General features: G+C 40.0%; 3 protein-coding genes and 1 long non-coding RNA gene across 4 annotated transcripts; all 4 read right to left on the minus strand.

Moving 5' to 3' along the window:
• Positions 1-17,660: 17,660 nt before the first annotated feature.
• On the minus strand, positions 17,661-22,686 carry LOC124257320 (CD9 antigen-like). Its single transcript, XM_046691356.1, has 6 exons — positions 22,533-22,686; positions 22,195-22,269; positions 21,712-21,807; positions 21,310-21,399; positions 20,611-20,694; positions 17,661-17,899 (listed from the first exon to the last, which is right to left on the minus strand). The coding sequence occupies exons 2-6, from the start codon at positions 22,201-22,203 to the stop codon at positions 17,840-17,842; spliced, it is 339 nt and encodes a 112-aa protein (XP_046547312.1). The 5' UTR covers positions 22,204-22,269; positions 22,533-22,686; the 3' UTR covers positions 17,661-17,839.
• Positions 22,687-22,696: 10 nt separating this feature from the next.
• Positions 22,697-25,358, minus strand: LOC124257321. Its single transcript, XR_006893235.1, has 3 exons — positions 25,256-25,358; positions 25,008-25,137; positions 22,697-22,731 (listed from the first exon to the last, which is right to left on the minus strand). It is a non-coding gene; the product is annotated as an uncharacterized LOC124257321 (long non-coding RNA).
• Positions 25,359-28,197: 2,839 nt separating this feature from the next.
• Positions 28,198-34,548, minus strand: LOC124257308 (CD9 antigen-like). The gene is made up of 7 exons (XM_046691342.1): positions 34,365-34,548; positions 31,328-31,528; positions 30,850-30,924; positions 30,536-30,628; positions 29,854-29,943; positions 29,421-29,504; positions 28,198-29,015 (listed from the first exon to the last, which is right to left on the minus strand). Exons 1-7 carry the CDS (start codon positions 34,428-34,430, stop codon positions 28,956-28,958), a joined length of 669 nt encoding a protein of 222 aa, XP_046547298.1. The 5' UTR covers positions 34,431-34,548; the 3' UTR covers positions 28,198-28,955.
• Positions 34,549-37,944: 3,396 nt separating this feature from the next.
• On the minus strand, positions 37,945-52,373 carry LOC124257310 (CD9 antigen-like). Its single transcript, XM_046691344.1, has 7 exons — positions 52,207-52,373; positions 46,144-46,344; positions 44,652-44,726; positions 41,117-41,206; positions 40,664-40,756; positions 40,234-40,317; positions 37,945-39,246 (listed from the first exon to the last, which is right to left on the minus strand). Exons 1-7 carry the CDS (start codon positions 52,258-52,260, stop codon positions 39,190-39,192), a joined length of 654 nt encoding a protein of 217 aa, XP_046547300.1. The 5' UTR covers positions 52,261-52,373; the 3' UTR covers positions 37,945-39,189.
• Between the last annotated feature and the right edge of the window lie 14,385 nt (positions 52,374-66,758).

Below are 66,758 nucleotides of genomic sequence, written 5' to 3' on the forward strand. Positions count from 1 at the left end.
TATTTGTATCCGTGTGTTGTTGACCGGTTTACTTATTGCAATAAACAAAATACAGTAATTTTGTATTTCTTGCTTTATTCAAAGCCAAAGCACATTGCATATTACATCTGTCATTGATTCCTTGATTACCTCCCTTACCAGCAAGCTAACAGAAGATAGATATTCATTACAGAACAGCATAGTACAACAAAGCGACCTCACCAGCAAGCTAACAGAAGATAGATATTCATTACAGAACAGCATAGTACAACAAAGCGAATCAGTGAATCAGTAAGATTTTACGCCGGTCCCCAGCACTTTTCAAGCATCATCAAGATTGAGGAACACCAGAACACTCGGTAACACTGGGGCCGACCGTATGTTGTCGCAAGTTAGAGTGAGTCAGTTGGTTTTAGGTCCCCTTTGAACAGTATTTCACCTCTGCCGCGGTATGTCAAACTCAGTATCAGGAAATTATTGATTTGGGTCTCCAGACGACAGCTGCCATGTTGCTGGAATGTTGGTGAGTGCTGGCTAAAAACAAACGAGACACTGTGGTCAAATCCAGAGATTGTGACATTCCAACTCGAGATGAGTGGATATCGCCACGCCTAAGGGCCGCAACTCCAGATCTGGCTTGGGCGACTGAGCCATCTGCGTATCTATGTTACTTGATGTACACGTGCCAGCTACTGATAGCGATGACGGCTACCTCTTCAAATCCAGCTGGGAGAAGGCAACTGATTGCTGACTGATCACGCCTTCACAGTGTAGTAGCGATTATTCGAATCTTGATCGCCATGGTCTACATACAACAAACAGAATAGAATGTTATAACGAACATTTTTTTATTAGTTAGAATATTGTTTTGTCTCTAAAATTGTGCACGTTGTACTACCTTGGATTAAGGCAATACTTTAAGATGACACAAGCGAGCGAAGGAATTTATTTCAAGGTCAAAATAAATCCGTTAAGATGGCCCTGTTCTAAGTTTGAACAAAACGTTCCCTCAAGTGTTGAGACATTCCGCCAGTCCCCAAGCCCAACCCCTTTACAGTAATGTGGATCTTCAAATAGATTTTTCGAAATACATGTACAATCATATCAATTTCAATCCAACTGTACACGGTATCAACGGAACTTGTTGTGCAATACCTACACAAAGTTTGAGAACAGACACTTTCTTTACATGACCACGTTTAACCTGTGATGACCAATAGTTGGAAGAGAAGCGGACATAAAGGACCGAAACTATGAAGGTTTACTTGGTTCCGGATCAGAAGGTTCCTACAATGTATGTAGGAAGTTTATTGTTATTCAAATCCAGAGGTTCAGTTTGTTTTGAATATCATTAGAATTCGAAAACACAGCCCAGCTGATACTTGATGATAGGAATTTCCCAATAACCTCAGCGTATTGACTTTATAGGTCAGGTATTAATATCTACTAGTCAGTGCACATTTTGGATATTGACCCTTATTTATTTGTGCCATGATATTTAATTTCCCCTCTCAAAACAAACGAGGGAATTTGGTATTTATGATGCAAATATCACTGTTATTTCTAAACGCAACCAAAGCAATATTCAATATAGAGTTATTGTTAGATTCCACTTAATTTGTAACAGTATGTCATTATCGAAATTTTCAGGACCTCGTCAAATAGATTAATGAATGATTGCACTCTACTTTTCCTTTTTCGAGCTACAAAATGAATGATTATATTGGTGAATGGATGGATGGATGGATGGATGGAAGGATCGGTGAGTGAATGAGGGAAACGATTTACAGATTTACATCAATGAGTTTTATGCATATTTGAGGTCCATGTTCTAATTATTGTAGTGAAAACTTCACATTTACATTAAACGTATCGATAATACTAGTACTTCATTGAACCAAGCAAAATCTGTTTAAATTTTACATTTTACCCGGGGGTATTCTTATATATGATGTTATATTACGCCGCGCTGAACATGATGCATTAAATCATTTTTTCCAAGCCTCATATATCCAAGGACGTGTTCAAGCAATATTGTGTTTGTAGAGTCAGGAAGAGCGATGTTATCACTCATCTCAATCGGTGTATCGTCATATAAAAGTGATATTACTTATTGTCACATGTACTTTATCCGTGTAACAACCATTTTCTCGGTCTTCAACACATCACACCCACAACTAGCTAAGTGATCTACTTCAAGTGACTGCATTGATACCTTGACACTGCTGTATGGCAGTTCTTCATTTCGACATGTACAGGAATCAGTGGGTAGCCCTAGTAGGTTAAATCGTTCCAATTCTGGTCAGGCCGAAGACTTGGGTTTGATTCCCCACATGAATTTACAATGCTTATGAATTCCATTTCTGGTGTCCCCCGCCGTGATAATGCTGGAATGTTGCCAAAAGCGACGTAAAATTAAACTCACTCACTCGACATGTACCCGGCTCATTACGTTATGTATCTTTTATCTGATAATAATCACACATTGCATTGATTTGTGTATCGGAGACAATGCAAAATCAATTTACTATGAAGTCTGTTCTTGTCGAATTAAAGCTACATCAATGAGCGTTCCGTTATTTTCACTTAGTGTTTCCGGGCATAACCTTCCAGATACAACACTTAAAGAAAATCTCGATTCAAGCTGCCGAACCAATCTTCATCACTTTCTCGGGATGACGTGGACTGATGCTCTAACCTGGGCCTGCCCGAGAAGCTGAGACTCCAGATATCTCATTGGTTGATGGTATCGCTAGAGATATCCACTGATTATCACAGGGAGATAATGTAGCATCTTGTGGATGAGTACACTGTAAATGTCCAGTTTCAGACATTAAAAGAATTCCCAATGAATTCCTATATAAGGGAATATGTTTGACAAAGTTTGTATCATTCAAGACACTTTGAGAGCACGAAATATATTTCTGTCTTGCTACACATACTCAACATGAAATGTAAGTCAATCTCTCGTTTAAATGAAAATATGTATTTAAAACAGAGTATAATGATTACAGAATAGACGTATGTCTTGTATTCTGTTTCAATGCATTTCAGAAATTAATCAAATAGACCTAATGTAACATTGCATTATATTTCACATGTATTTCGTCAATTAAAATTCAATAGATATTTGACGAAGTAAGTAATGAACAATGCCATGTACATATCATGTATATATTTCACAAACTTCAAACACATGGATTTTTTGACTTATGATTAATTGTTATTCATAAATGGAAACTTATTTATCAAAACTATTATATTCCAGTCTTTTGGACAACTGCTCTGGCTTCCTATTTCCTGGGGTCTTTGTTCTGGCACCAATTTTGTTGTTGCACGTAAGAGTGAGTGAGTTGGTTTTAGGTCCCTTTGAACAGTATTTCACCTGTGCCGCGGTATGTCAAACTCAGTATCAGGAAATTATTGATTTAGGTCTCAGACGACAGCTGCCATGCTGCTGGAATGTTGGTGAGTGCTGGCTAAAACCAAACAGACACTGTGGTCAAATCCAGAGATTATGACATTCCAACTCGAGATGAGTGGATCTCGTCATGCCTAAGGGGCCGCAACTCCAGATCTGGCTTCGGCGACTGGAGCCATCTGCGTATCTATGTTACTTGATGTACACGCGCCAGCTACTGATAGCGATGACAGCTACCTCTTCAAATCCAGCTGGGAGAAGGCATCTGATTGCTGACTGATCACGCCTTCACAGTGTAGTAGCGGTTATTCAGAATCTTAATCGCCATGGTCTACATACAACAAATCAGAATAATAATATATTGTTATCACAGACATTTTGTATTAGTTAAAATAATTGTTTTGTCTCTAAAATTTAGCACGTTGTACTACCTTTGGATTAAGGCAACACTTTTAAAAATGACACAAGCGAAAAATTTATTTCAAGCTCATTAATAAATCCGTTAAGATGGCCCTGTTCTAAGTCTGAATAAAACGTTCCCCTCAAGTGTTGAGACATTCCGCCAGTCCCCAGCCCAACCCCTTTACAGTAATGTGGATCTTCAAATAGATTTTTCGAAATACATGTACAATCATATCAATTATCCGAAAGATTTCAGGAATACTGAAGCCTGATTTTCAATGCATTGAATGCCCCTCAAAGCAGTCCAAAATCCAACTTTCAGTGTTCAACACTCTGCAGTCACTATCCCAACAAATGCAAGTCATCTAACTTCTGTGATGTCATCAAAGAGAGGGCGAGCAACACCGTTTATATCCCCGAATGGCCACAAAACACGCCCATCACCTCGCTCATGGTAAAGTTGTTTTCATTATGTTCGAAAAAAGACATGTTCCGATTAAAACCAATAATTTAGAACCAATTCCTAATAAAATATTGTATTGCATGGATACATGAAGTAATTCCTTTGTAAATCATTCTAAAACATAACATTATTTTTCTGACAAGTTTCCTAAGTGTGAGCAATTACTGCTTGGTAAGGAAAATGTATGAAATATGAATGAATTTGTGGGAGTTTTATCGCTAAAAGACAATTGCGCGGCAAAATGTTGGTAACGAATGACACCTATATGCAAGCGGAAGTCATTGAGCAATCCAATTGACTTTGCGGAATTTTGTTAAAAGGAAAAGGAGACTTTTGGGATTAGAAATTAATGTCATTAGTCGTATTCAGCCTGCTGTGGGTCACATCCTGGATCTTCTGGCCTGTCTTGAGATTGGTGAGAAGAACGTGAACCAGGCTCCCATGAGTTATCGTCATCAAGTATCAGCCGCCTTTAACCAGACACGAACCGAGGTGTCGGGCCTGAACATCGCCAAACACGAACTGGTAAGACTGTCCAGAATGTTGCAACATTATTTCGGTTACAGGATGATATGCACGTTGCATCTTAGTGGGAACGTTTTCTGTATCCTGCTTTGACCATTACATTTAAATAAACTACGGTTATAACGAACTCGAAGGGTCCGTTAATTTCAGTTCGTTATAACCATTGCTGATTATATGCAATTTGACTAAACTATACACCTTACGCCAGACCAGGAAACATGGTTTGTTACATCTGTCAGTAACTGTTCTTTATGAGCGTGTTCGCTATAAACCGTGTCTAAATTTTCTGACAGATTCCAGATTCTGACAAAACTGATTCCATTGAGAGTAATAGGCAAAACATATGATTCGATCACTTAAAGAAGTCACGAGTACGAGTACAGTTCTGAAATAGCAACATGGAACTCGCCCGCAATCACTTGAGTCTATCTTGCCAAAGGGACGCAACTCGGTGCTGTCAGTTGCGGCGCCTGTGGACAAGTTGGCAACCGGGATCCCATGGCCAAGAATCATAACAATAGTGGAATTGGTGTGCTTCTTTCTGTATTTAAGTTCTTTCAGTTCATATGGAACATTCCATCATCACTAAAACACCGATCTATTTCTAGGTCGTCTGCTTGAACCTCCCGGCCCCTGTTGGCCAATGTAGATCTAATGTAACCCTCTCAGACCCACAAGACCCGTACACAGCTGTCATCGACGGTCTCTACATCCTCGTCTGGGTCAGCAACGACATGACGACAATGATACAACAAGCCACGAAATGAACTCAGCATATCTCGACTCCTTAACATTTCTGTGGCTATTTCCTGAAGTAATCTCTCTCTGTATGGATATGTTAGTCTTTCGTCCATGCATTCTAGTGTGCATTTGTGTGTACGATGGAACAATGTTATATGTTTTGTACAATTTTATATGTTTTGTATGTGATTAACAATGAAGCACACAGCTAAATGAGTTAAATGAGTTACAACTTCTTGTTTATTGCACGGAGCGACATTTCGGTATAGATTCTTTTAGCTTGAAAACAGTGAAAGGCTCTACACCTAAACGCCGCTCTATGCAATCAACAAAAACTTGTTCTCTTTTAAGTCATGTGCTTCATTATTGCCCAAATTTTGTAGACATATTATGTGCTTAAAACCTACAAACCTATTATCTATGAAGATAATAGATATCTGCTGCAAACATAGTCCTTGAATTCTGAAACATGTTAGGTTATACTCAACGATATTGGTGGCACCTGGGCACAATCTGACGGTTTTACTGACTTAAACTTCATGTTTACAAAACAAATGGTGAAGTTCATTTCTATTTGTATAGGACTCTGACAATAATTACTGATTTATGTGACAAGTAATATAACTATAGACTACAACACCCTTTCCATAATGATGAGGAATCTCTGCTAAATACACATTCCATTGTTCGATTTCGACTATGTCCAGCTGTTTTTAAATCAAATCTAAAGACGTGTCTCTTTGCTGAAGCACTTCAACTCTATGTGATATCTAGACCATCTTAGAGCCAAAGCGCCTTTGAGTGGTTTACGGATATTGGCGCTATACAAGTATTTGTATGTATGTATGTATGTATGTTTGTATGTATGTATGTATGTATGTATGTATGTATGTATGTATGTATGTATGTATGTATGTATGTATGTATGTATGTATGTATGTATGTATGTATGTATGTATGTATGTATGTATGTATGTATGTATGTATGTATGTATGTATGTATGTATGTATGTATGTATGTATGTATGTATGTATGTATGTATGTATGTATGTATGTCCAAAACATATGTCAATATGTCTAAGCACCATCTAAATCACTATACATACTCATAAATCTGTCTAAATGTTTGATCTGTGGCTTATAAATATAATAATAGTGGCTGTAAATTAAATATTTTTTAGATTCAGCGAGAAATCACTTCATTTCTACTCTTGGCTTTAATCTGAACTTTGTTGTTTTGTGACACGGTGTAAGTTGGTAACTGAATCTGCATTAGCTCAATTTTGTTAACCATTTTATACGCCATATATCGCATGCTTATACTTTCTGTTTGTATTTTTATATGAAGGCGATAGACGTCAAGCTAGCGTTGAGATGACGGAACATGATGTTATTTTTACAGCTTTACGATTGTCATTTACTATGCATTTACATTTACTCTCTAACAATGTGTATTCGTTGTCTACCTACAACCCTACATATGCTTTGATAATGATTGTGAATTATTTGGATTGTACATTATATTGCAGCATCAGCGTTTTCTATCTATCTTGTTGTTTACATTTGAAATGTTGTGTATTTGAAGGTGTATAAGCATGTCATGAACATTAAACTATACACTGCCAGTTATGTTTCGTACGTTTGCTTGTCATTTGTTGGCCGTATGCCCTTATACTGAGCCTCTACAAATGAATATGTATCTGATGCCCCACACATCAAGGATTACAAAGGATGTGTGTTCTAAAGGTGTGTGATGAGTCTGTGACTGATTTGTGGTTGTGCTTTGGTTGTGCTGTGGTTGTGCTGCTAGGATAGTCAGCATCACATCCGTGGGTTCACTGAGGTAAACTGCAGAGACTGGCATCAATGGCTTCCTCCCATGTCAAGATGCCACTCCGTGACATACGTGAGGTACTCTTTAATGCCTTGTTTGACCAAACTTTGACCTCCAGCCCATCCACCCAGAAATACTTCCACTATTTGTATCCGTGTGTTGTTGACGGTTTACTTATTGCAATAAACAAAATACAGTAATTTTGTATTTCTTGCTTTATTCAAAGCCAAAGCACATTGCATATTACATCTGTCATTGATTCCTTGATTACCTCCCTTACCCGCAAGCTAACAGAAGATAGATATTCATTACAGAACAGCATAGTACAACAAAGCGACCTCACCAGCAAGCTAACAGAAGATAGATATTCATTACAGAACAGCATAGTACAACAAAGCGAATCAGTGAATCAGTAAGATTTTACGCCGGTCCCCAGCACTTTTCAAGCATCATCAAGATTGAGGAACACCAGAACACTCGGTAACACTGGGGCCGACCGTATGTTGTCGCAAGTTAGAGTGAGTCAGTTGGTTTTAGGTCCCCTTTGAACAGTATTTCACCTCTGCCGCGGTATGTCAAACTCAGTATCAGGAAATTATTGATTTAGGTCTCAGACGACAGCTGCCATGTTGCTGGAATGTTGGTGAGTGCTGGCTAAAAAACAAACAGACACTGTGGTCAAATCCAGAGATTGTGACATTCCAACTCGAGATGAGTGGATATCGCCACGCCTAAGGGCCGCAACTCCAGATCTGGCTTGGGCGACTGAGCCATCTGCGTATCTATGTTACTTGATGTACACGTGCCAGCTACTGATAGCGATGACAGCTACCTCTTCAAATCCAGCTGGGAGAAGGCAACTGATTGCTGACTGATCACGCCTTCACAGTGTAGTAGCGATTATTCGAATCTTGATCGCCATGGTCTACATACAACAAACAGAATAGAATGTTATAACAGACATTTTTATTAGTTAGAATATTGTTTTGTCTCTAAAATTGTGCACGTTGTACTACCTTGGATTAAGGCAATACTTTAAGATGACACAAGCGAAAAATTTATTTCAAGGTCAAAATAAATCCGTTAAGATGGCCCTGTTCTAAGTTTGAACAAAACGTTCCCCTCAAGTGTTGAGACATTCCGCCAGTCCCCCCAAGCCCAACCCTTTACAGTAATGTGGATCTTCAAATAGATTTTTCGAAATACATGTACAATCATATCAATTTCAATCCAACTGTACACAGTATCAACGGAACTTGTTGTGCAATACCTACACAAAGTTTGAGAACAGACACTTTCTTTACATGACCACGTTTAACCTGTGATGACCAATAGTTGGAAGAGAAGCGGACATAAAGGACCGAAACTATGAAGGTTTACTTGGTTCCGGATCAGAAGGTTCCTACAATGTATGTAGGAAGTTTATTGTTATTCAAATCCAGAGGTTCAGTTTGTTTGAATATCATTAGAATTCGAAAACACAGCCCAGCTGATACTTGTGATAGGAATTCCCAATAACCTCAGCGTATTGACTTTATAGGTCAGGTATTAATATCTACTAGTCAGTGCACATTTTGGATATTGACCCTTATTTATTTGTGCCATGATATTTAATTTCCCTCAAAACAAACGAGGAATTTGGTATTTATGATGCAAATATCACTGTTATTTCTAAACACGCAACCAAGCAATATTCAATATAGAGTTATTGTTAGATTCCACTTAATTTGTAACAGTATGTCATTATCGAAATTTTCAGGACCTCGTCAAATAGATTAATGAATGATTGCACTCACTTTTCCTTTTCGAAGCTACAAAATGAATGATTATATTGGTGAATGGATGGATGGATGGATGGAAGGATCGGTGAGTGAATGAGGGAAACGATTTACAGATTTACATCAATGAGTTTTATGCATATTTGAGGTCCATGTTCTAATTGTGTAGAGAAAACTTCACATTTACATTAAACGTATCGATAATACTAGTACTTCATTGAACCAAGCAAATCTGTTTAAATTTTACATTTTACCCGGGGGGTATTCTTATATATGATGTTATATTACGCCGCGCTGAACATGATGCATTAAATCATTTTTTCCAAGCCTCATATATCCAAGGACGTGTTCAAGCAATATTGTGTTTGTAGAGTCGGGAAGAGCGATGTTATCACTCATCTCAATCGGTGTATCGTCATATAAAAGTGATACTACTTATTGTCACATGTACTTTATCCGTGTAACAACCATTTTCTCGGTCTTCAACACATCACACCCACAACTAGCTAAGTGATCTACTTCAAGTGACTGCATTGATACCTTGACACTGCTGTATGGCAGTTCTTCATTTCGACATGTACAGGAATCAGTGGGTAGCCTAGTGGTTAAATCGTTCGCTGGTCAGGCCGAAGACTTGGGTTTGATTCCCCACATGGGTACAATGTATGAATTCCATTTCTGGTGTCCCCCGCCGTGATAATGCTGGAATGTTGCCAAAAGCGACGTAAAATTAAACTCACTCACTCGACATGTACCCGGCTCATTACGTTATGTATCTTTTATCTGATAATAATCACACATTGCATTGATTTGTGTATCGGAGACAATGCAAAATCAATTTACTATGAAGTCTGTTCTTGTCGAATTAAAGCTACATCAATGAGCGTTCCGTTATTTTCACTTAGTGTTTCCGGGCATAACCTTCCCAGATACAACACTTAAGAAAATCTCGATTCAAGCTCCCGAACCAATCTTCATCACTTTCTCGGGATGACGTGGACTGATGCTCTAACCTGGGCCTGCCCGAGAAGCTGAGACTCCAGATATCTCATTGGTTGATGGTATCGCTAGAGATATCCACTGATTGTCACAGCGAGATAATGTAGCATCTTGTGGATAGTACACTGTAAATGTCCAGTTTCAGACATAAAAGAATTCCCAATAATTCCTATATAAGGAATATGTTTGACAAAGTTTGTATCATTCAAGACACTTTGAGAAACGAAATATATTTCTGTCTTGCTACCCATACTCAACATGAAATGTAAGTCAATCGCTCGTTTAAATGAAAATATGTATTTAAAACAGAGTATAATGATTACAGAATAGACGTATGTCTTGTATTCTGTTTCAATGCATTTCAGAAATTAATCAAATAGACCGAACATTGCATTATATTTCACATGTATTTCGTCAATTAGAATTCAATAGATATTTGACAAAGCAAGTAATGAACAATGCCATGTACATATCATGTATACTTCACAAACTTCAAACACATGGATTTTTGACTTATGATTAATTGTTACTTATAAATCGAAACTTATTTATCAAAAAACTATTATATTCCAGTCTTTTGGACAACTGCTCTGGCTTCCTGTTTCCTGGGATCTTTGTTCTGGCACCAATTTACAGCATATGGGAGCCCAGCAGCCCCATGTGACGTCAGACACACTGACAACCCCGTGGTCAACGATGCAGTGACAAAGGAACCCTTGCTACCTGCTACCCACCAGGGAAATAACGGACCAAGCAATACATCAAGTACAGTCGATGTTGATGACGTCAATGATGCCGCGGGTAGCTGCGAAGAATATTCTACCCGTGTGTTGACATCCCTGACGCTGGTTCGGAATGCAGTTAACATTGCATTTTCTAAAGCCGTAAGTACACAAAACCAGAGCGACAAAATAAAGAGTTAATGCTTTATTAAAGTAATGATTGAAAACGTTGAGGCTAAAGTAATTTCTGTCTATTAAGCCAACTCATGCATCACTCTTTTTACAATGTGTAAACAGCAGTCTTTGGCTCTGTATTTTCGTGCAAAAATTATTGCTTTATTGAAGACTGGGGAAAGAAATGAATTTGCAACCAGATTACTCCTATCATGTTTGAATGGATGTTTTGCTGGGAAAAGCAAATATATATTTTCAAAGATGTCCTATTTTCCTAGCATCTCTTGTATAATTGTATTTTTTATTTTACCAGTAAAATTTGAATATATTTCCAATATAGAAACATGTGGAGGCATTCTTTGAGCGCCGACCAAACGCCCTTCATTTCATTGTAAGGATATGATATCGCTATACCCAAAAATCTAAATTCAAAATCAAACATATGATAAAATAATCTGAGAGGTTTCTGTTTTTTTCTTCTTTTGTCTATATCAAAGTTCATCGTGATGTTGCTGGAATGTTGCTAAGAGCAGAGTAAACTCATACTTGTATCGTAGGACCATGGGTTGTCATAATGGCTGCAGGGATTACATTCGTAAAAGGAATTTACCAATGACTATGTTAATGGTCACTTGAATTGAAAATTGCTGCCCTTCGTCTGCATGGCGTTTCCTCATTCGGAAGGAGAAGGAGTATGGAGTGAGTGCGTGAGTGAGTTTTACGCCGCACTCAGCAATATTCCAGCTATATGGTGGCGGTCTGTAATAAATCAAGTCTGGACCAGTGATCAACAGCATGAGCATCGATCTACGCAATTGGGATACGATGAGTCAACCAAGTCCCGTTAGTCAAATCTTACGACAAGCATGGGTTACTGAAGATCAGTTCTAACACGGATCTTCACGGATGAGGGAGAATGGAAAGACGCGCAAAACGCTCCAAATGTCAAGTATATACATGCTTGTATGTGCAATGTTAACGCGGGAAATCAATTTGCTAGATATATGCATGCAATTATACCCCACACTACCCTGTACATACCCAGTTTTACATTTTTATGATAAAAGACGCAGTTGTTACACATAAACTGTTATTCAGTGCTATACCAATTTCCGTGGATCGTTCAGTTTCAATCCAGCAATCATCAGGATCCTTTTGATACCAGGGTTGTTGCCATTATACTTCGCGAGTTGATCAAAGTGGCATTGTCAAACTCTGGCATTAACGAAATCATAAACTGAATAAACTGAAATCACTGCATGACGAGTTCTTTCTTGAAACCCCTTTGATTCCAGAATTCGTCCCCGAACCCAAGCAAACCTGCGGGTGCTAAATGGGAAGGTATCCGAAAGATTTCAGGAATACTGAAGCCTGATTTTCAATGCATTGAATGCCTCTCAAAGCAGTGCAAAATCCAACTCACTCACTTTGTAACATGTCCAACTTTCAGTGTTCAACACTCTGCAGTCACTATCCCAACAAATGCAAGTCATCTAACTTCTGTGATGTCATCAAAGAGCGGGCGAGCAACACCGAATATATCCCCGAATGGCCACAAAACACGCCCATCACCTCGCTCATGGTAAAGTTGTTTTCATTATGTTCGAAAAAAGACATGTTCCGATTAAAACCAATAATTTAGAACCAATTCCTAATAAAATATTGTATTGCATGGATACATGAAGTAATTCCTTTGTAAATCATTCTAAAACATAACATTATTTTTCTGACAAGTTTATATTTCCTAAGTGTGAGCAATTACTACTTGGTAGGGAAAATGTATACAATATGAATGAAATTATGGGGGTTTTATCGCCAAAAGACAATTGCGCGGCCAAATGTTGGTAACGAATGACACCTATATACAAGCGGAAGTCATTGAGCAATCCAATTGGCTTTGCGGAATTTTGTTAAAAGGAAATGGAGTCTTTTAGGATTAGAAATTAATGTCATTAGTCGTATTCAGCCTGCTGTGGGTCACATCCTGGATCTTCTGGCCTGTCTTGAGATTGGTGAGAAGAACGTGAACTAGGCTCCCATGAGTTATCGTCATCAAGTATCAGCCGCCTTCAACCGGACACGAACCGAGGTGTCGGGCCTGAACATCGCCATGGACGAACTGGTAAGACTGTCCAGAATGTTGCAACATTATTTCGGTTACAGGATGATATGCACGTTGCATCTTAGTGGGAACGGTTTCTGTGTCCTGCTTTGACCATTACATTTACATATACTACGGTTATAACGAACTCGAAGGGTCCGTTAATTTCAGTTCGTTATAACCATTGCTGATTATATGCAATTTGACTAAACTATGCACCTTATGCCAGGCCAGGAAACATGGTTTGTTACATCTGTCAGTAACTGTTCTTTATGAGCGTGTTCGCTGTAAACCGTGTCTAAATTTTCTGACAGATTCCAGATTCTGACAAAACTGATTCCATTGAGAGTAATAGGCAAAACATATGATTCGATCACTTAAAGAAGTCACGAGTACGAGTACAGTTCTGAAATAGCAACATGGAACTCGCCCGCGATCACTTGAGTCTATCTTGCCAAAGAGACGCAACTCGGTGCTGTCAGTTGCGGCGCCTGTGGACAAGTTGGCAACCGGGATCCCATGGCCAAGAATCATACAATAGTTGAATTGGTGTGCTTCTTTCTGTATTTAAGTTCTTTCAGTTCATATGGAAAATTCCATCATCACTAAAGCACCGATCTATTTCTAGGTCTTCTGCTTGAACCTCCCGGCCCCTGTTGGCCAATGTAGATCTAATGTAACCCTCTCAGACCCACAAGACCCGTACACAGCTGTCATCGACGGTCTCTACATCCTCGTCTGGGTCAGCAACGACATGACGACAATGATACAACAAGCCACGAAATGAACTCAGCATATCTCGACTCCTTAACATTTCTATGGCTATTTTCCTGAAGTAATCTCTCTCTGTATGGATATCTTAGTCTTTCGTCCATGCATTCTAGTGTGCATTTGTGTGCATGTTGTGTGTATGTTTTGATGGTGAAGCACACACAATGTTTATTTATATGTTTTGTACGATGTTTTGTACAATTTTATATGTTTTGTATGTGATTAACAATGAAGCACACAGCTAAATGAGTTACAACTTCTTGTTTATTGCACGGAGCGACATTTCGGTATAGATTCTTTTAGCTTGAAAACAGTGAAAGGCTCTACACCTAAACGCCGCTCTATGTAATCAACAAAAATTTGTTCTCTTTTAAGTCATGTGCTTCATTATTGACCAAATATTGTAGACATATTATGTCCTTAAAACCTACAAACCTATTATCTATGAAGATAATAGATATCTGCTGCAAACATAGTCCTTGAATTCTGAAACATGTTAGGTTATACTCAACGATATTGGTGGCACCTGGGCACAATCTGACGGTTTTACTGACTTAAACTTCATGTTTACAAAACAAATGGTGAAGTTCATTTCTATTTGTATAGGACTATGACAATAATTACTGATTTATGTGACAAGTAATATAACTATAGACTACAACACCCTTTCCATAATCATAAGGAATCTCTGCTAAATACACATTCCATTGTTCGATATCGACTATGTCCAGCTGTTTTTAAACCAAATCTAAAGACGTGTCTCTTTGCTGAAGCACTTCAACTCTATGTGATATCTAGACCATCTTAGAGCCAAAGCGCCTTTGAGCGGTTTACGGATATTGGCGCTATACAAGTATTTGTATGTATGTATGTATGTCCAAAACATATGTCACTATGTCTAAGCACTATCTAAATCACTATGTATACTTATAAATCTGTCTAAATGTTTGATCTGTGGCTTATAAATATAATAATAGTGGCTGTAAATTAAATATTTTTTAGATTCAGCGAGAAATCACTTCATTTCTACTCTTGGCTTTAATCTGAACGTTGTTGTTTTGTGACACGGTGTAAGTTGGTAACTGAATCTGCAGTAGCTCAATTTTGTAAACCATTTTATACGCCATATATCGCATGCTTATACTTTCTGTTTGTATTTTTATATGAAGGCGATAGACGTCAAGCTGGCGTTGAGATGACGGAACATGATGTTATTTTTACAGCTTTACGATTGTCATTTACTATGCATTTACATTTACTCTCTAACAATGTGTATTCGTTGTCTACCTACAGCCCTACATATGCTTTGATAATGATTGTGAATTATTTGGATTGTACATTATATTGCAGCATCAGCGTTTTCTATCTATCTTGTTGTTTACATTTGAAATGTTGTATATTTGAAGGTGTATAAGCATGTCATGAACATTAAATTATACACTGCCAGTTATGTTTCGTACGTTTGCTTGTCATTTGTTGGTCGTATGCCCTTATATCTGAGCCTCTACAAATGAATATGTATCTGATGCCCCACACATCAAGGATTACAAAGGATGTGTGTTCTAAAGGTGTGTAATGAGTCTGTGACTGGAATCCCACAGTTGTGGTTGTGCTTTGGTTGTGCTTTGGTTGTGCTGCTAGGATAGTCAGCATCACATCCGTGGGTTCACTGAGGTAAACTGCAGAGACTGGCATCACTGGCTTCCTCCCATGTCAAGATGCCACTCCGTGACATACGTGAGGTACTCTTTAATGCCTCGTTTGACCAAACTTTGACCTCCAGCCCATCCACCCAGAAACACTTCCACTATTTGTATCCGTGTGTTTTTGACGGTTTACTTATTGCAATAAACAAAATACAGTAATTTTGTATTTCTTGCTTTATTCAAAGCCAAAGCACATTGCATATTACATCTGTAATTGATTCAATGATTACTTCCCTCACCCGGAAGCTAACAGAAGATTGATATTCAGTACAGAACAGCATAGTACAACAAAGCGAATCAGTAAATCAGTATGATTTTACGCCGGTCCCCAGCACTGTTCAAGCATCAACAAGATTGAGGAACACCAGAACACTCGGTAACACTGGGGCCGTATGTTGTCGCAAGTAAGAGTGAGTGAGTTGGTTTTAGGTCCCCTTTGAACAGTATTTCACCTCTGCCGCGGTATGTCAAACTCAGTATCAGGAAATTATTGATTTAGGTCTCAGACGACAGCTGCCATGTTGCTGGAATGTTGGTGAGTGCTGTCTAAAAAACAAACAGACACTGTGGTCAAATCCAGAGATTGTGACATTCCAACTCGAGATGAGTGGATATCGCCACGCCTAAGGGCCGCAACTCCAGATCTGGCTTGGGCGACTGAGCCATCTGCGTATCTATGTTACTTGATGTACACGTGAAAGCTACTGATAGCGATGACAGCTACCTCTTCAAATCCAGCTGGGAGAAGGCACCTGATTGCTGAGTGATCACGCCTTCACAGTGTAGTAGCGATTATTCGAATCTTGATCGCCATGGTCTACATACAACAAACAGAATAGAATGTTATAACAGACATTTTTTATTAGTTAGAATATTGTTTTGTCTCTAAAATTGTGCACGTTGTACTACCTTGGATTAAGGCAACACTTTAAGAAGACACAAGCGAAAAATTTATTTCAAGCTCACAATAAATCCGTTAAGATGGCTCTGTTCTAAGTCTGAATAAAACGTTCTCCTCAAGTGTTGAGACAATCCGCCAGGCCCCAAGCCCAACCCCTTTACTGTAATGTGGATCTTCAAATAGATTTTTCGAAATACATGTACAATCATATCAATTTCAATCCAACTGTACACAGTATCAACGGAACTTGTTGTGCAATACCTACACAAAGTTTGAGAACAGACACTTTCTTTACATGACCACGTTTAACCTGTGATGACCAATAGTTAGAAGAGAAGCGGACATAAAGGACCGAAACTATGAACGTTTACTTGGTTCCGGATCAGAAGGTTCCTACAATGTATGTAGGAAGTTTATTGTTATTCAAATCCAGAGGTTCATTTTGTTTGAATATCATTAGAATTCGAAAACACAGCCCAGCTGATACTTGTGATAGGAATTCCCAATAACCTCAGCGTATTGACTTTATAGGTCAGGTATTAATATCTACTAGTCAGTGCACATTTTGGATATTGACCCTTATTTATTTGTGCCATGATATTTGATTTCCCTCAAAACAAACGAGGAATTTGGTATTTATGATGCAAATATCACTGTTATTTCTAAACACGCAACCAAGCAATATTCAATATAGAGTTATTGTTAGATTCCACTTAATTTGTAACATTATGTCATCATCGAAATTTTCAGGACCTCGTCAAATAGATTAATGAATGATTGCACTCACTTTTCCTTTTCGAAGCTACAAAATGAGTGATTATATTGGTGAATGGATGGATGGATGGATGGAAGGATCGGTGAGTGAATGAGGGAAACGATTTACAGATTTACATCAATGAGTTTTATGCATATTTGAGTTCCATGTTCTAATTGTGTAGAGAAAACTTCACATTTACATTAAACGTATTGATAATACTAGTATTTCATTGAACCAAGACTATACGATGATATGATAAATAAAAACATCTAAAATGTAATAAATATAAACAGAGTCCACTCCTGACCAGGTTGAAAACATAACTTCTTACACATGAATTCACAAGATGTGTCCCTTATTTCATGGCAATATTCACACCTTTAACTCATGGATTATTATGTTTTAATAAAAAAATGACATCATGGTATGAAAATGATACTTTTGGAAATGTTTCAGAGAATGATTGAGAGAGGATAAGATTCTTCTATGGGATAAAGGAGCAGAATGAAGTGCTGAGGTGTTGTCATTGACAACCGCTGTTACTCCTCTTGTGCCTTATCGTCCTCAAGGCGAATCCTTCCTTACGGCACAGCAGAACATCATAGACAAAACCATTCCTATAATCTGTAAAGGAAACACAAAGTACGGTCGGAATTATCTCGATATTTGCCATCAATCTCTTAATGGTCATATTTTTTAAATCACTAATATTTAGGTTTAGACGCTCACAAAGATAAACAATTATATTTGAAGCTATGTTGATCGAAATCAGTTTACTCTGAAGTCTTTCAATTGATTAGAAAACCTCCATCTGCAATGTGAAGATTTCAACATCTCACATTCAACCTTCCCCTGTCACTAAGGATCTTGGTGTATATCTTGATGCCAGTTTGTCTTTGGAATCGCAAGTCAACCATCTATATAAAACTGTCACTATTATCTGCGAACCATCAGCTCCATTAGAAATCTCAGCACAACATAATGTGCTCATTCTTTGGTTCGATCTATTATACTCTCTCGACTCGACTATTGCAACAGTCTGCACTTTGGCATCAGTTCAACTCAGCTTCAGTAACTTCAAAAATTACAGAATTCAGCAGCTCGCATCGTCTGCCTCAAGTCCAAGAAAGATCATATCACACCTTCACTGATGTCTCTACACTGGTTGCCTGTCAAATTCCGGATTGACTTCAAAATTCTCTTTATCACTTTCAAAGCTCTACATGGACAAACACCAGTCAGTACATCCCAACCCGACCATTACGATCCCAGAATCACCAGCTACTTGTCATTCCTAAAGTTCGACTCCCATCCTATGGGAAAAGATCATTCAACAAGCAGCCGCCGGTCTCTGGAACAACTTGCCCACTCACACCAAGGATGCTGAATCTTTGGACACATTTAAATCGTCTCTAAAACCCACTTTTTTTTCGTCTTGCCTGTTACTAGACTTTCTATGTTCAGTTGTCTCTCTGTAAATAGTTTTAACTATTTTTTTCTCCTATAGTATTGTACGTAGCGCCATGAGCGGGTATTAGTACCTGGATGTAGCGCTAGATAAGTACCCACATTATTATTATTAGGTCTTCAGACGAATGTCTGGAAGACCTACTGTTATTATCCGAATATTCTTCTTCTTATTATTTGTACAAATTTTGAAACAGCTCTCCTGACCTAACCGCGGGGCCGATTTTCATGAAACTTTCAGGGATGATAACCTCTATGCTGAAATTGATATATAGTCGAAAAAAATCCGACTTCCGGCTTCGGGTAGGGGCAGATAACTCAAAACGTCGAAATCTTTCAACGTCAATATCTCCAAAACTGTAAGCGATACATGTACCAAATTTTCACTCAATGTAGACAATACTTTCTCCGTTGATTCAATGCATAGGGGAATTAGCAGGCAGGTCAAATTTTCCGTTATTTTATAAAAACTGAATTTTTTGTCGATTTTCACGTTTTGACGGTGCCTGTGTTCAAAAATCTTCTTCTCCAGAACGGCATATAGTACAATCGTGTTCAAAATATTATATTAAAGCCCACCCTCTGGACTACTTAATCCCTTAAAGGCATATCGATATCTTGAATAGTTTAAGAGTTATCACCCTTGGAATTTGGTTAATTTTTCTAAGACGCATTTTGATATGGTTCATAAAAATGTCAGCTCTGCGAAAACATTATGGATTTCATTTTTGCTTCACATTATGATTTTGTAAAATTCAATAATTACGTCACAATTACGACACAAACACAACCTTTACGATTTTTCACATTTCCGCACGTTTTGACGGTGCCTGTGTTTAAAAAATCTTCTTCTCCAGAACGGCATATAGTACTATCGTGTTCTATATATCGTTTTAAAGCCCACACTTCGGACTACCTAAACCCTTCAAGGCATGTCGATATCTTGAATAGTGTCGGAGTTACTACCTTTGGAAAGTCTATCAATTTTGTCAAAACGCATTTTTGTAGGGTTCACAGCTCTGCGAATACACAATGGATTTCATTTTTCAAGGTACCAAACTGTAGATAATGAAATGTGGAACATTTCTGCTGCACATTATTGTTATGTAAAAGTCAATAATTACGCCACAATTACGCCACAAACAGGGAGGGACATTATGATTTTCGCATTTTGTCAGTTGTGAGATAACTGAAGGAAGCGACAGTATATTCTAGCAACAATCGCCACTTCCTGGTTTTCCAATGCCCAAAGAAATAGTTCCCCTTATAACAGGGCGTAGCTCCTTTGTTCTTAGGTCTACAGTCAAACCAATTAGTGTTCTGGCTTCAACACTTCAAACACCCGTAACTCCGAGTTAAAATCGACGCTCGAAGCATTACAAGTAAAGGCAGCCACGGGGAGTGTATGGGGAAGTCTGAAGACCGTCAGTATTGCCCATGAGGCAATCCTAGTTATTATTATTATTATATTTTGATGGTACGCTTTAAACGGATGTCAATCGATAAACATGCACCACTGAACTGAAAATGTATGCAGTCTTCAAACCTATCGATTTAAAATAGACAGTGAACATTTTTACTTCAACGATTTGCGATGCCCTTTTTTACCATGAGTCGCAACTGTTTCAGTATATACTATGATGGGAATCTGGAATACATAGCTGTGAATGTTTTATTTTACAATCAGACATTTGTGCAAATAGATAGATAGATAGATAGATATAGATAGATAGATAGATAGATAGATAGATAGATAGATAGATAGATAGATAGATAGATAGATAGATAGATAGATAGATAGATAGATAGATAGATAGATAGATAGATAGATAGATAGATAGATAGATAGATAGATAAACTTTACTCACCATAATAACAGCGCCAAGAAATGCCACTGCCGCCGTTTTACCAAGGTTCGGTGCCAGTGTTTTGAAAAACTCCTCGGCACAAGGCTAGAAATGAGAGAATTTGTCAATGTTTAACACAAAAGATTTCCACAAAGTGAGGAGTTCAGCCTCAAAAACCCCAGAGCTTTAAAAACATTTTGATAATATTTCAATTGATGAAGTTTTTATGCTGAAGTCAAACATATTCATATGAAGTTCCAAGGTACCCGATACACGTGAGATCTGACAACAGTGTGGATTAGGTGGCATGGCTCGGTCACCTCGCTAATTGTTTGATCGGCATTAAATCGGTGAGTCAATAATGAGACACATGACTTTATGGATGACAACTTCTTGTTTATTGCATAGAGCGACGTCGATGTAGATTCTTACACTGCTAATGTCGTCCTAAACCGATTGCGTAGTTCGTTTCATATTCAATCATATCCCAGTTTAGAATATTTACTGACTGACGTCATACTGCTGGACGTGAAACATCATCCATCACGCACTTGGAACTTGTCAATTCGATATTCGACCCTGTAAATCCGCAGGCTTATCCGGAGAAACGTCGGGTAATTAAAATTAACTAAAAGTGATAATTAAAATATTAATGTCCCCTTTTCATTTTCAAAGCCGGATTGTCATGCGGGTTGGATTTCTGTAAAGGAGTTAACTTACCTTCTGATAAGTCTCAAGTTTACAGGAGACTTCAGTTAAGGTGTCAACAGGATAATCTGAAATTCCAGATTTGGCTCCACAGCAATGGAACTGCAACAAATGTTATAGGTCTCATTTCCCGGTGTGACGTTTCTCGATCTTTATGTGTGAGTGAGTGAGTGGTTTTCCGTTGCCTTTTGCAATACTCCAGCAATATCACAGCGGGGGACACCAGAAATGGGCATCACACAATGTACCCATGTGGGGATCTTGATCTTTATTAAGAGGATAGCAATTACGTCAATAAATCTGGGAGATATGATCCCATGTTATAAATATTCCATCAAGATTTAAATATCTAAGAACCACTATTTCGTTATTTTATGATGCCATTAAAGGGTACCCGTAAGTGCAGTGTCTTACCGCTTCCTGGAAGTTATGTATGAAGAGTTTGGCATCTGTGTCGCCCTTGTAGACATTAACTTTGCTCTGGAGGTAATTGCCGAATGCGTCTTTCACCTGTCAAGAAAGTGAAAGCAGATAACATAATGTGCAAGTGAGTGACTTTTTAAGTCACTACACATACGTACAGAAACACAGTATTGTTTTATAAGTGAATCTTGTTTAACTCCGCTCTGAAAATTTCTCCAGTTTCAACTTCATGAAACCAATCAGCGTACTTTAGTTTAATATTAGGTTGGGCATGGGATTCGACTCTATGATAATTACATCCTGGCATGCACAAGGGACGCAACTCTGAACAGCGAATTGGTAAGGCTTAAACGGCAAGTGATGCCGCCTATCTTACACTGATGCCTGGGCAATTTGCTTCGTCCAGCTGTTAAGGATATGGTGTGGCTATAATAATAATGAGTTATATGAGCTCGAGGCTGCTGGTATACATACGTTATCCATCTGGATGAGAACAATCACTCCAGCCGCAAGAAGAACCACAAATACGATGCACAAACTGATGAAAAACTGAAAATATGAAAACATACATTGAAACATTTTTTAAATAATATTTCATATCACAACGAGTTGTTGAACTGAACACCACTTTCAACTAAATTTCATTTTGTTTGTTTTTTGCTTGCTTATATTTTTTATGTTATTTTTAACGCCGTATTTAGCAATATTCCAGATACAAATCAGGCCAGCGAGTCTGGACAAGAAAGTCTAGTGATTGATATTATGAGCGACGACCCATGTGGTCGGGGTAATCAAACAGGAAGTGACCTCACCACAACAAGAAGGCACTGGCTCCTTCTGATTGTTCCACAAACTCCGACAACGCCGACAAGGAGGATGACGCACCCGATGCTGATGAAAATGCTGGAGGCTGTCAGTAACGCGTTAAAATCGACAGACTCGTTTATGTATTCACCAGCGTCTGGGTCAACCGAATCAGATTCCAAATCCTACAATCCCAAGCCCAAGAATCTGAAATGAAATGATGCATTAGACAAAACAGAGCGAATGCTACAAGGATCTCAACATTGCCTTGAGTCAGATATTGCCAACATTGCCTTGAGTCAGATATTGCCAACATTGCCTTGAGTCAGATATTGCCAACATTGCCTTGAGTCAGATATTGCCAACATTGCCTTGAGTCAGATATTGCCAACATTGCCTTGAGTCAGATATTTCCAACATTGCCTTGAGTCAGATATTGCCAACATTGCCTTGAGTCAGATATTGCCAACATTGCCTTGAGTCAGATATTGCCAACAATGATCAATTCTAAAACATAAGACATAAGAACATATTACATTATTTCATCACTTCTATAGAGGTCATTCCATCGCTATTTGGATAAAATGATTACATTTAAAGCGACTGAGTGAATGAGAGGTCTCGTTTAATCGGCACTTTTATCAGAAGATCTGACAGAGTGTAAAAGTGTCAGTAAAACATGTAGAAAAGAGATTGGAATCCCCAGTGTTCCCCTCCTTATAGTTCTGTTCTTTGATGTACTAGTATATGAATCAGGATTTCAGCGCGAGTCAAAATAACGTAATTTCAACAAGAAGTTTAACTCAAGCTTTACATCGATGATCTGATATCGTTCAATAACTACCAAACAGCCAATTCCCTTCCACTGATTTACCCCACTGAACTTGTAATGACCATGGATACCGTCTAGTGATTTAAGTATTAAGATCCATGCATGACAAATCCAGAGTGACAACAAACTCTCAACAGGACTGTGTGACAGGAGGTATAACTTTAACAATTCCAATTGTCAACTTTCTCTTTATATCGACCAGTCTTCTAACAGCTCCAGTCTTTGGTGTTTACATTTCATAAGTTAAAAGGAACAATCTAGAATGGTCTTTTGACCAAGATTTAATAAGAAAACATTTGACTCATGTTCAGAATATGTTCGGCATCCAAATCCTGAAGCTTTCAAAAAGTTTAATGGTGGACACGTAGGCATCAGTGGCAGAATTGATCCAATTCCCTATTTTAAGTACACCATACATTCCCGAATTATTTCTATTCAACAATTGTCTAGCCTTAGCATGTGTTTATGACGGGTGCCACCGGTTGGACAGGATACGGTGGGTTTTTTCGGGAGTGATTCAAAAATGCAACAGTATGATATGGCAAATATCGTAAATCGATCCTGCTCTTGATACAGTTTTGGGGGATGTGAAAAGATTTTAGTAGCTTATATTCAACATTGTGATCACACAGATTAAGATCACTGTAAACTTTATTCAAGATGGGTACAAATATTTTATTGATGCACGTTGTCCGGGCGGCAGTCAGTTGTATTGATTGAATAGGTCAACGTGACCCAACCGACGTCCACCGCTCTTTAAACTGAATCATTGTTGTTATCCGTAGTTCAGATCGATAAGTAAAACCTGTTCGAACGATTAATGCACTGGCGTGTCTGCTTTGTATTGCTGAATAGGACACTTGTCATCACATATACACTATACCTACTTATCATTACTACTTACAAATATCAGTATGCTTTTATCGATCGAACAGAAATAGTTATGTCGTTTTTTGTCGACATATTGATAACACCCCGATATACTACTCACGGGTTGGAGTGAGATTGTAATTTATAATTTAGTGCATTTAAATAACAGCGACCTGAAAGAAAGATGGCTTGACTAAACAATCCAATGAGTAATGTGCACATCGATTGTCACCATACTCTTAAACGTTGACACTATATAACATCGTCCCCGACCGTAGTGTTCTGTTCATTACGTTACTTGGTATGAACGATTCCTGGGGAAAACTCCCAACCCGGAAATCCCAACCCTATTAATAGATCTGGTGCGCAAATACACCTGTACGTATCACACAATACATTTTATTATTATGTATTACAGGACCCAGAAGAAATACGATCATGTGCAGAATAATATGGGATCCGTTAGCATAATATGTTTATATTCAGTACATAAAGGGCCCATACTGATAATACTTCCGTGTAAAAAAAATCAATATTGAGAGAAACGCTGTAAAATTCACTTATCGTTTTGTTGGTTTTGGAAGGAAGAATTCATATGACGTTAAACTTGTTTATAGTCGAAACATTTGTGATGATGCCAGATGTAGCATACGTTGTTATTGAGAACAGTTATGCATGCCAGGAACCAGGAACCAGACCGTACGTTAACATTCAGAACACGCTAGACTAGGGAACTGGATATCCCCATAACGGACATACACAAGAACAGCATTAAACTCACCAAGAACAGAATGTTGAATGCGTACATCAAATATTTGATGCAACTAATTCTTTCCCCAGAACACATCCTGCTGCTTAGTATTCCTCACGTATGCAGATTAACGGTACACCAGTATGTCCTATACGTTGTCCTGTGGACAAAGAACGGTCACAGCTGGTAGAAGACAATATCAGAATGTACATGCACATACAGGTGTCAGTCATACGTTAGTTTGAATGTCAAGATAACTTCGTTACAACAAACACTACCTTTCTCTGTGGCTGTAAGACTCCTTGTGTAGACAAGTTGCTGGGCTGTGACTGGTTGACGTGTGTTGTGTGACGCGTGTTCGATATGAGTCAAATGGCAAACCCTACTTTCGTTTTCATTTTGATTTATGGATTTATTGCGCCTGAATGAAATATTAATAATATGAAATATAACATACAAGCATCTATATAATTATCCTCATTATATATTGCGTGTGCTGAGGTGAATAGAACTAATCAAACCGAAAGCCATTCGTGACCAACTCGTGTTATTCCGGGACAGGTGGAATAGCAAATGGGCGAGTGGTGACGAATGACCGAAAGCCTGCGTTTGTTTTTGTTTGTTTATTTTCTACATATACTATTCACACTTTGCTAGGGATCAAAGCATTGATTCAACAGAAAACTATGATATGGGGTCAAATTTGGTTTAAATATCTAAGCCTATTGTAAACATGGATCCTAGGTTTCATTGCATCTTGTGGATCCCATACCTGCTATTGACAGGTGTTCGTACTTGTCAAAGACCCGTGCCATGATTTGCAAAATGGTTCATTGGTGCCATGAAAGCCATTTTTATGGTTACTCATGTATCACGTGCATACGGTTAGCTTAGAGTGGCTATTTTCCTAATATACTCTCCAAAAAAAGAAACGCATCTAGGAATTTCAACTGTATTTTTATGTTTATTTTGAAACATCTTGTAGGCTTTATGAGTCAATGAAATATAGCGAAATTGCACACTGGGAATGCAAACTTATCCGTCTTTGGCACCAACTCGAGGAAAGTCAGTTTGAGTGTCACATGGAGACGTGTGGTGGCGCTGAAGTCAATACCTCGTGTGACCACCGTGGACATCCAGAACTGCACGGCATCGCCTCGGCATCGAACGAATAAGTCTCAGAATCTCGTGTTGCCCAATCGCAGCCCACTCTGCCTGTAGTGCCTGTGCGAGTTGCTGAAGTGTTTGGGGCTGAGGGTTACGGCGACGCACCCGTCTGTCCAGGGTGTCACACAGATGTTCGATCGGGTTTAAGTCCGGTGGTCTTGAGGGCCAGGGGAGCACATTGATGTTGTGGTTCTGGAGGCATTGTCCTGTTGAAACAACTCCCTCTGGCGATCAATGATTGGAAGGAGGTGTGGGCGTAGGATTTCGTCACAGTACCGTTGAGCTGTCAGGTTGACCTGGATCATCACCAAATCACTTCTCCTACGGCAGGTGATCGCTCCCCACATCATAACACTTCCCCGGCCGAATCTGTCCACTTGGGGAACGCAAGCGTCGGCGAAACGTTCACGTCGACGTCTGTACACCTGCATTCTTCCATCGCGTCGTTCCAATAGAAATCGTGATTCATCACTGAACCAGATTCTACGCCAATTCGGTAGGTTCCAGGCCTGAACGTTGGTGCACCATTGAACTCGATGTCGACGATGTTGTTGTCGAAGCACAGGGCCAAAATAAGGTCTTCTGGCACGTAAACCAGCCTCTCTCAGCCTGTTCCTGACGGTCTGTGCAGAAAGCCTCCTCAATCCGGGTATTTGTCGAGCGGTACTGGTCGCCGTAGCTGTTCGATGACGCAGGTGAAGTACCCGGATGTAGCGACCCTTCGCCGCAGTGGTCACTCGAGGCCCACTACGAGGGGCATCTGCTACCACATTCGGCCGGCGATATCTCTCTCAGAGCCGTGAAATGGTGCTTTGGTGTACATTCATGCTACGGGCAACTGCACGTTGAGACTGGCCAGCTTCAAGCAAACCAATGACGGTTGGCTTCACTTAGACGTGGCATTTTGCGTTCGTCAACAATATTCCACATACAGTGAATAATCGACAGACAGCGATCAACCTTTTATACCCATATCATTGAGACTATCTGATCCCCAACTTTCACGTGCATTGCATGTGAATTGTGTATTCTGTGACACTACACGCCGAAATTGAAAATCATGCTGTTAAATACGGGTATTTTACGGATGGTGCGTTTTGTTGTGATGTTTCAAAACATAAACACCATAGGACTCATAAACAGAGCAAAACCTTTTGTAAAATGACTCACGTTTTAATTAATTGCTACATGAAATTGTTATTTTCATGCTGGGCTTCTTTTTTGGGAGAGTATATGTGTTACTATATCATTATTTGACCAGTTTTAAATTGATACCATTTCAGATTATATATCTACGTTTAAGTAAAGTTGCGTATTTTTATGATCCTTAGCAAAGTGTGAGTAATATAGTTTGAATGCATTGACTGACTGGTAATATAATCGTTAGGAAATTGTCTTTGGTGAGCAAAAACTATTCAAACTAATGTTCAAATCATGTCATCATGATTTAGTTGTATGCTGTTAATACGCCATTGTGATAACTATACTGCATTTGTGTACTGCATTGTGTTATCTATAGTATTTATATAATGAATCATTATGTCATGGATTGAAATACCGAACACATTGTGTTCCAGAACCATATAGGTTTCATCATAGTGGCAAAGGTCTAATATCGGTATATCGTCGGCCTATCCCCCTTTATCACGCTGAAACGTATTGATATAACTGACATGCAGTTCAAGTGGCATTAAACGAAATCTTGGTGAGTTTATGTGTATGTTTTCATGTTTTCATGACACTATTGAGAATAATGATTTTCAGGAGAAATACGGAAAATTTGCGGACTTCACGAAATGTCACGCTTGCTTCTCAAGTACCAAGTTGTCTACATTGCTCGTGGTGCCTTCGGTTTGGTACCTTTGTCAGGAATACAACCCGTTTTAAACCGAGTAAGGCAGAATTCTCCGAAATGGATGTATAGCATACAGTAGCAGTACTTGTTGTAGTGAATGCTGGAGGGTATGTAAAATCGTGAGTGGTTTCACATCAAAAAACACTTCATACACAACAAATCACTGCCTATTCTGTGCGATTATAACATGCAACTGGATTCTAAAGAAAAACATTTTATTCCAATACACAACATCCATCAATACATGCACAGAATAATGTCAATGATCGCGATGGCCCTGTCACAATACATAAAATACCTTCAGTATTTATGGTTTTCTATTGTCTGTGTATTTTGTTTAAACTATTTACTGCTTTCGCAATTGCTTGAATTTTGCATCGTCGATGACACTGCGAAACCACAGTTAATAACTGCATAAAAAAGTCATAAGATCTTATGACTATTTCAGAATTGTAAGTACCGTATTTTTCCATTATTGCGTCATCCTGAGCTAAGTCACCACATGACCATAGATATATTTACACAACCTGGACACTCCATAACAACAGCACGAGTGAAATGTTTGCTCTGGGGGCAATGATGAATATTACTATTATCTAGTTTAATATATATAGCGCTACAACAATGATACAAATGGATGTTTTGTACCTAGAACTCAAAATAAGAGCAAAACTTCAGACGTGAGAACAAATATTAGTGATATTTCGCTCTTTAAAAAAGTTAAATGTGAGTGAAGTTGACCCAAATCATTAAACTACTGTGACTAACATATTGCTGACGTGTCACTAGTCCACTGTTTCAAACATGTTATGTGTTAGTAGGTGTTCGTTTCTGGTTGCAGAAATTATGATATTGGAAGTAATGTTCCAGAAATGAACCAGTCTAACACAACTGTTGTTGCCTGACGACGTCGTCAAAGACCAAGTCATTGTTCTTCTCTCGACCTCTGTGTTCCATCAATATCCTGCCCTCCGTATTACACAGCTGAATATCAACGACAAACTCATTCCTAAAACCTGCGATATGAAAGAAAAATATATTCAGTTATATCCTCGGATTATCAGGAAAAAGTGTGTTGTCTAATATTTACCGATGCCCTTTGCATGTTTAGAAGGACAGCTTAAATGACAATGCCTCTAATAGCATTTTTTATGTAATTGTATGCCACCATTACACCAATGTTGTATTTCTTTTGCCAGCTCGTTAATGAATATTGTAGATAAGAAAGGACTTACTATCCACCCTTGCCTAACACCCATTTGTCAAAATCTTCAGAATGTATTCAAATTTATTTACCCTGTGTTACTTCGGAGTGTCTGTTCCACTCTTGTCAAGCATGTTAATCAAGTATCTGTTTGAAATTGCATGCCAGTACATGCCATTGTTCTAAAACATTTGTCTTCTTTTAAGACGATGCTCACCATAACAGCAGCAGCACCGAAGGCGACTCCGATCGTCAGGACAACGTCGGGGGTCAACTGTTTTATATACTCGTCAGCGCAAGGCTAGAGATAGAAGCAAACGTTATCATTAAACTGAACGAAACAAGTCGATGTATCACCAGGGCATTTTGGTTGAAATCTCCACAAAAGCAAAGGAAATTAGTCTTTTTTTCATGTTATTCTATTTGCAAATGTTCCAGTGGTCAATATACCTGCCCAACAAAAAAAGACCAAGAAACATGTCTGCTCAAATCAGTGTACGATTCCCACTCTATCAAAAATATATGTTTAGTAATCACCATCAAATAGCTAATGCGAGCAGACGTTCTCGCAAATCTGGACAGATTTTGTCCCATCGGTGGTACGTCGGCACTCATCAAAAACACACGGAAAGTCAAGTCAAACAACTGACCTTGTAGTGATTCTCTGGTGTACAGTTGTCCGTGGTTATGTTTATGATGCGATAATCGAAAACACCTCTTTCTCCTCCACAGCAGTTAAACTGAAAGAAGGATGCATTAAAGTAAGCAAATGCCATTCTTAAAAGCAACCTGTGTAAACTTTGATTAGCCATCATTGATAAGCAAGAAACAATGGATGCTTTAACATGATAATGTAGGTGTCTGTTGAGTTAACGGCATTGACGTCATGGTGACGTCATGTGAATCACTTTGACGCCATGACATCCGTACAGACTAGACACTATAATGGGTTTTACAAAAGTGCTACTGGCTAATTTTGGTCAGCCTGAAGCACAGCTAAGTATATAGATGTTAGTGGCACATCCACGGTGCCATTTGCCAGGACAGTGTGAAACAAATGGTTGTCCCCAGCCATGACAATACATACATCTTCATTTCAGTCTCAATGTATTTACTGGGTAACAACGATAGCTAATATATTATATTTGATATATGGCTAATGAGAGAGTTGTAAGCAGCGTCTAACATAATTCCTGAAGATAATTCATAGATAATTGATAATCTGTCGATGATTGAAGGTATTGACCGTTTCATAATATTTGGATTTTCATGACGTATCTCAACTAGAATTATTTGTGATCGGATTATTTATTTTTCAAAATGTTATCTTACTGTATTCTGAAAATTGTCCATATACGTTTGGGCATCTTGGTTATTAAACGCCTTGACTTTGCTCTGTAGGTGATCACGGAACGCATCCCGTAACTGAAAAGAAAATATACAATAATAATAATTATCATCTGAATCACAAAAAGAAAAGTTACTAAATATATTTATTGCACTCTGCAGTGTTTGCTTTGATAAAATGATAAATTGGCTTTACCAGAAAATGTATTCATAATATTGTTTGGCTAAGTCATAAAAGGCGTTTTAAAAGGCAAAAGATATTATCAGAATGGCTTTCATCTGATCTGTTGTGTACTTACTGGGCTCCTTTCAGTTAAGACGATAATTCCAGTTACAAGAAGAATGGCAAAGAAGACGAACAAACTTATGAAGAACTGAAATAATAATAAAACTGATTACAATAGTGCCCACCACCCTGCGCCGTTAATATTGATCCGTAATAATGTTACGGCATAGATTGATCTCATATTGTTGATCACTGGATTGTCTGGTCCAGACTGGATTATTTACAGACCGCCGCCATATAGCTGGACCATTGCTGAGTGAGTGAGGAGTTAAACAACAAACAAACAAAACATGGGATCATGAAGCACGGGCATGTTAAAAACGTTTAGACAGTTACGGTTTGGCCATTACCGTTATCTCAGTGATTTGGAGGACGCGTTATATAGCAACGACCTGCACAGTGACCCCATAAAGCATAAACACCGGTTTACAATTATGTTCTGTTGAAACAAATCACCCTCCACCTGTACGTGTCTAAAATGATGCACTCACCACTATAAGGAGTTGCTGTTTCTTTCTGATTGCACCACAGATTCCGATATTCCCAATCACGAACATCACGGCACCGATGGCAATGAAAACATAAGCTGGTATGTACAATGCATTGAAATTGTACGCTTCATCTATGTATTTGCCGGTCACTGGGCCAAGACGGAGCCATATCCCAAAGCCTATTAAGCCGAGGCCAAGGACCTGATGAACGTAAAATGAAATACAAGTGAAATTTGGAGGTTTTAAACAAACATAAAATATTGGAATATGAACAAATATATGCAAGCATTATCAATAATTATCCAAACGTTCCATTCCTGATATATTAAATCCTCAGTGAGCAAAACATTAGAATAATACTCTTTTCATCAAATCGTATGAGCAGCGGTGGGGTAGCCTAGTGGTTAAAGCGTTCGCTCGTCACGCCGAAGGCCCGGGATCGATTCCCCACAATGGGTACAATGTGTGAAGCCCCTTTTTAGGTGTCCCCCGTCGTGATATTGCTGGAATATTACTAAAAGCGGCGTAAAACCATACTCACTCACTCAATCTAATCGTCTGAACTTGTAACAGTCGGGTTAAAACTTATGCAAATCTAATGCCCTAATAATAGCTGGGTTTGGGGTTTCGGGTTTTTGTGACGAACGAAAGCTAAAATATATGAACGAATGAAGGCACCAAAGCGTATTAGTTCTTCTCTATCTGCGGTGTCAGAATAAAGAAACATACCCTTGGTGTACTCCAATCTAGCTTTTAGGAGAGGGTTTCACTACGTTGGCATAACTTGTACCCAATCCATTCTCTTGAATAAATATGTTTAAATCAAAATCAAATCGAATCTAGTAATTGTACTTGCAATAATGTGCCGTCCATATTCTTGGATAACCGATATTAATTCATCAACGATATATTTACGCAATTGTTCTTATGGTCAGTACTAATCTTGAAACCATTTTAGAGGGACACGTGGTTGCTGTAAAGTCTAAAGCGCCGGTTTTAGTAGTACAAAGTTGTGTGATCAGGGCAAGACCTGTGATTGTAGGTTCGCATCCCGGGTCGTCCAGAATGTTTGTAGGTTTGCCAGCATTTCTACCTGGTGTCATTCCGTGACATAACTACAGTACTGTTACAGCTAGGGTGAACTCACTCACTCAAGGTAGAAACCATTAAAACAGTTCGTTCATACATACATACATACAAACATACATACATACATACATGCATGCATACAGGCATACACACACACATACATGCATGCATGCATACATACATACATGCATGCACACACATGCATGCACACACACATACATACATGCATTCATTCATGCATACACGCATGTACATGCATGCATACATACATACATACACACATACATGCATTCATTCATTCATGCATACACGCATGTACATGCATGCATACACGCATACATATATATGCATGCATGCATACATGCATTCACATACACATACATACATGCACACACATACATACATACATGCATGCATTCACGCATTCACGCATACACACATACATACATACACACATACACATACATACATACATGCATGCATGCATTCACGCATACACGCATACACACATACATACATACACACACATACACACACACACATACATACATACATACAATCTAGACATACTAGATATTGTGGAGCATTGTCCAACGCTGTTCAGCTACAGTGCCACGCAATCAACCAAGTCACGGATCATGGCCGCAGTCCATTCAGTCGACTCTTACGACAAGAAAATATCGTACCGACATATTCTCATACGGGTACCCAAACTTGTACATGTATAAAAGCGTAAATGTATCACAGGACTGAAAGAATTAGTGACAATGGCGTTGGCAGCTATTGCGGCAAGAAATACAGCTTTGACAACAGGCTAGACAGAGCTTTTAAAGCCATATTTATGACAGGACGCGTCTTGGACATTCTATAGGACGGCACTTCTGATTTGTAAAGGAGAGGAAATTTTCCTTTCATGCCATTTGTATTGATTTCAAAGGTAGCATTTATTGACAGCTCCCCTATTTGTATGGAACACATACTTCAACTCAGGTCAAATGTTTTATACGTATTTTGTTTCCTCTCACACCTTGCGTGGCAGACACTGGGATGAAATATACATGCATGACTTGATACATGAACAAGGGATTTAGATAATCAGCCACGTACTTGTGCTGAAGAGGCAATCCGTTGTTTACGTGACGTTGAATTGATCTGTTCTTACCTGTTACTGTGTATAACTATTTGTTGATAAGGTTCAGAAGAAAAGGTTATAAAATGCATCCAAATGCAAGTATCTTTTAATACATTACTGTACGGACACGAAGAAAACTGTACTAACACTCACTGTACTGTATATACTGAATAACTCATCAATAACAACAACGAGAGTCACAAATGAGGAAACACTTTTCGGAAGAAACACATCACCATATCTGTTGGCTTGATGACGTTGACAATGCATCTGTACAGGCATGTGAACGCCAACATTATGAGGGTCAACATACATATATAAAGGAAACAGCAAGGACATGCTATTTACGTGCGTTTCTCGTTTTGTTTCTTGCCATTCTGCAAATTGTAAATAAGCATACATGAATTTATGGGAGCGACTTAAGTAATGACTACTTGTGTTCAATCCTTTTCAGGGGGAATGAAATATGTTACGTAACTGAGTTACATAATTCTACATGCAGAGACTGCCTGGTGAGTCACCCCATGTTGTCACTCCATGCATCTGTAAACATGAAATGAATGTCAAACTTTCACTGAATACTTTTGTAATCATTCACACCAAGTGGTGTTCTAACGAGGCCCATACCTGTCGACAGGCCCTGGGAATAATATAACGAAACAGTCACAGAGAGTGTTTCACATACCAAAACATTTTTCAAGTTGTAATGAGCATATTTGTCTGACATTTATAAGCATGTAGAATGTGAACGTCGAGGGAGTTATCCCCAAACGTATCTTGCAGTACACATGTATACAAGAACAATACAACACTCACCATGAACAAAATGTTGAATGCGTACATCAAATACTTGATGTTGTCAATCTTTCCTCCAAGACACATGGCTCCTTGCTTTGTAATCCAACCATAAACAAGGTGATCTATTGACCCGGGAACCTCAGGTGTGTTCCGGTCCCGGCGTTGTCGTTCTCCACACACCTACAAGTACTGAACGCGCAGGTATATCACGTCTCATTCAGGTTGCTTTCTATGCATCAACGAGTACTAGCAATAGCTCGAACAAAATATATAACTTGCGTATGCTGTCTCTCTGTATCATGTATATTAAGTGTTGACATTATGTTTTTAAAACTTGTCTGTGTCATGTCAAATCGCAATACCAACAGGATTTGTCAGTTCTTACATATTGTGTACCTTTCAAAATTATAATGTTAATCTACAGGTAAATATTGCGTTAATTACACAGAGACAATGTTTAATTCCACGGGGTGATGTTAACAACATCTCGGGCTAGAGTAGAAATAGGTTAAGACTGTGGAGCTTGGTCCCGATGCAATAGCACTGGTCATGCTTCACTTAATTTTCACGATGCGGCCATTCATAGTATAGACTTTAAATGTAACTGTAGGATACAATAACCTTGTATATAGCGGGTTAACTATATAGCATTGCCGTATTACACGAGGACGCGCACTTAATGTTCAATGCGTTAATGCATTTGTTGTTCAAATGTGCACGCAGCAATATTCCAGCTAAATGGCGGCTCTCTCTCTCTGGCGGAAAAAATACCTATTAAAAAACTTATATGGCGCTATTTCCAGATTAAACTGTTCTGCAGCGCTTGAGACTGACGGAGAGTTAGTTGTATGCTTCACAGAAGTAGTGAGTCTTTAGCTGTGATTTGAATGACTGCAGGACGTGGTTAGATCTCAGATGTTGTGGGAGTTCATTCCCAAAGTTTGGTTCGGCAATTTGGAACAACGGCTGGCGATGTGATTGGGTTTAGTGCAGGTGACTGAACGAGAAACTGGTGAGAGGATCGAAGAGATCGGACAGGTTGATATCTGGTTATCATGCTGGAAAGGTACTGAGAAGCTTGACTGTGGAGACACTTGAAGACAAGCAGGACAATTTGTAATTGATCCGCTGTGGCACTGGCAACCATGGTAAATGTTTGAGAACTGGTGTAATGTGATCATGTCTCGCTGTTCTTGTTGCGGCGCGGGCTGCTGAGTTTTGAACAATTTGTAACTTCCTTATCAGATACGATGGCAAACCTTGCAAGAGTGAGTTACAGTAGTCATTGCGTGACAACACACAGGCATGGGCCAAGAGATGGCGGTCCTTTTGTTCATGTACTTTCGTACCAAGGCAATGTTGCGGATATGAAAATAAGATTACCTACAGACAGGACTTATGTGAGACTCAAGTGTCAGAACACCAAGATTTCGGGTCTGTTGGCTTGGGCTGATCTTATGGTTGCCGATGTGGAAATCTGGCAAAACAATGTCATGTTAGCTTTAGATAATGGGATGTCATCCATTCTTTTATCTCGTCAGTGCATGTTTCCAGCACTATGAAGGCGACAAAAATGGATGATTTCACAGACAGTTTGAATGCCATGTAAAGCTGAGTGTCGTCTGCGTGTAGATGGAACGAGAGTCCATGTGATCATGTGATGTCACCAAGTGCTGAAGTGTAGATGGTGAACAGTATGGGCCCCAACACTGAGCCTTGCGGCACACCATACAGCAAATCTGATGAGTCAGAGGAATGAACATCAGTGACAACACGTTGTCGCCTGCCAGTCATAAATGATTCAAAGCAACCCAGAACTCTCTCAACATTTCCATAATCATAAAAATTGACAAGTGATCGAACGTGTGTGTTGTACGACTTCAACTGTATCATGAGCCTGTATTTGGTAGATAATGTCACTCTAGGGTCTGTTTTGAAATGCCACTCAAATATTTACCATAAAACTTTATGAAAGACTTGAACCAACAACCACTTGTTTCTGGGGTATTATCAGTTACTAGCTCCTAAGATATCACGTGAGACACATCAGAAAAGTGTAATTATGTCCGCATTTTAGGACTTGCTTTTGTTAACATCAATTTGCATACACACACACCAAAAACACACACACGCACATAAACACCTGCAAACACGCACACACACACTTAAACCACAAAAACACACACCACAAACACCTGCAAACATGCACACACACACATGCACCACAAACACGCACACACACACCACAAACACGCACACACACGCTTAAACCACAAACACACACGCACACACCACAAAGACCTGCGAACATGCACACACACATGCACCACAAACACGCACAAGCACACACACCCCAAACACACATCACAAACACGCACACACACGCTTAAACCACAAACACACACGCACATGCCACAAACACCTGCAAACATGCATGCCCACACACACCACAAACATCTTCAAACACGCACACGCACACACACACGCGCGCGAGCGCACGCACCACAAATACGCACACAAACACCTGCAAACACACAGACCATAAACGCCTGCAAACACACACGCACGCACATGCACACGCCACAAACACCTGCAAACACGCACACACTCGTAGACAAACCCTGGCGAGATTCGAAATAGGCGACCTGGTAGTCATTTGATCAGTGGTTTTGCCACAGGTTTTGCCTCGTTCATGAATCATTCACTGGCTGTTCCGCCCACTCGTAATTACACAGGCGCCATTACAGCGTAACCAGAACAACGCTGAACGCAGGGTTAACAACAAACAAACGGAACCCAATTGTTAGACTGCGATCTTGAAAGATCTACAAAAAATGTATGTCTATATCAATTATGTACACCTGAGCGAACAAGTGGGTCAAGTTGTACCTGATGTTGGAAGTATCGGTGAGTGCGTGAATGTTTTGAATAACTTTGCATTCCACAATGCTGTAAATATGAAACGATTGATTGTTGTTGCAAACGACTAAGTTCTAAAATGAAAAACAATGTAAACATCATTACAATAAACACATTTTATTCAACGAAGGCACTGACACAGGGATACGATGAGATATGCAGGTGACCCATATGAAAGTATAAAAGCAGTAGCAGGCATCACTAAGCATACTTTCTATTCTTCCTAAAAACTGTTCAGGTTTGCTTATCTTCCCGATTTCTTATTTCATGTAATTCTTATAAACGAAATACATATACGGGTATATCTCGAAATTAATAACGTTAGTCCATTAAACATATAATTGAATGTTTAGAATTTGCTAAAAAGAAATTGCTAATGCTACGTGACGATTCATGAAAAAAGTATCCCTGTACCTGCATTTTTAAGCCATCTACTCTACTTTCATTTCGATAACAAAACACTGAGAAACAATAATGTTGTATGCTAAGCAGACAAGTAATTAATAGCATCTATAACTAGCAAACAATGAATGCATTCAAAACATGCTGAACATTCTAGAGCATCAGTTAACAAACATGTAATGTAGTTTATTTTAAAAAACAAACGTATTATTTACGGGCGATTATCCTTTCGTTTTTTGTTCTTGTTTTGGGGAGGGGTTTTTGTTTTTGGTTTTTCAGAAACTGTACATTATTATCCAAATGCCACAAGCATGAACACTGATTAAAAGCCTTTACTCCCAGTTCATGTTGAAAGACAGTGCATGTATTTGATTCATGGTTAAAAATTGTTATTGGTATATGTTGCACCAATATTTTTTTATATTTAGGAAGTAAACTGCATTGTTTCGAAGCGATCGACCCCAAGACAACTGCAAATGTACAATGTATCTAATAGACATCGAGATTACCGCTGAAAGCCTCTCCAAATAAGCATCATTCTGCCATTTTGAAAATTACACGCGAACTCTTTGGTACCAACGTTGATATTTGGTTGAGTCAAATATTTGGAGTGGGCTTTCGATTTGAGTCGAGGAAACACCCATGATACCCTGTAAAAACTTATGGCGCTGCCTATGCTCAAAATTTGTTTCTTAACATTTTTCTACTTTACGACTTTAATAGGCATTGGAGGTGTGTAGCACCACTACTTCGTGAGACAACAATAAGCAGGCATTTTTAAAGAAAATGAAGCAAGACACTGAAAGTTTAGTTTTACAACGCACGTCACTATTACGACGTCACAGCGCTCTTTGTGACGTAAACGTCGTGACATCACAGTCTGGTTCAGAAAAGAGCACATCTCTCTTGGTTGTTGCTAAAAGTTGAAATACATTTACAATGGATTTCTATCCTGTTTTAAATGTATTCTCAGTCATACATTGACTATTGCTCAACGCCACTTTTCACGCTTTCTCTGCTCATATAATTAAATACATATGTCTACCATCAGCGACGAGGAAAAAGATAATTTTGTATGAGATTGCAGTCGTTTCAATCAGAGTTCACTATTGAGATTTGATACCTCAGTTTCACCAGTCAAAATCGAGAGGAATTTCCAACCAATTCCTCGATAAAAAGCAAACACTAACGACAACATCTCCTAGGAATCCTCTCCCTGTTGGCGATACAGATCAACTTTACCGACGTTCTTCTTTCATGTACCAAGGCAAATCACTATACCTAGGTAAATAGTAAAAATAGGTTTCGAAATTCATTGAATTGTTTACAAAAAAATATACAGAATCTTTAAGGATTCCTCAACAACTATTGCAAATGTTTTGTACTCTTCCTCGTTCACTCTTGTAGAAATACTGCTTATTGCGCTATTCCTTGTTTTTCTAAAAGAGGGTTAAACTATCTCTAAGTCCAATGCCAGGATTCATAACTTTGCTGCCTATGTCTGGCTCTTGCTGTGTGCCTCTCAGCTACTCTTCCTGATAGCACAGCAGAAGCACATGGACAAAACCATTCCTAGAATCTGTAACATGAAAGGAAAACGAAAAATTGGTGCCATGGAAGTACTTAAATACATACATGCAATATCATTCAAATATGAATAAGAGCGGTGGGGTAGCCTTGTAGTTAAAACGTCCGCTCGTCACGTCTAAGACCCGGGTTCGATTCCCCATATGGGTACAACGTGTGAAACCCATTGCTGATGTCCCCAGCCGTGATATTGCTGTGACATTGCTAAAAACCATACTCACTCATGTATTAATATATTGACATTTACAGCCCATTGTGATATGATTACTTGATTGATATAATTGACATAACTGCTTAACACGAACCACATAATGTCTATAAAGTCAACTTAAAAAAATACAAGTGGATTATTTTCTGAATCAGATTCCACTAAACGACAATGTAGTCGTCAGCATGTGTATGGCAGCTGGTGAACATTAACGACTTGTGAACTGATGAGGTAATTCTCAGGACAAATATACACGGGTATGTATTGGTTCGCTGGTTTTCGGATGTTAAAGGCACTTCGTACACACTAATGCATTATTGAACCAGTGCAGAAATGAGGTTATTGAAGTTACCGTAAAGGTCTCCATCAAGGCCATCTGTTTCAAGCCTATGAACCATATTCTACCTTCCACCCAACACATCACGTCATGCAAATGCCCTTGGTGAACCAAGACTTGATTGTCTTCATTATAACCACAGAAATATGACGGCGGTCTGTTAATAATCGAGTCTGCACCACACAATCCAGTGATCAACAGCATGAAAATCGATCTACGCAATTGGGATACGATGACGGGTCAACCAACTCTGCGAGCCTGACCACTCGATCCCGTTAGTCGCCTCTTACGACAAGCATGGGTTACTGAAGATCAATTCTAAACCGGATCTTCACGGGTCACAGGAAAGTGAAATATATAGGAGTTAAAAATAAATGGCTTAATGTCGAACAACTAAAGTGTTGGCGCAATGAATACACCATGTCCTCGCTCACCATGATGAAAGCAGCACCAAAGGAAATCCCGGCAGTCACCTTGAGGTTAGGCGACAGGGTTTTGAAAAACGCGTCCGCACAAGGCTGTGAATTAGAAATGGTCAGTTCGAAGATATATCCATTTGTTCTGTGAAGAAGCAAATGATTTTGTATACTTTGAACACATTTATGGAAATGTTTTACGTGACAAATAATTGTGCATAGGCCCAGGAGTTTCTATAATCAGAGCCCATTGCTTAACATATGCAATGGGCTATGAATTTCCGTCAATGTTGATGTGCTAAGGTACATTAACATATTGAAGATTTTCAATCGGTAGTGTTTTATAAGTTAAGAACACCATTTAACAACGTGAAGACTTCAAGCATATCGTGGTTTTGCTTTTCTGTTGTCATATCAATGGTTATGAATCATTCCTGAAAATACATACCGTCACATAATTCGCTAGTTTGCACTGACTGTCGAGGTTCACGATGCTCACTACATAATCAGAAACGCCGGTTTTAGCTCCACAGCAATTAAACTGAAACATGAGGTATCATCATCATCATCATCATCATCATCATCATCATCATCATCATCATCATCATCATCATCATCTTCTTCTTCTTCTTCTTCACCATTATCATCACCTGTGCTATGTTATTACCGTTACCATGCATATACCTCTTTATCATCAAAATCATCATCATCATCATCATCATCATCATCAACAACAACTGTGTCATTATTATCATCATTTTATCTTTATCACCATTATGATAGGTATTTCATCATTATTATTGATGTTGTCTCCTTGGCAATGAACATACGTTCTTATACACATACTAAGCTCCTGTCCCCTTCATATAATTGTGAAATCATCTGAGATCAAATGCGTTACCGTATTCTGGAAATTGTTCATGTACGTCCTCGACTCTTCACTATTGTCATTCACCCTGGTCATCAGGTAATCACCGAAAGATTCTTTCACCTACAATCAACAGTAGGAGTATGAAATTAAATATTTCTTTTTGCTGATAACATTGTATCAGTTGCAGACTGTGTTGTTGATCTGCAGGGAAAGTTGAATGCTTTATAATTATTTTGCAATAAATGGGGATTAGTTGTAAATATGGAAAAGTCTAACATCTCGTGTTTCGTAATGGCAAAAAGCTTAAAACGGCCGAGAAGTGGTATTATAGACACAAGACACTATTGACCGTGTGAGACACTAGACTGGGTGCTAACAGTATTGACCTTATGAGACACTAGGCTGGGTGTTGGCAGTATTGACCGTGTGAGACACTAGACTGGGTGTTGGCAGTATATAATTGACCGTGTGAGACACTAGACTGGGTGCTAACAGTATTGACCGTGTGAGACACTAGACTGGGTGTTGGCAGTATTAACTGTGTGAGACACTAGACTGGGTGCTAACAGTATTAACTGTGTGAGACACTAGACTGGGTGTTGACAGTATTAACTGTGTGAGACACTAGACTGGGTGTTGGCAGTAATGACCGTGGGAGACACTAGACTAGGTGCTAAAAGTATTGGCCGTGGGAGACACTAGACTGGGTGCTAACAGTATTCACCGAGGGAGACACTAAACTGGGTGTTGGCAGTATTGACCGTGGGAGACACTAGACTGGGTGCTAACAGTATTGACCGTGGGACACACTAGACTGGGTGCTAACAGTATTGACCGAGGGAGACACTAGACTGGGTGCTAACAGTATTGACCGAGGGAGACACTAGACTGGGTGCTAACAGTATTGACCGAGGGAGACACTAGACTGGGTGCTAACAGTATTGACCGAGGGAGACACTAGACTGGGTGTTGGCAGTATTGACCGTGGGAGACACTAGACTTGGTGCTAACGGTATTAACTGTGTGAGACACTAGACTGGGTGCTAACAGTATTGACCGAGGAGACACTAGACCGGGTGTTGACAGTATTAACTAGACTGGGTGTGAGACACTAGACTGGGTGTTGACAGTATTAACTGTGTGAGACACTAGACTGGGTGTTGACAGTATTAACTGTGTGAGACACTAGACTGGGTGTTGACAGTATTAACTGTGTGAGACACTAGACTGGGTGTTGACAGTATTGACTGTGTGAGACACTAGACTGGGTGTTGGCAGTATTGACCGTGGAGACACTAGACTGGGTGCTAACAGTATTCACCGTGGAGACACTAGACTGGGTGCTAACAGTATTGACCGAGGAGACACTAGACTGGGTGTTGACAGTATTGACCGTAGGAGACACTAGACTGGGTGTTGACAGTAACAGTATTGACCGAGTATTGAGACACTAGACTGGGTGCTAACAGTATTGACCGAGGGAGACACTAGACTGGGTGCTAACAGTATTGACCGAGGGAGACACTAGACTGGGTGTTGGCAGTATTGACCGTGGGAGACACTAGACTTGGTGCTAACGGTATTAACTGTGGGAGACACTAGACTGGGTGCTAACAGTATTGACCGAGGAAGACACTAGACCGGGTGTTGACAGTATTAACTGTGTCAGACACTAGACTGGGTGTTGACAGTATTAACTGTGTGAGACACTAGACTGGGTGTTGACAGTATGAACTGTGTGAGACACTAGACTGGGTGCTGTGTGAGACACTAGACTGGGTGTTGACAGTATTAACTGTGTGAGACACTAGACTGGGTGTTGACAGTATTAACTGTGTGAGACACTAGACTGGGTGTTGACAGTATTAACTGTGTGAGACACTAGACTGGGTGTTAGCAGTAATGACCGTGGGAGACACTAGACTAGGTGCTAAAAGTATTGGCCGTGGGAGACACTAGACTGGGTGCTAACAGTATTCACCGAGGGAGACACTAAACTGGGTGTTGGCAGTATTGACCGTGGGAGACACTAGACTGGGTGCTAACAGTATTGACCGTGGGACACACTAGACTGGGTGCTAACAGTATTGACCGAGGGAGACACTAGACTGGGTGCTAACAGTATTGACCGAGGGAGACACTAGACTGGGTGCTAACAGTATTGACCGAGGGAGACACTAGACTGGGTGCTAACAGTATTGACCGAGGGAGACACTAGACTGGGTGTTGGCAGTATTGACCGTGGGAGACACTAGACTTGGTGCTAACGGTATTAACTGTGTGAGACACTAGACTGGGTGCTAACAGTATTGACCGAGGAAGACACTAGACCGGGTGTTGACAGTATTAACTGTGTCAGACACTAGACTGGGTGTTGACAGTATTAACTGTGTGAGACACTAGACTGGGTGCTGTGTGAGACACTAGACTGGGTGTTGACAGTATTAACTGTGTGAGACACTAGACTGGGTGTTGACAGTATTAACTGTGTGAGATGCTAGACTGGGTGCTAACAGTATTAACTGTGTGAGACACTAGACTGGGTGTTAGCAGTATTAACTGTGTGAGACACTAGACTGGGTGTTGGCAGTATTGACCGTGTGAGACACTAGACTGGGTGCTAACAGTATTGACCTTATGAGACACTAGACTGGGTGCTAACAGTATTAACCGTATGAGACACTAGACTGGGTGTTGACAGTACTGACTGTGTGAGACAATAGTCTGAGTGTTCACAGTATTAACTGTGTCAGACACTATACTGGATGTTGACAGTATTGAGAGGGTGAAACACTAGACTGGGTGCTATGTGAGATAATAGACTGGGTGTAGACAGTATTAACCGTGTGAGACACTAGACTGGGTGTTGACAGAATTAACTGTGTGAGACGCTAGACTGGGTGTTGACAGTATTAACTGTGTGAGTCACTAGACTGGGTGTTGACAGTATTAACTGTGTCAGACACTAGACTGGGTGTTGACAGTATTAACTGTGTGAGTCACTAGACTGGGTGCTGTGTGAGACACTAAAGTGGGTGTTGACAGAATTAACTGTGTGAGACACTAGACTGGGTGTTGACAGTATTAACTGTGTGAGTCACTAGACTGGGTGTTGACAGTATTATCCGTGTGAGACACTAGACTGGGTGTTGACAGTATTAACAGTGTGAGTCACTAGACTGGGTGCTGTGTGAGACATTAAAGTGGGTGTTGACAATATTGACCGTGGGAGACACTAGACTGGGTGTTGACAGTATTGTGAGATTAGATACTGTACATACATATACTTACACATGGACATGTAGTTACTTTCTCACTACCTCTCTCTATCTCTAACTCGCTCTCTTTCTCTCAATCTAACCCGCTCTCTCTATTTCGCCCTCTTTTTCGCTCTCTCTCTCTCTCTCTCTCTCTCTCTCTCTCTCTCTCTCTCTCTCTCTCTCTCTCTCTCTCTCTCTCTCTCTCTCTCTCTCTCTCTCTCTCTCTCTCTCTCTCTCTCAATATATCGATCTATCTTACTCTCTCTCTTTCTTTCTTTAGTGCTAATTCTTACAAGGTTACTCACCACATCCATCTGCGTCAAGACGACCACTCCTATTGCTAACAGAATGGTTGTGATGATAAACAGACCTATGAAGAACTGAAATGATAAAAAGATATCACCCTCATCATCAACATCCAGACATCAGGTTTCCATCGGTCCTGCTTTTAGGCTGAGTTAAAGGCCTTAAACGTGCCTCTTTCACAATCACCTTACAACAAAAGACAGTACATAAACAATCCTCTAAAGAGTTCAATAGCCATGATTGTTTCTTCAGGAAGGGACAGCCAGGTGTTCGAGAAGCACGTGCACAAGTGCCGACAAAGTTATTTGATTCATTAACCTGTGCTGTGCCGTCTCCATCCTTTCTCGCACACCTGGCTGTCCCTTTTCTTTGCACTCCTCCTTCGTAACAAATAGTGAACTGTGTCAAAATTGTAATTACAGTCTGTTGTTTTTTTATTTTTAGGACATAAATTCTGCAAATAAATCACAGCGTTGGTCTGATGTTTTCATTATGATCAGCGTTTCATTGAGCAGTATATGTTTATTATTTTTCAAATTAGGTTGCAATTCATCGTTCCGTTTTTGAGCCGAACGGACTATAGTCGAGGTTTTATAGGTTTCTGTTGAAGCGTTGAAATTACACGAGTGACCTTTTACATTTAGGGCGTGTGTTTGTTTGTTGTTTAACGCCACACTCGGCAATATTCCTGACGGCGATCTGTAAATAAATGAGATTGGACCAGGCAATCCAGTGACTGACATCATGAGCATCGATCTACGCATCCGGATACGATGACATGCCTCAACCATGTCAGAGAGCCTGAATTTCTGTGTGTCATCAGTTACCGAAAACCAATTCTACCCTAGATTCCAAAGGGATGTACCATAGACAGAGATCATATGTTAAAAGCAACATTCAGCATTTGGTTGACGGTTGTCTGTAAATAATTGAGTCAGGACCTGATGATCATGTGATTTTTTAGTGTGAGAAGTCTACTATGTGTACTACGACACACAGTCAGCAAGGTGTCACATTTCAGTGGCTGAGTGGGTCAGATCGCAGACTGTGTGCTGGCGATTAGCTGCCTGAATGGGGCTAAACCCAAAACGTTCAAGAATCTGTATTTCACATAACATGTCTTACATTTGACCACTTTCTAAGTGGCATTGTCGATTCATATCTTTTGGTCATAGGAACCATGCCAATTTACGCTTGTCAGAGGGTACACAAAAGTACGTGATGAAGACAACCATGTTTTATTAAAGCCGTGGTACGGTGGCTGAGTGGTTTGGATCGTTCAGTGTGTGGGTTCGAATCCCAGATAGGCTTCAACCCTAAAAAATATTAGAATCTTTACTTAAAAGTGTAATCTCAAATATAATTTGTGTTAAAAGTGACCGATTTTGACCCGAAATCCTGTAATTCGCCTCACATAGCATAGGTTGGGAACAGGACTTACTACATGATCTAAGCAAGAGGTGATTTACCAACATGTAACTGATTACTGACCACGACCAGGAGGCACTGGCTCCTTCTGATTGTTCCACAGATTCCAATAATGGCCAACAGGATGATGACAGCCCCAACACCGATGAAGACGTAAGCACCAGCATGCAAGGCGTTGAAGTTGTCGGAGTCGTTGATGTATTTGCCAGCATCTTCGTCAAGACGTAGCCATATTCCCAAGCCTGCCAGACCCAGGCCAATCAGCTGCAAGGATACAACGCGAGACTTGTAAAACAAACACTCAATAATACAATCAACTGATACAATATCCATTTATGCAATATCTCAAACTTGTACAAGTAAGATTTGGATTAAAAGTAATGTTAAGTCCATATTATGTAACCAATTTCATCAACGCTGGAACGAATGTATATCAAAATCTTTAAAGGCCGCAATTATAATATGTTTAAGTTATGTCCATACCCTGAAAGTTATTTATTACATTTCCCATTAAATGCACGCATTTGGCTTACCCATGTAACTATAAACTCCCAATAGAAACAGGTAGATGGTATAATGTTATTAAAGGAGAAAGATTATGTACATTGTGTAAAAATACAACAGGAGATGAATTTCACTTCATGTTATATTGCCCATGTTTATGAAATGTAAATAATGCATTCCTACCAAACTGTTATTGTAATTATCCATCATTAGATAAATTTATATACCTGATGTCTTGTACGCATAAAGCACTACTATGAAAATAAGCAACTATGTGAAAACTGGTCTATTTATGTTCCCACAAACAAACCTGTACATTTGTATTTTCTCTATGTCACTATTGTGATCTGCATGAGAATAAACCATTCATTCTGAGAGACCGAGACCTGGCAAGAATAGCTGCAACGTTGAAAGATCCATGCGACTGAAAACTCATGTCAGTTGGCTTACGTGTTGTATAACGCTGTACTTCAGTACTCCGACGGTCTGTAAATGATCGAGTGTGGACCAGACAAACCTATGATTGATAGTATGAACACTCATTCATGTCGTTGGGTTACAATGACCTTCAATTAACAGAGTAACAAAAATTAACCAACCAACATTTACAGTCGCCTCTTAGTATGGCTGTTCAGGGTCTAATCTAACCTGGATTCCCGACGTTACTTATAATTTTATTGAAAACATGCATAACACGATTTTTACACAAAACATTTTCAGTTAACAATAAAAGCGACGAAAGTTTTCTATAAAATGGAATCTCTGTTCATTGCCCATTGCCCGTCCAGATGTTCCAGATGTAAGTATATATCTGTTTATAATCAATACCAATTAGTGAAGACACCGAGTGGTTTGTTTTCGATCATAACGGTATATCCGGCCGAATCAGTGGCTCTGGTGACAAGCACTTGTAAATGCAAGTAAATAGGATCATAACAGTATATCCGGCAGAATCAGTGGCTCTCGTGACAAGCACATGTAAATGCAAGTAAATAGGATCATAACAGTATATCCGGCCGAATCAGTGGCTCTCGTGACAAGCACATGTAAATGCAAGTAAATAGGATCATAACAGTATATCCGGCAGAATCAGTGGCTCTCGTGACAAGCACATGTAAATGCAAGTAAATAGGATCATAACAGCATATCCCGCAGAATCAGTGGCTCTCGTGACAAGCACATGTAAATGCAAGTAAATAGGATCATAACAGTATATCCGGCCGAATCAGTGGCTCTCGTGACAAACACATGTAAATACAAGTAAATAGGATCATAACAGTATATCCGGCCGAATCAGTGGCTCTCGTGACAAGCACATGTAAATGCAAGCAACGAGGATCATAACAGTATATCCGGCCGAATCAGTGGCTCCCGTCACAAGCACATGTAAATGCAAGTAAACAGGATCATAACAGTATAGCCGGCAGAATCAGTGGCTCTCGTGATGCAAGCACATGATCATAAAATGCAAGCAAATAGGATCATAACAATGCAAGTAAAGCAGGATATCCGGCGGCGAATCAGTGGCTCTCGTGACAAGCACATGTAAATGCAAGTAAATAGGATCATAACAGTATATCCGGACGAATCAGTGGCTCTCGTGACAAGTGACATGCAAGTAAACAGGATAAATGCAAGTAAATAGGATCATAACAGTATATCCAAGTAAATAGGAATCAGTGGCTCTCGTGACAAGCACATGTAAATGCAAGTAAATAGGATCATAACAGTATATCCGGACGAATCAGTGGCTCTCGTGACAAGCACATGTGAATGCAAGTAAATAGGATCATAACAGTATATCCGGCACATGTGAATCAGTGGCTCTCGTGACAAGCACATGTAAATGCAAGTAAATAGGATCATAACAGTATATCCGGCCGAATCAGTGGCTCTCGTGACAAGCACATGTAAATGCAAGTAAATAGGATCATAACAGCATATCCCGCAGAATCAGTGGCTCTCGTGACAAGCACATGTAAATGCAAGTAAATAGGATCATAACAGTATATCCCGACGAATCAGTGGCTCTCGTGACAAGCACATGTAAATGCAAGTAAATAGGATCATAACAGTATATCCCGACGAATCAGTGGCCCTCGTGACAAGCACATGTGAATGCAAGTAAATAGGATCATAACAGTATATCCGGCAGAATCAGTGGCTCTCGTGACAAGCACATGTAAATGCAAGTAAATAGGACCATAACAGTATAGCCGGCCGAATCAGTGGCTCTCGTGACAAGCACATGTAAATGCAAGTAAATAGGATCATAACAGTATAGCCGGCCGAATCAGTGGCTCTCGTGACAAGCACATGTGAATGCAAGTAAATAGGATCATAACAGCATAGCCGGCCGAATCAGTGGCTCTCGTGACAAGCACATGTGAATGCAAGTAAATAGGATCATAACAGCATATCCCGCCGAATCAGTGGCTCTCGTGACAAGCACATGTAAATGCAAGTAAATAGGATCATAACAGTATATCCCGACGAATCAGTGGCTCTCGTGACAAGCACATGTAAATGCAAGTAAATAGGATCATAACAGTGTATCCGGCTGAATCAGTGGCTCTCGTGACAAGCACATGTAAATGCAAGTAAATAGGATCATAACAGTATATCCGGCCAAATCAGTGGCTCTCGTGACAAGCACATGTAAATGCAAGTAAATAGGATCATAACAGCATATCCCGCAGAATCAGTGGCTCTCGTGACAAGCACATGTAAATGCAAGTAAATAGGATCATAACAGTATATCCCGCAGAATCAGTGGCTCTCGTGACAAGCACATGTAAATGCAAGTAAATAGGATCATAACAGTATATCCCGACAAAACAGTGGCTCTCGTGACAAGCACATGTGAATGCAAGTAAATAGGATCATATGGTACCAGTCTGAAACCAGCATCAAGTCGGGTTGTGCATCCGACATATATTTGGTAACTGGTACGTCAACTTTTAATATGTCCACCATGTTTGTACCATAAAATTGTCTACCTTCTTTTCATTGCACATTCCATTTTTTGTTTGAACGGAAAATCTATAACATTGTGATCATTGAAAATGTTTTGTCGCTTGGAGATAAAGTTATCTTATCACGCATAGACCAGAAGAGTCACGGCGTCTCGAAGTATATTCTTACTTCTTCATTCACCTCATTCACCTGATGACGGAGTAAGATTATACTTCGAAACGTCGTGACCCTTCACAATAAAGACGTTGTCATCCATAAAACTCTTGTCTTCATGTGTATCACTTCTAAATGCCCTTCAAAGACTTCAAAGACACGGGTAGTCGAATACTGTAAGTGCCAACAGAAACCCATTATCCCGAGTTAGAATTTTACATTCATTTAGGTTCACCTGTGCTCGTAGAGTTTCAATAATAATAAATGAATGAATGTTGCTTTACGCCGCAACAGCAGCCATTGGCGGCGAAGGTTTCAATAAGACAGGTAAACTTCCAAAACATTAGGGGTCATCTCAAAGGCCAAGCTGACACATTCTGTGACTGAGAGTATTGATCGACATTAAGCCAAACCGACTAGCTCCACATTTAAGGATTATTATACTTCATCAAAATAAAAAGGATGATATTCGAGTGACTATCCTGTTGTTACCATGCGCGTCCAGCTCCGATTTCTCGAAACAAACTTAAGTTTTTACTCAAATTTCAAAATGAGTTTGACAATTTGAAACAGCTGAATGTTTAACTCAGCTGCATGTGTAAAATAATAAAGCCCCAACAACTTAAGTATTCTAGTCACCAAACTCAAACTGTCTACTATGTTTGAGTTTAATATCGATTTCAGTACATTCTGGGAAATGCGTTTTCTCAAATTTGAGTAAAAATTCGAGCTTAAGTCAAAACTCAGACTTAACTTTGTTTCGAGAAATCGGGGCCTGACTGATTATATAAAGAAGAGACTGACTGACTGAGTTTAGTTTTACGCCGCTTTTAGCAATATTCCAGCAATATCACGGCGGGGGACACCAGAAATGGGCTTCACACAGTGTGCCCATGTGGGGAATCGAACGAGCCAACGCTTTAACCACTAGGCTACCCCACCGCCCCATAAAGAAGAGAGTATTTATGGATGTCAACGTCTTTATTATGAAGAACACAACGTTTAGGAGTATATCCTTACTCCTTCACCTGGTGAATGAATGGTATGAGACAGAGAACATATTATGTACATGCAGAGTACATTATGTTCCTCATAATAAAGAAGTTGACATCCATTAAAAAATCTCTTCATTATTTGTACCACTTCTACATGCCATTCAAAGACCTGACTATATAAGATCGTCATGAAATATTCATGCTTAATTACTAACGCTATTTAATACAGAGGAAATGATCTGACATTGACCTGACATTGAATAGGGCCCCTTGTGAACAGCAACACTACACAGAATACAACGCCCACCTGTTAACAAGAGGGAGTGCTTTGTCAAATACATTCCGTCCGGGGATTAACCCGCGCCTTGTGGTTGTGTTGATACTCGTCATGCAGTATTGCTGAACATGCACGGGGACGGCGTGGAACATCATCAGTCGAGGCAGATGTCGCGGGGGAGTTGTCCGACAGGACACGCTCACTTGTCTCGGAAACGTGCATTAACAATGCGCTGTATGTGTCACTCTTCGCTATTTGTTTTCGACATACTCATTTGGGTCTGGCGTTTGAATCACCTCGGACCTTGGTGTTACTCATGTATGAGCTGTGCGGAAGAAGCGTATTTAGATGTATATTTATAAATATCGTTGTCGTCGTCGTCATCATCATCATCATCATCATCATCATTATCTGAAGCAGTGGCAGCAGCAGCAGTAGCAGCAGTAGTAGTAGTAGTAGTAGTAGTAGTAGTAGTAGTAGTAGTAGTAGTAGTAGTAGAGGAGGTGGTGGTGGTGGTGGTGGTGGTGGTGCTGATGTTGCTGCTGTTGTTATGTTGTGGTCGCATTAACCTTGAATGGTCTCATTATTTTTAAACGGGACACATGACCACAGGTCATTTTGCAGTCCAACATGTTTATAAGAGTCATTTAACCGCCCTTTGTTTGTATGCATAAACATTTAGCGGTTGGTGTGTCCCATAAATTTCCCAATTAAAAGATTATTTCACAGGTGTGGCTGTTCTTGCCACGCCAAAAGCCCCATTACATTTGTGACGCCGACTTGTGTTGTCCTCTCCCGCTGGACCCCCAACTATATCACTCATAAAGACGTTTCATGACTGTAGGGCAGGAGACGCTCACTTTCTCGTGAACACCTGGTCACATCGTAGTGTCATAACGATGCACAGATACAGGCCTGTACAGTCGGAATTGCACAATCAGTTCTGTGTTTAGAATATACTCCATATATTTAATAACAGTCAGGGTTTTACTCACGTCGGATAACAAGTGTTTACAATAAATTTTATCAAACATTCGGGTGATCAGCTTTTAATAGCCCGTGTTGAAAACACGAAAAAATTCAAATGATGCGTACATCTAAATCCAACGATTCACTCGTGCGTCAGAATTCGTAATGTGGTGCTATTCAGCGAAAGATACCGACAAGAAGGAACATCACACACCCACCAGGAACAGCACACAAGAACATCACAAAACTCACCAGGAACAGCACGTTGAACACGTGCATAAAACACTTGGTCATGTCTCCACACATGGTTATCTGATAGTACTCCAAACAGAAACAACGACAGCAACAGCTTCAGCGTTCTCACAGTATCCCCTTAACGACGCCCTGCCTCTGACACACTTACAGTGACTAGTGTCTACCGCGCATGTACAGGAGGTGTGTTTATTGTGCAGATCACCCGTTCCCACTGCGCATGATCAGTGTTTACATGACTGAACTCACCCGCCAGGCTTTCAATTCACCTGTGGGTACAGTCAGCTTGACCTGACCGGCGTGTGATATGCAGTAACAGTTACAGTACTTTTTTCACTGCTCTACTGCCTCTGTTGACTATTCAAAACCGGTTTAGGCGCACGGCGGGAGAGTCGGTATTTTTATACGACAATATAAGCTGGAACTGCCTCACACATTCACTATATTTAATCGGATTTACCTTTCGTAACCTTGAAGCAAGGTCGGGTTTGAGAAATTATTGAGTTTCTGTTTTTTTAATACTGTTGTTATTTGGTAGTTACCATTAACATCACAACTAATGTTGATGTATCCTTTGTTTGGGTCTTATCATGTCATATCAATATGCATACAGTTAATTTAATTATATTTCTAGTATGAATACGATGTATATCATAACTATTCACCCCATTGTGTATGCTTGTTTTCTACCCGTGTGGTGAAACATAACCAGTGCCATATATGTCATATTATCATATGTGCACATATCACTTTTGCCAAGCGACCATTGGTCCTGTATTTCGTCGTCTCTGACGTCATTAAACAGTTGGACGTGACGTCAATGAAGATGGCCATCACACTTGCTTGCGGTGTTTTACTGCACAAACATACATGAATAAAAAATGATAATGAAGAAATTATTTCAGTCGACCAAGTGTGTAATAGGGCTTATAGGAAACTCGTGCAAATTAGCTAAGTGTTGGCGTTGCTGTGGCTCAGGCAATACAAAATTTCACACTCGTTTCGTATAAGTCGTATGGCACACTTGCTCGTGTAATAAACGTTATATATGTTTCACTGTATTACAAAATATACGTTACAAAATGCATTGTGTGGATTATACTTTTGCAAATATGTATCACTCTTTGATTCGTTAAATTAGAAATGGAACAGTTATATTGAAAAATCAGAAACGTTGAATGAAGTATGACAAAATACATGTGTTTATTGTGTCATCTGGCCGTCACAAAGTGTATATAAGTTTTGCATTTTACTTTTAATGTCATGAATTTCAGATCTTTTTCCTGAATAAATGTAGACATAGCCACTTAAATATCACTCTGGGGATCAATATCATTTGTATCTAACAGCACTACAGTCAACAACACCTGCAGTTCTTTGTAACCAAAACCTAAACATTCATATGGACTTTGTTCAAAGAAAGCAGAAGAAAACGGTCAGCAAAAACTGTTTTAGATAAGTACGTTTAAATCTTTTTATTGTACCCTGACAAAATTAACCTTACCTAGCACCGCTCAAGAGAAGCAGAGCTTTAGATAACCGTTACAGCAAAAGCTGGCAGAAAGTTAAGATAACATTAAATGTTTAATGCAGTTACAATGTATCATTTTACCATGAATAAAGGTCGTTACTTTAAAACCATGGAGGACTGGGGGCGTTATTTGTATGAGTGTGAGTGAGTGTGTCTTGATGCGTGTCTTGATGCGTGTTTTGTGTGTGTTTTGTGTGTGGTTTTGTGTGTGTGTGTCTGCATTGACAGAGAAAGGGATCAGGAAAGGTTGCAGGGTCTCCTTGCATCACATCAGCTTGAACTCTGTTTTCAGTTGTATCAACGTGTCAGTTTTATAGACACATGAATGGAATAACCAATTATACTAAACAATTTGAAAATATTTCTTTTCATGAAAAGAAATTACAGTGTATACTGAAGTTTTGAAGCTCTCTGCACTTTCATGAACAGAGTATAAAACAGAATTTAAGCTGTGGGCCTACATGACACAAAACTATATTGAAAATCGGAAACTCACACACCTTACATGAGAAGCCTATCAATAACAGCATGCGTTTACGTCAAGTATCGCAATTCGTTTACGTGTTATCTTCATCGATTCCGGGAAGCATGACATTTCCGATGTGATTTAATGAGATTACACAGTAGCTAGATATAATTGTTCACGGCAATACCCCAGCTTGGTGATATTTGACTTTAGATCGGAATGTAATTATAGTATTTTTTGCAACTAATAGTGAGTGAGTGTGAGTAATGCAGTGAGTGAGTGTGGTCTAACTGAACTCAAATGAGCGAACGCATAACCCTTTGGTTACCACATTTTCTTAGCTAGGATTTAGGGGAAAGTAAACAGGGCTAATACGTTACATGTATAGTGTTGTACACATAATCATTAATAGCTGTATTTTTTATAACATTACATAAACAAATGAATAATAGTTGAAATTAATATAAATGCCCACATTAATTATGATAACAATAGTTTCAGTAAATTACACGCCGAGTGAAGTCAAGTTACGGTCCTAAGTCAAATAACTTTGAAAGTAAGTTTGTGAATGACAAACGCAAATACGCCATGGCCTCATGATGTCCTTCTGTGACATCTGATATACTGATTGACTGCGTTTAGTTTTACGCTGCACTCACCAATATTACAGCTATATCGCAGCGGTCTGTATCTAATCGAGTCTGGACCAGTGAATCCAGTGGTCAAGAACATGAGCATCGATCTACGCAATTGGGATACGATGACACGTGTCAACCAAGTCAGCGAGCCTGACCACCCGATCCCGTTAGTCGCCTCTTACGACAAGCATAGTCGCCTTTTGTGGCAAGCATGGGTTACTGAAGATCATCTAACCCGGATCGTCACGGGTCGACATCTGATATAACCGTACACCGTTGTCATACGAAGCCAAGGTCAATGTTATCACCGGTACAACTTGTACTATGTATACCATCTGCCCGCCTGTCCTCCACTCACTGACGTCAGCGTTAGAGTTAGATTACACAGTGACCTTCAAAAGTGTATTCGGCATACCACGCGACCTACAATATACCTCGGATGTAATAGCGTAGTGACGTGCATGATGGCGTTGTAAACCGCTAAACGACACACCCCGCCGGATATATTTTGCATAAAAAGACCACCGTTTATGTTATTATGTGCTTCACAGAAAATAGGAAGTGCTTTTATTTCAAGAAATATAAGATTGGAACAATAAAAGCCATCAAAGATGTAACTTGTGTTGTATCACGTGCTAGTCATGTGGACGAAACTAGTTGCAATATGGCTTCCTGACAGTTCAGTCCGAAGTCCTTTTGGGCTGGGACGAGACAAGCTTAGTGGTGTGAATGTGAATCTACCATCAAATTTGTAGATATCAGATTTCTACCATTCTTTTTCTTGAATGATACTTGCTCAATTGTCATATCGATTTAATCCTAAGATATGTGATCTCTTATGGACTCCGAAACTGACTAAGTCCCTAGTCTCCCTTTACGTGGTTAGAGCGAGGCGTAGACATTGGGTAGCATAGGCGGATCCAGAGAGGGGATTGCGCACCCTCCCTTTTGTCCAGAAAGTTTGTTATATGACCATTGAAACTCGGGTGGAAATGAAATGTGCAATCCCCCTTTTCTCAATAGTAGTGAGCACCCCAACCCCTTTCTCAAAAGCTGTATCCGCCCCTGGGTAGTATCTTACCAGAGTGGGAGTGGACTTGCTATTAACCCCTGATTAGTATTTTCCATCTCTACAGTCGGTCAACGTACACAAAACATATTACACGGTTCTAAGCATTGTTTAACAACCCTAATGTGTCACACCAGTAGGTGAAGAGGTGTACGACCGGTTTTAACATCACATTGAATATTATTGAACTTATGTCTGCATGTACTGTTTTCAGGGTTAATGCGTGTTCTAGCCAGATGGGAACATGCATCTGTTTCACATGGATACACACTCAGACACTTAATACTGACCACTAGCCGATCAGTCCTTCTCTATCTCCTTAATGCCGAACTTTAGGCAAGGTAACAACAAATACCACTTTTACGTGGTTTGGTACGGCGTGGGATCCAAACCCCGACCTTCCGCTCTCCAGTCAGGTGCTCTATCCACTGGACCACTGAGGTGGTCGTCAGTATTAGAATTTACAGTAAGTGAGAATGACATTGTACCTCATAAGTACAATTCCATTACTATCGCAGGGTAGGACATATGATATTGGCTTTTAGCATTGTACACGTGTGGGGAATCAAAGTTCGGCGTGACGAGCGGACGGTTTCACTACTAGCCTACTTCACTATCCCGGCTATAAATAGACTACAATATTCCATCTGTATCTATGTATCTATATCCGACACTGTACTATCCTGACCGATGATATCACTCTCGATGTAGCAGAGGGTGAAAATTCCTTGTTACGTTTATTTCTACACCTGTGGTAGTGAGTGAGTGAGTGAATATTACTTAACGCTGTAGCCTGTAGTAGGTGTTAGAGAGCCCTTAGGACGATCTGTAGCAGGTGTTAGAGAACCCCTGTACGATTTGTAATAGATTTAAGAGAGCTCTTAGTGCGGCCTGTAGTCGGTATTAGAGAGCTCTTTACACCGTGTGTTGTAGGTGTTAGAGAGCCCGTAGTAAGGTCTGCAATACGTGTTAGAGAGCTCTTAGTACGGCATGTAGTAGGTAGTTAGAGAGCTCTTTGTATGGTATGTAGTAAATGTTAGAGAGTCCTTAGTACGGGCGTAGTAGGTATCGTGTTAATGAGCCCTTTGTGCGGCCGGTATTAGTATTACAGAGTCGTTAGTACCGTATGCAGTATGTGGGCTATCGGAATGACAGCGATGATGTAGTATAGAGGTCGTCTCGCACCAGAAGAGGAATTGATCTGTACATGTATATACTTGCGCCCGACGTTTCCTTGTGAACTAAGGCTGTAAACAATCGAGTTTTGTCCAGACAGTTAATGCCAGCGATTGATCCCAATAATCCACACCAGTCGCAAAAAGTTTCGTCATCAGGATACAAAATCAAGCAGTGGACGCGGGCTGACCACCCGCTCTATTTTGTTGTCTATTACTATTAGCATGGATTAATAGGACCAGCCCAAACAACGGACCGTGAAATCTAATCTCTTGTACTGGGTCTGTATGGCTGTAGACCTTTCGTATATCCATGCTAAGCTCAAACGTCGTGACGGTTAGTTCCCATGAAGTAGAATTGTAAAAACACGGGAGTTAGGGATTTTCTTCAAGGCCTAGTGATCTGGCACTGGATCTAAAGGCAGACGAGCGCAGTGTCGGATGAACTTGGTGACATCCTCGTTGTTCTTGTAGTCTGTCTGGAGGCCGCACTCAATGGGCAAAATGAAATTAACATCCTTTCCAGGCGGCATCGGGAAACAATCGAACTCTCGTAGCTGTGCCATTGTGAAAATGATACTACCTCTTGTAACTTGATGGTATTTATATATTATGTAACATATGTAAGTGTACTGTATGGTACTGATTGAGTGAACACATTAATCAGTTTCACCCACATTGATTGAGTGAACACATTAATCAGTATCATTATAATCTCAGAGAGCGAAACTCAGTAAATGAACTCAGTAAATTCAAATCATATTTCACCGCATAGTTCAGAATTTTACAGCACCCAGTGACTAAATCCCTCATAACACCGGCACAACATCAAGGAGATTATACTGTAATAACGAAATTCTACTTCACGGAAATACCCCGTCGTGACATAACTGAAACTCGGCGTCACACCCGATTTAACTCACTCCCTAAACTGTTTGAAATAGTCCGCGTTTATCTAACAGCTGATGAAATTAACACCGTATGTCAGCAATCCTATTTGAAGCTGTTATCTCGCCGAACCAGATGTATCTCACCCTGCCTAGCTGCAGTAGCTGTGGAGATTTGACAGACATTACAAGGTGATAGTAACATTAGCATATATTCAACGTCAGAGAGATGATTTAGAGACCTCGACAACTGACTCAAAGCCTTTTGGGGTACAATAAAACGTTTATCAAGTCGTAAACTGCACCCAAAACCCATAGATATTGGAGACTGGGTGGATTATTTCTCTACCCTCTACGGCTGTCAAGATAATTTAGAATGCACTAATGACGATATACATGATATAGAAGATCCCCCCAGATTCTATTAGAGAAATCACTGAAGACATTCTGGTAATTTTAAATTAATGATTTCTAATGAAACATATTTAACTCATATTACTGTAGCCAAATATACATCTTGTTTATCACGCTTTAGGTTAAGTTCCCATAGTTTAGAAATTGAACGAGGCCGTTACTATAACATTCCCCGGGAACAAAGAACATGCAAAATGTGTAACTTAAACGTAATTGAAAATGAATATCACTTCTTACTTATCTGTCCAGCCTACATTGAATTAAGACGTAAATATCTGTTGTTGCAATTCTATGTTTTCCCCAATATACTAAAATTTAATTCGTTGTTATCATCCAAATATGTAGACATTTCCTTGAATACTGCTTAATATTTGTTTTATGAATTCGAAAAAAGGAAATCAATGTTTTCATATTAAGATTGTATATGCTGCACATACTTTCATTGTTATCATTATATTTCATGTCTGCACCGATGAGGTGTTTTGTACTCATAGCCCCGTGGGCTCATAGTATTGGAAATAAAAATTTGGTATTTGGTAACATTAGTAGCTCGAATACCCATGATACCCAGCCTTTCCACGAAAGCTGTTATATCAATTAGGAAGTCAATGTATGGCCACTGCGGGATTTTTGTTACATTCCACTGTGGCCTTTTGAATGTCGCCCATGATTAGAGTGGCCATATTGTGATCCTTTTCTGAAACAATAATCACTTATGGATGTTTGCAAATAAGGAAGGGGATTTGGGAATTATCAAATAATGATCCCTAGTTTCATTGTATGGCGTCCTATGTAAAAAGGTAGTCTTTACATTTTAAACCCAATGAAATCAAATGACTCATACCAATAACCCTAAAACACTCTCAAATTTGATTTGCAAAAGAAAATTAATGTTCATCTCCAAAATATATTTTTGTACATGCTGGAGAGTATGGACGACTTTTTGCCCATGCTGGAGAGTATGGACGAGTTTTTGTACATGCTGGAGAGTATGGACGAGTTTTTGTACATGCTGGAGAGTATGGACTAGTTTTTGTACATGCTGGAGAGTATGGACGAGTTTTTGTACATGCTGGAGAGTATGGACGAGTTTTTGTACATGCTGGAGAGTATGGACGAGTTTTTGTACATGCTGGAGAGTATGGACGAGTTTTTGTACATGCTGGAGAGTATGGACGAGTTTTTGTACATGCTGGAGGGTATGGACGGGTTTTTGTACATGCTGGAGAGTATGGACGAGTTTTTGTACATGCTGGAGAGTATGGACGGGTTTTGTACATGCTGGAGAGTATGGACGAGTTTTGTACATGCTGGAGAGTATGGACGGTTTTGTACATGCTGGAGAGTATGGACGGGTTTTTGTACATGCTGGAGAGTATGGACGAGTTTTTGTACATGCTGAGAGTATGGACGGGTTTTGTATGGACGACGGTTTTGTACATGCTGGAGAGTATGGACGAGTTTTTTTACATGCTGGAGAGTATGGACGGGGTTTTTGTACATGCTGGAGAGTATGGACGGGTTTTTGTACATGCTGGAGAGTATGGACGGGTTTTTGTACATGCTGGAGAGTATGGACGGGTTTTGTACATGCTGGAGAGTATGGACGAGTTTTGTACATGCTGGAGAGTATGGACGGGTTTTGTACATGCTGGAGAGTATGGACGAGTTTTTGTACATGCTGGAGAGTATGGACGAGTTTTGTACATGCTGGAGTATGTATGGTTTTTGTACATGTACATGCTGGAGGGTATGGACGGGTTTTGTACATGCTGGAGAGTATGGACGAGTTTTGTACATGCTGGAGAGTATGGACGAGTTTTTGTACATGCTGGAGAGTATGGACGAGGTTTTGTACATGCTGCTGGAGAGTATGGACGAGTTTTTGTACATGCTGGAGAGTATGGACGAGTTTTGTACATGCTGGAGAGTATGGACGAGTTTTGTACATGCTGGAGAGTATGGACGAGTTTTGTACATGCTGGAGAGTATGGACGAGTTTTTGTACATGCTGGAGAGTATGGACGAGTTTTGTACATGGAGAGTATGGACGAGTTTTTGTACATGCTGGAGAGTATGGACGAGTTTTTGTACACGCTGGAGAGTATGGACGGGTTTTGTACATGCTGGAGAGTATGGACGAGTTTTTGTACATGCTGGAGAGTATGGACGAGTTTTGTACATGCTGGAGAGTATGGACGGGTTTTGTACATGCTGGAGAGTATGGACGAGTTTTGTACATGCTGGAGAGTATGGACGGGTTTTTACATGCTGGAGAGTATGGACGAGTTTTGTACATGCTGGAGAGTATGGACGGGTTTTTGTACATGCTGGAGAGTATGGACGAGTTTTTACATGTACATGACGGGTTTTTGGCTGGAGAGTATGGACGAGTTTTTACATGCTGGAGAGTATGGACGGGTTTTTGTACATGCTGGAGAGTATGGACGAGTTTTTGTTGTACATGCTGGAGAGTATGGACGAGTTTTTGTACATGCTGGAGAGTATGGACGAGTTTTTGTACATGCTGGAGAGTATGGACGAGTTTTTGTACATGCTGGAGAGTATGGACGAGTTTTGTACATGCTGGAGAGTATGGACGGTTTTTTGTACATGCTGGAGAGTATGGACGAGTTTTTGTACATGCTGGAGAGTATGGACGAGTTTTTGTACATGCTGGAGAGTATGGACGAGTTTTTTGTACATGCTGGAGAGTATGGACGAGTTTTGTACATGCTGGAGAGTATGGACGAGTTTTTGTACATGCTGGAGAGTATGGATGGACGGTTTTTGTACATGCTGGAGAGTATGGACGAGTTTTTGTACATGCTGGAGAGTATGGACGAGTTTTTGTACATGCTGGAGAGTATGGACGAGTTTTTGTACATGCTGGAGAGTATGGACGAGTTTTTGTACATGCTGGAGAGTATGGACGAGTTTTTGTACATGCTGGAGAGTATGGACGAGTTTTTGTACATGCTGGAGAGTATGGACGAGTTTTTGTACATGCTGCTGGAGAGATTATGGACGAGTTTTGTACATGCTGGAGAGTATGGACGGGTTTTGTACATGCTGGAGAGTATGGACGAGTTTTTGTACATGCTGGAGAGTATGGACGGGTTTTGTACATGCTGGAGAGTATGGACGGGTTTTTGTACATGCTGGAGAGTATGGACGAGTTTTTGTACATGCTGGAGAGTATGGACGTACATGCTGGAGAGTATGGACGAGTTTTGTACATGCTGGAGAGTATGGACGGGTTTTGTACATGCTGGAGAGGACGAGTATGGAGAGTATGGAGTTTTGTACATGCTGGAGAGTATGGACGGGTTTTGTACATGCTGGAGAGTATGGACGAGTTTTTGTACATGCTGGAGAGTATGGACGAGTTTTGTACATGCTGGAGAGTATGGACGAGTTTTGTACATGCTGGAGAGTATGGACGAGTTTTGTACATGCTGGAGAGTATGGACGGTTTTTTTTGTACATGCTGGAGAGTATGGACGAGGTTTTGTACATGCTGGAGAGTATGGACGAGTTTTGTACATGCTGGAGAGTATGGACGAGTTTTGTACATGCTGGAGAGTATGGACGAGTTTTGTACATGCTGGAGAGTATGGACGAGTTTTTGTACATGCTGGAGAGTATGGACGAGTTTTTGTACATGCTGGAGAGTATGGACGAGTTTTTGTACATGCTGGAGAGTATGGACGAGTTTTTGTACATGCTGGAGAGTATGGACGAGTTTTTTGTACATGCTGGAGAGTATGGACGAGTTTTTGTACATGCTGGAGAGTATGGACGAGTTTTTGTACATGCTGGAGAGTATGGACGAGTTTTTGTACATGCTGGAGAGTATGGACGAGTTTTTGTACATGCTGGAGAGTATGGACGGGTTTTTGTACATGCTGGAGAGTATGGACGGGTTTTGTACATGCTTGAGAGTATGGACGAGTTTTTGTACATGCTGGAGAGTATGGACGAGTTTTTGTACATGCTGGAGAGTATGGACGAGTTTTTGTACATGCTGGAGAGTATGGACGAGTTTTTGTACATGCTGGAGAGTATGGACGAGTTTTTGTACATGCTGGAGAGTATGGACGAGTTTTTGTACATGCTGGAGAGTATGGACGGGTTTTGTACATGCTGGAGGGTATGGACGAGTTTTTGTACATGCTGGAGAGTATGGACGAGTTTTTGTACATGCTGGAGAGTATGGACGAGGTTTTTGTACATGCTGGAGAGTATGGACGGGTTTTGTACATGCTGGAGAGTATGGACGGGTTTTTGTACATGCTGGAGAGTATGGACGAGTTTTTGTACATGCTGGAGAGTATGGACGGGTTTTTGTACATGCTGGAGAGTATGGACGGGTTTTTGTACATGCTGGAGAGTATGGACGGGTTTTGTACATGCTGGAGAGTATGGACGGTTTTTGTACATGCTGGAGAGTATGGACGAGTTTTGTACATACATGCTGGAGAGTATGGACGAGTTTTTGTACATGCTGGAGAGTATGGACGAGTTTTTGTACATGCTGGAGAGTATGGACGAGTTTTTGTACATGCTGGAGAGTATGGACGAGTTTTTGTACATGCTGGAGAGTATGGACGAGTTTTTGTACATGCTGGAGAGTTGTACATGCTGGAGAGTATGGACGAGTTTTTTGTACATGCTGGAGAGTATGGACGGGTTTTTTGTACATGCTGGAGAGTATGGACGAGTTTTGTACATGCTGGAGAGTATGGACGAGTTTTTTTGTACATGCTGGAGAGTATGGACGGGTTTTGTACATGCTGGAGAGTATGGACGAGTTTTGTACATGCTGGAGAGTATGGACGGGTTTTGCTGGAGAGTATGGTAGATTTATGCTGGCTGGAGTATGGACGAGTTTTTGTACATGCTGGAGAGTATGGACGAGTTTTTGTACATGCTGGAGAGTATGGACGAGTTTTTGTACATGCTGGAGAGTATGGACGAGTTTTTGTACATGCTGGAGAGTATGGACGGGTTTTTGTACATGCTGGAGAGTATGGACGAGTTTTGTACATGCTGGAGAGTATGGACGAGTTTTGTACATGCTGGAGAGTATGGACGGGTTTTGTACATGCTGGAGAGTATGGACGAGTTTTGTACATGCTGGAGAGTATGGACGAGTTTTTGTACATGCTGGAGAGTATGGACGGGTTTTGTACATGCTGGAGAGTATGGACGAGTTTTGTACATGCTGGAGAGTATGGACGAGTTTTGTACATGCTGGAGAGTATGGACGAGTTTCTGTACATGCTGGAGAGTATGGACGGGTTTTTGTACATGCTGGAGAGTATGGACGAGTGTTTGTACATGCTGGAGAGTATGGACGAGTTTTTGTACATGCTGGAGAGTATGGACGGGTGTTGTACATGCTGGAGAGTATGGACGGGGTTTTGTACATGCTGGAGAGTATGGACGAGTGTTTGTACATGCTGGAGAGTATGGACGGGTTCAACGTCGTTGTGATCACACCACTCAAGACAAGACACCAGACAATGATTGCACGTGTAGCAGGGTGGTTGCTATACCTCTGACTGAGTTATGACCACTTCAGTGCCACCCTCTCATAACCCCCGACAGTCTTAGCATATACATCTATATATACACATTGGCATCCATCATCATCATTGTATGTTGCCCTTGTCTGCAGTTGAATGTCAGCCCACTCAAATCTTCAATCTCGAATACCCTTAGCAGCCTCTGATTTCTCCAGCTTCACCTGGACTTCCCCTATGTATTTTTTGCCACTTCCACCAACTAATATAACTGCCCAGCATCTGAGTTCCTTTGGCACCTGTCAGATGATACCTGTCTTTTTATTGGCCTTTTGCAGAATACCTTTCTCACATGCCCTCCTGATGCATTCTGCATGAACCCTTATGGGAGAGAGCTTCTCTCTATTTCAGCCTTCCTCCAAACTTTGACACTACAATAAAATTCATCCTTCATCAAAGAACTGCCTATGCTATGACTAGCAGCCTAATGACTTGACATTACCTACCACATCCGGCTACACAAGCATCAGACTGACCAGGATGTATGTCCAACATGACATGCTCCCCTCTGAATCTTTATGATCATGATCTCACTACCTTTGTATTACGGGATGTGTTGTACACAGTTTCTTGTCAGTGCCCATGTGCCCACGAGTAGCTCCTGCTGCTGATGCTAACACGCCTCAAAATGGGGCAGAAACAATACAAATCCACACATTTTATGTTTCTTACGCGTAAGAAAACACCTTAAAGACAGAACTACTTTTGAAATTTGAAATTATTTATCTGAATATGACCTCTTAACAGCAATAGTTCCATAGACAATGATATTCGATATGAATTAACTATAAGCATGCTTTCAACGGTCAAATGATTTTCTAGACACCTTTTCATATTTTCAATCAAGGATCAAACCTTTAGGAAATGCCCAACCTGGTTGTACAGAATGTCCTATACAATGTACAACCTCTGCTAAGAGCAGAGTCGAATTTACCTCTCCGAATTTATCATGAGCCTGTGTATCACTATAAAAAGGTGATGATGTCAAGTGAGCGTATCCTGTCCCACCGGTGGCACCCGTCATAAACACATGCAAAGGCTAGTCAGTTGTTCGCCTGAAAATACTGGGAATGTATTGGTACAAATAAAAATAGGGAATTGTATTGATTGGACATCACTGTTCAAGTGATCGGACATCACTGTTTTAACATTTCTGCAACATATCAACAATGAAGTGAGTGAGTTGGTTTAGGTTTTACGCCGCTTTTAGCAATATTCCATAAATATCACGGCGGAGGACACCAGAAATGGGTTTCACACATTGTACCCATGTGGGGAATCGAATCCGGGCCTTTGGCGTGACGAGTGAACGCTTTAACCACTAGGCTACCCCACCGCCTCATCAACAATAAAGCTAATTGAAAGCTTTACTGAGGTATTGAATATTGTTACCTTGATAGAACACCTACTGGGCAAGTGTAGCATGGCGCTCTTTGAGACCTTAGTAAATGCGTAAGATGTATTGTACCTCAAACGTTATGACATGTAAACACCTAAGGTAGGAGCTGTTAGAACTTCGGGAAAGCTATCGGATACAAAATGTAATTATTGCTGGACTAGCGTTATAAATGAAAAGGATAATATTTGTTTTGGGAAGTAGTGGCCAATATTTGTGGATGGCTATACAGGGGTGAGAAGTAGCAGCGAGAACATATTACACAATCACCTCTTCGCTGTGACCAAGCAGACGAGGTGAGCATAGCGAGGGAATGAATTCCACCTACTGTAAAGCAGGCTGGAATTATGATTATGGGGTTTCCGCTGTGAAAGCGGACAACCAGCAGCATAGCGATTGAGAACTTCTCACCTCATACAGGCCGTTTTAATTCATGAACAGTGAATAAAAGGTACAATGTATACATATTAAATTTCCTAGACTGCAATGTACACTCAATCAGATAACGGGAACAAGTGAGCACGGGGAGGAAGGGCGGGTTAATAGCTGTGCGCGACAGGCGAGTTCGGTGGTGACGCGAGAAGTGAGGTAACTCACCGTTATCTGTCGCGTGGTGTGATGACGTAGCAACTGATGACGTCATGTGTTGACGTAATGTTTGCAGCTGCGCGTGCCAAGGTCATGTTTATAAACAAAGGCACGTGGTATGGCGAAGCCAACAATAACACAATTTAGCGGTTAACGCTAAATGCGAATATATTTGCAAATGTAAACATTCAGTAGCACAAGATCCCACAAAAGCTGTCCCTTGCGATCACAAATTCTTCATTTACAACCACACCAACCACACATTACTGAAACACACAGCATGCTAGATTCTTGGAAACTACGAAGTAAAACATTTCTATAAAATATTATATTTTATTTATGGTGCTCTTACACAAAAGACGAGCTCGGAGATGAGAAAGATATTAGGAACACTTAACATCCTATGTTCATAATGCAATGCAAACAATGTATAGAGTCAAGCTATTTATCAAAATGTTAAGTCCTGGGTGTTTAAAGCACGGACATAATCGGGTTTCATAACAATACCTCAAATAGAACCATCCACATGTACAATGATATAAGGGAACAAGATAAACTAAACTATTTTCTATGTCAGTGAGAATGAATTGTTTTAATGAAAAATAACAAAGCATGTAAACCGAGATGCACACTCCATTGATTGTCCTCAGGTTAAATATAATGTCACTGTTTTATTTCCATTTTCTTGAGCCACGTGTGTGTGAGTCAATGATGAACTCTGTGTCCATATCGATTTCATTAAATAACTGCGAATATTTTACAATGTAGAACGATAACAGTGATATAGAACAAACTTTATG

This window comes from Haliotis rubra, unplaced genomic scaffold (genome assembly GCF_003918875.1).
Source record: "Haliotis rubra isolate DU_JTF1 unplaced genomic scaffold, ASM391887v1 Scf658, whole genome shotgun sequence".
Classification (NCBI taxonomy): Eukaryota; Metazoa; Mollusca; class Gastropoda; order Lepetellida; family Haliotidae; genus Haliotis; species Haliotis rubra.

What these genes read in the sequence shown, in the direction of transcription:
- LOC124257320 (XM_046691356.1), bottom strand. An exon ending in TACATAACTTCCAGGAAGCG is followed by an intron (nt 21,400 to 21,711) that starts GTAAGACACTGC and finishes CATTTGTTGCAG; the next exon opens with TTCCATTGCTGTGGAGCCAA. An exon ending in TTCTTGGCGCTGTTATTATG is followed by an intron (nt 17,900 to 20,610) that starts GTGAGTAAAGTT and finishes TTTCCTTTACAG; the next exon opens with ATTATAGGAATGGTTTTGTC.
- LOC124257308 (XM_046691342.1), bottom strand. Translation starts at nt 34,430, where the DNA reads ATGTGTCTTGGAGGAAAGATTGACAACATCAAGTATTTGATGTACGCA. An exon ending in AACAGCAACTCCTTATAGTG is followed by an intron (nt 30,925 to 31,327) that starts GTGAGTGCATCA and finishes TTATTATTTCAG; the next exon opens with TTCTTCATAAGTTTGTTCGT. An exon ending in CACCAGAGAATCACTACAAG is followed by an intron (nt 29,505 to 29,853) that starts GTCAGTTGTTTG and finishes TTCTATCTCTAG; the next exon opens with CCTTGCGCTGACGAGTATAT.
- LOC124257310 (XM_046691344.1), bottom strand. Translation starts at nt 52,260, where the DNA reads ATGTGTGGAGACATGACCAAGTGTTTTATGCACGTGTTCAACGTGCTG. An exon ending in TCTTGACGCAGATGGATGTG is followed by an intron (nt 41,207 to 44,651) that starts GTGAGTAACCTT and finishes TGTTGATTGTAG; the next exon opens with GTGAAAGAATCTTTCGGTGA. An exon ending in TGAACAATTTCCAGAATACG is followed by an intron (nt 40,757 to 41,116) that starts GTAACGCATTTG and finishes CTCATGTTTCAG; the next exon opens with TTTAATTGCTGTGGAGCTAA.